The sequence below is a fragment of the Mytilus galloprovincialis genome, chromosome 11 (assembly GCF_965363235.1).
Source record: "Mytilus galloprovincialis chromosome 11, xbMytGall1.hap1.1, whole genome shotgun sequence".
Lineage (NCBI taxonomy): Eukaryota > Metazoa > Mollusca > Bivalvia > Mytilida > Mytilidae > Mytilus > Mytilus galloprovincialis.
Window position 1 is genome coordinate 61,053,960 of NC_134848.1, and position 72,089 is coordinate 61,126,048.

The window sequence follows — 72,089 nt, forward strand, 5'->3', positions numbered from 1 at the left end:
TGTCAAATAGAAAGCGACGTTTTTAGATACATGCACATATATATATATAAGACTTTTGGTAGATTTTGGAACATTCAATTACGAACTATGAGAATTGTGCTCTTTTTTATAGGGTTTTTATGTATCAACTCAATTTCAAACAGCTTGTATAGATTTGTATAACCAGAAATATGTTAATAGATGTATTGATATTAATATTGAATAATGTCGATTTTTTATCCGACGGGGCTCATATATTGGTCTTTGTTTTTGCTGATTAAACAACGTGCAAATTTATCCCACTAAAATTCAAAAGTTATAAAAAGGGTCAAGCTCATAAATCGAAAATAAACTGACAACGCCATGGCTAAAAATGAAAAAGACAAATAGACAAACACGTGTACACATGAAAAAACACAGCTAGAAGACTTTGAATAAGTTACACGAACCCCACCAAAAACTAGGAGTGGTCACAAGTGCTTCGGAAGGTGTTAGCAGATCCTGCTCAACATGTGGCAGCCGTCGTGTTGCTCTTGCTGTAACATGTCATAAGTATGAAAGGCATTATTGTCGAGGGCAAATATTGCCATGTAATGGATAGGTTGCTTAATCTGTATTTGGAAAAAATCAATGCTCTTCAACTTCGTACTTTATTTGGCCTTTTTAACTTCTTTGATTCGAGCTTCATGGATGAGTTTGTTAAAGACATTATGCGCGTCTGGCGTACAGAATTTCAATCCTGGTATCCATTATGAGTTCCTCAGTTTGATATCGAACTAAATGCGTTTTTAGTTTAGCATGGTGTCTTTTTTTAATGTGTTTGACTCTTATATATTAGTTGGCTACTAGGTTTAAAAAAATCGAACAATACACAACATATATGGTTCAATTCATATTGTAAATGAATTGGTCCCAAAAGTCAATAAAGATTAATTCTCGTTTGTTGCAGACAAAATCAGGACAATATTGGACATTGGTTGTGGGGTTGGTAGAATAACTGTAAACATGGCTAAGTACTTCCCCGATGCTAAACTTATCGAAATTGATGTAGATAAGTTTGCAATAGAGACTGCGCTTAAACTGAAGGAAGAGGAGAAACTAACAAACATTGAATTCTACCTTATGGGTGCGAAAGATTTAAAACATGAATGGACAAGAATGTTTGATTTGGTGACGATTCTTACATGCAGTTCTGCATGATCTCCCAAATTCAGATCCTTGTCTTCAGCAAGCTTTACGTGTAATGAAAGACGATGGCGTAATGACTATTCTAGACCCACTGTGTCATTCGGATCCGAAACTAAACGTTGGCAGTAAACTGCATGCATCATCACTAACAATAAGCTGTTATGTTTGCCTCCCTAGTAGTTTGTCAGAACCACCAGCAGTGGGAAATGGAATTGGCTGGGGAAAACAGGGCAACATACTTGAAACAAAATGGACTGAGTGTACATGGAGACGATTCTGTTGCTGTCATCCATTGTTCAAAAGCCGGGAAATAGCTGGGACATTTTTTTAAATTATTTTTGTAAAAGTTTGTTTTTTGGGGTCATTAAACGGATTATTTTGTTTTTCTTCAATTGATAAAATTAAACGTGTATTTATGAAATATTGATCTATTAGAAATAGTTTTACATTATATTAGATTCATATATAATAGATATAGGAAGATGTGGTATTAGTGCCAATGAGACAACTCTCCATCAAAATAACAATTCATAAAAGTAAACCATTAAAGGTCAATGTACGGCCTTCTATTTATAATAGTAGTGTAACCGGAGAGCATGATTTATCTTACAAAATCGCATGTCTCCACCGGGACTTGAACCCGGTACCTCTGTGTTACAAGGCAGCGCGTTAACCGACTGAGCTTAAGAAGTACTTCCTTAGCTCAACCGCATACGGCTGACTAAGTATCTACCAAATATTCAAAGGAAAGCAATCCCGTCACACTTCCCCCCACCTCAAGAGTCATCATACCATTATGACTCTTACACAAACATACCCTAGCTAGAATTCCTCTCTAACTAACGTGGGGTTTTTAGTTGGGCGCCAATGTAACCGGAGAGCATGATTCATCTTACAAAATCGACGGTGTCCACAGGGACTCGAACCCGGTACCTCTGTGTTACAAGGCAGCGCGTTAACCGACTGAGTTAAAGAAGTACTTCCTTAGCTCAACCGCTTACGGCTGACTAATTATCTACCAAATGTTCTAAGGAAAGCAATCCCGTCACACTTCCCCCCACCTCAAGAGTCATCATACCATTATGACTCTCACACAAACATACCCTAGCTAGAATTCCTCTCTAACTAACGTGGGGTTTTTAGTTGGGCGCCAATGTAACCGGAGAGCATGATTCATCTTACAAAATCGACAGTGTCCACAGGGACTCGAACCCGGTACCTCTGTGTTACAAGGCAGCGCGTTAACCGACTGAGTTAAAGAAGTACTTCCTTAGCTCAACCGCTTACGGTTGACTAAGTATCTACCAAATGTTCTAAGGGAAGCAATCCCGTCACAGTAGTATGATTACTAATAAGAAAACTAACAGCTGGAGACATAAAAATATGATGTAAATGAATACAGATCATTTAATGGACTTCAACAATGATCATAAAACAAATATCGTATAGGCAGCAATAAAATGCCCGATATGGACAATAATATGATACAATTCAAAAGAGTAAACAAATGGCCAAATGTATTGTTAAAACAATTAACAAAAGACAGATTCAGATTTCGGAACTCATAAAGGTTCTAGAAACATTGGTAATATAGCACCCGCTAGATTGTCTTTTTATTGTAGCATTTAATATCATTTAAAACAGCCGTGTCTTTTCGATCCGCACTTTAACTAAAGTTGCCTCGTTATTTTAATGTTTTATGAAACTCAAACACAATACTATCAGAGTTCTGATTTGTGCGGTAAGTCATTGAAAGTTCTAGAGTTATTCCTCTTAGAAAAATGCATACTAGTAGATTGAGTAGACGCATTCGTGTCATCAGACAAATTCTTCTTTTTTTTACTTCAATACTATTTTTCTGTCAGTTTTTTCCATTTAGTTAGCAGGCTTTTTTTTTTTTTGTTGCTCATACATTCTACTTGATTTCATTTAAACATTTTGGACAGGTATCAATTATATAATTTTACATGTCCAATTCTTTTAGATGAAAAATTAAAACAAATTAAGTTCATTCATTATTCTTTTTCAATGCTACTGGGTATGGTTCAATGAGGTTCAAATGTATTTGCTCTGTTTTGAAGGCCTCAATGTGGTTTAAAATGAAAACAAACCCAGCAATGAAAATGCTGTTCTTATGCTGTATTTGTGATTTTTGCTGTGTTTGTACGAATTTTGTGCCATGAATAAATATCCATATCTACATGTATTTTCTTTCTTTTTCTCTCTATTGAGTGAAGTTAATTTATTAATTTTAAATTGTTCCGAAAAGAATACTTCTCCCGTCGTCAGCTGTCCTCGTAGACTATTTCAAAAATCTTCTCCTCTTAAACTATTGGGTCAAATACCTTCAAAATTAAACTAAATGTTCCTTGGGGTATCTAGTTTATCAATGGTATTCGGAGTTTAATTCTACCACAAACATGGCCGCCATGGCTAAAAATTAAAACAAAAACATTGGGGTTAAATGGTGTTTTGGGCGTATATCTCAAGCTTTTAGAGATTATCTGAAATGGGAGTAAAACGTAAAATTGTTCAATTCGTTAATATCTATCAGCCCTGAAATTTTTAGACCAATCGAACAACCACATGTTGGCTTGCTGCCATTAAATTGGTAATGTTAAGGAAATTTTGCAGTTTTATGTTATTATCTTGAATATTATTATAAATAGATATAAACTGTAAACAGCAATAATGTTCAGCAACATAAGATGTACAAAAATATCGAAATGATGAAATTGTCAACTAACCCCTTAAGGAGTTATTGTCCTTTAAAGACAATTTTACACAATTTAAATTTGTTTATCAAGTTTGCTAACATTTTAAAATCTTCTGCCTAATACTTTTTAATTGTAAATGATTGTTCATTTAGGAATCTTGTTTATGAATTGTATCCGAATTTTTTATCACTCAACAAACATGGCCACCATGGCTAAAATAGAACATAAGGGTCAAATGAAGTTTTTAGCTTATATCTCAGCAACTAGAGCTTTTGGAGCAAATCTGAAGTCGGTTAAACATGTTTAAAGGTCAAGATCTATCTGCCCTAAAATTTTCAGTCAAACTGAACAACCTATTATTGGGTTGATGCCACTAATGAAATTGGTTATTTTACGAAAATGTTGCATATTTTAATTACTATCTTGAATATTATTGAAGATAAAGATTAACTGTAAACGTTCGGCAAAGTAAAATTTACAAATAAATTAATATGTTCAAATTTATCAATTTGCTTCTTATGAAGTAATTGCACATTAAGTACAATTTGACACACGTTGTTTATTCTATTTACACTTTAATCTTCTAAAAATAAATCTAGTATCGATTTTGTATTTTATTTCCTTGTACAAATGCACGTCAGGAAACATAGACACTCTTGACTTTTGAAAGCCTCTTGTTATAGAATCATATATAGTTTTGACCACAGAAGCTGTAGTCCTATGTTTACAATCTAGCTTAAGGCTTCTGAAGTTTTTAATATTAAAAGATAACACATACAAGTATTTCTACAGATAATATGAAACAGATGTAAATAGCACATGTGTTATACAAATCTGAAAAAAATACGTAGTTTACCTCTCACAGATATAAGATAGGTCAAATATATAATAAATCACGAACAATTATACAACAAATGAGAAACATAAATTCATCTATTTTTGCCCTTTATTAAACATGATATGTTAACTATTAAAATAAGTTATTATTCAAACTAGTTTTCAAACATTTTACGTATTTATATAACCGGAATTAGTGTACATATACAGACATTATTTACATGTAGTAACTATTTCCAACTAGTACAGAGCTTTTACTTAATATATGGAGCTAGATAAACGGGACATGTTTATTTCAATATTTGATAAATATTATTCATACGACAAATGATGTACAATGTCTTTCCCTTTTCTATAAGTTTTTCAAAATGACTTTTTTAAAAGTATTTCTTAACACCGATTTCTTAAAACGGATATATATTTTTTACAGGGACACGATGCGAAAAAAATAGAAACCATATTGATATATATATGAATAGCAAATGATTCTACAAAATGTACCAAAGACAAAAAGTACAGTTCGTCTCAATTCTATTGATATGTTGATTTTAGAAAGTATTTTGTAAATCTATGTTGAAATAAAAGGTTCGTTTAAATTTCATAAAATTTTGACACAAAAAAGTAAAATCACAAAAATACTGAACTCAGAGGAAACTCAATTCGGAAAGTCCATAATCACATGGCAAAATCAAATAACAAAACGCATCAAAAACGAATGGACAAGAACTGTCATATTCCTGACTTGGTACAGGCATTTTCAAATGTAGAAAATGGTGGATTGAACCTGGTTTTAAAGCTAGCTAAACCTCTCACTTGTATGACAGTCGCATCAAATTCCATTAATGCTTACTTTGACTCTTAGGCAAAAATGTAAAAAAAAATTGAACCAACCACTTAATCAGAAAAATGTCATATAGCAGTTTGACAAATACTAATTTTTATCATTGAGGAGCATAATAATATTTCTTTTAGGTTACAAGGAAGTAATTATTTACATAGGCGACAATGATAGCCTTATTTGGACCTGCCTTTTCACTATCAAAGATCCATTGAAAAGAAAAAATAGGAATTTTGGATTATCAACACCTTTGGGTGTAATTGCAATGGTCAAACACATATGGTGCCGCACTTTTTTTTGATAGAAAAATTGCATTTTTTTAGGGTAGTCAACGGTTCCGGAATTTTCGAAATAGTATGAATGAAGAACACCCCTTGCTTAATTTGGCACAGAAAATGTCGCTTGTCTTAGAGAGTTTTCTCTAAATTTATCACTATTTCTACACCAATGGCCAACACCCATTTCTCACTATTTCAATTTTAATTTCTAATTACCAAGGCAGCAGAAAATAAATTTACTTCTACCTATTATCTTGGATGTAAAATCTAGGTGGCGCCAGTCATCTTTATTTACTTCCTTTTAACCTTAACAGTACAACTTGATTAAAATATTTATCTGATTTTTACAGAGTAAATACGTGTAGTCGTAGGTACCACCTTAACAAAATATGTAGAAAAATATTGAAATTACGTAAGGTATGAATAATAATGAGTCAACTTTCCACCCATGACCAAATAATGTAGAAGCTATATAATTTGAAAATCACCTTACGGACTCGTTAAGAATGAGAAATAACGCATATAATGTAGCAAGTTATAAAAATCCCCAACATTACAAAATGCAGAAAAACAAAATCAAACAAGACAAAAAATCCTGATTTATGTACAAAAGAGTAAACAATAGCATCAAATACTGTATATACAATGTACCTGTTTGTCTATTGATAAGAACATTCATCATTTTGTTGAAAACAAAATACATGCTTCTCTTTACAGGGAATATACCACTTTGAAATCTAGACATGCTTAGTAATGTCTCGCGTTGACAACATGATGAGCAACATGATCTGCTCACCATTGGTAGACCTCTGAATTCACCCCATGTTTTAATTTGGGTTAATGTTACTTAGTATTTAGTTTTCTAGATTGTGTTCCGTTTACTGTTTTGGTCATATAAATATACAAACTCCGAAACAGTGATGACGTTGCTTCGCTAAACTATCAAAGTTAACGTAGCGTAGTAAAGAGGACGTAACCGCTGTTTCGGAGTTCGATAAATATATGTTTGACAATATTGCACTGCCATTATAGTTCACCTCTTTTTCACAATACTAGACTCAGCGGGTGGGCTTAGTATAACAATGTATAAAGGATATGATGTTTTCACACTAAACCGAACATTGCTGGATACGCTTGATATACAATGTATTTGCTAGTTTGAACATACATGTATTTATTTATAGTGGATTGGGAAACACGTTATTGTAACTTGTATTAATCCCTTTCCATCTTGCGGGTGCGATTGCTGCCTTTTAGCGACATTAGCCTGGTCCTTTTTTAAATGTAACAGGGTGTCTTTTAAGTGTAGGATATATTTCTCTCTCTAAACACCGGTCAACCATTGCCGTTCCTTTTATCCAACCATATTAGCAAATGATGTCAAGAGACAGCCTGACAAAAAATTCAGTTACCAGTCGAGCAAGGAACCATTTTGTTAGTAGTCCGATGCACTTATCACTTTACCACGGCTTTCTATGTTTGTTTATGTACTCTACACAGACATCTCTCATTCATTTAAAGAATTGATGTATTCAATATACTAGTTAGAAACCCGGAGCACTGTATTATACAATATGTCTTCAATAATTCATATATTGAATTATGTAATTATTTTATTTACTTCGTTATGAGTGGTGGACTAACGAAAAACTATGATAAACGATAACTATAAAACCTGGCTTAATTCATCATTTCTTAATAATCAAATGCATGTACCAAGTGAGGAATATGACAGTTATTATCCATTCGTTTAAAGTGTTTGTGCTTTTGATTTTGCCATCTGATTAGGGACTTTCTGTTTTGAATTTCTTAGGAGCTTGTTTTGTGTTTTTACTTTTAAAGAAGCGAATTCATGTACAGACACAAGTAGGCATCAAATGAATAATAGTATACTTATGAATTAAATAGTACAGTGAAACCTCGTTTAAACTTCTTCGGGACTTAACATTTTGTTCGGTTTTGGCCGATGTTCTGTTTCATCAGGTTCACCAGTGATATTGCGTTGCTTAAGAACATTTTTGGTGTTTACAGGTTTACGGTTTAAGCAAGATTCGGTTCGTTTGGCTGTATAAATGATGTTTCTTTACATAAAAGTTCAAGTACATTTTTTTTAAAGTCAAACGTATTTATTTAGTATATAAACAACATATTCAACTTTCTTTTGTTAATTTGAAGTCTCATTTTCGACTTTAAAATAATACAATTACAATTTATTTGACGGACCAGTAGATTTTTCAGTTCACTTGTCCGGCTGGCCAGTACTTAAAAAAGCTTAAATTTGACCTCTGCTTACAGTTATTGTTTTCATTACTGCATTTTGTAAATGGTAACATCGGTCAGTAGGTCACTATGTACTGGTAACTTTTGCACATATGGAGAGTTCCCATCGGCTACAATATAATTCTAAAAATAATAATGAGAATTCCAACAATTGCAATCATAATTATGCTTTAGGCAAGAATTTATGATATTTTAATTAAATAACATCTGTATCATTTAAAAGTATATAAACTGTGTTGTGAGAATACTCAATACATAGAACTGGAACCATGTTACGATATATTCTACTCCTCGCTGTGGCCGTTATTGCTATTCAGGTAAGAAATTGTCATATTATTATTATTATTATTATTATTATTATTATTATTATTATTATTATTATTATTATTATTATTATTACTAACCCTTTACTTCGTTCTGTTTGAATTAATTAATCCCGGTGTTTCTGTTATACATTAAATAACGTTAGATCATGTATTATCATTTATGGAATCAAAATGTCAATTGATAGGTATTTCAAGCAACAATAATACTTAATTTCCTTTTTTTGTTTCGTCACTTCTTAGACAATTCAAAAATTTTCAAATTAAATTTTGTGCCACGTCTCCTCTGCAGTTATGCAAATCATATTCACTATAGTATTGGTATCGAAAGGTATATACACTTTTTTTTAAAAGAAAATTTGCTATACTATCAACTTATATCTCAGAAAGATAATATACTCTCGGGGAACCTTATTTACTTATTTGTGTTTTCTTTTTTAGGCTCGATCACCACTAAAGTGTAAGTAGATCTATGCTTTTAAAGAGGCAATTATTTAAGATCATGGAACATATTCTTATACAAAGTACTGCCTTTTCACTTTTGGCCTCGATATATACACATACATTAGATGTCTGTCCTTGAAGCTTATCATAAATGTACGTACTATTCTTTGTTTCTCCCGAGATGACTTTTTTTAGGACATGCCACATTGATTTTATGTTAGCATATAAGCCAAACGATGTCTCAAATGAATATATGGGTTAAGATTATTAAATTTGATACCTAGAACTTGAAATAGTTCAAATTTTATTAGGAGTGTGTCGATATAAAAAGATATTCTATATACAATTAAAATGAAAAAATCGGTCATATGAGTCTTGAATATGTAAGACAATATGCTATATAAAGATAAAATTGAAGAAAAAACGACCACAAGAGTCGATCATCTGAGTCAGAGAGAAATAGCTTGCAACTTGGTACTTCAATAGCTTGTTAACCGAGTCGAGTGCACCTGTGTTACTGTATCATTCTAACAACAAAAAATGGCGGCAATTTAAAGTTTAACACTTAAAAACGAAACTTTGGTCAACTGAGTCAGAGACAGATAGCTTGGTACTTCAATACCTTGGAAATTTACTCGAGTACACCTGTGTTACTGTAACATCCTAATTACAAAAACAACTGATTTCAATGTATTTCATGTTTTGTATTTTATTGTTTATCAAATCGTCAATTTTGAGGATTTTAAAGCCATGTCATGTCAAATTTTGTCATCGACTGATGATTTTGAATCTCGCTTTGTTATCTTCTTCCTGTCGTCGAACAAAGTGAAAAGTGTTATTGTTTTATTCTTCAGACGACAAATGCAGTGATAAACCTCTATGTATGATGTATTGTGAATATGGTAACCATGTCGACCAAGATGGCTGTGCTATTTGTAAATGTAAACAACCTCGTAAGTAAACTTTAAACGCACAATAGTAAATTATTTTTGATTCAATCCGATTAAATTACACAGAAACATCCTCGGTCCTGGCTTGGCTTACAACGATACAAAGGATATTTGAAGGCTGAATTTCATTGGCTTATTTCATAATGAACAGAAAGTAGAAAGGAGGATAATTATTGCAGTTAATGTTTCTCCCAATTGCAAACTCAGTAGCATCATGTCATGCAAATGTCAAAATATCATTTATAACAATGATATAAAGTTTAATCCTAGTGTTCCAATGGACCACTGTCTCGAAATATATAAGCTCAAATTACTTTTTTCCCCTTGTTTCAAAGGAATTTATTAATTAAAAAAACGTAGTAAATGTAAATTATGAACTAGCGACTACCTCTGAAGTTCTGTTTTGACATTTTAGCTCACTGCCAGCCTGTAAAGTGTAGAATGAACTGTGACCGTGGATTCAAAGTTGGAACCGACGGATGCCAGATTTGTAAATGCAACTAGCACGTAAGCCTATACAATATTAATCACATGTTTTTTTAAAAGACATAAACAGGGATGGCGTCCCTATAAAGCACGTGGTTTCAAAGCCATAATGATGTTCATCATACATTTAGTTTGTGTTGGTTATTCAAAGATTGGTATTTGATTAAACACTTATGTGATTGTATTTCTAGTAGAAGTAAAAAATATGAAAAAGAAGTAAAGTATAAATAAATGTTATTGATAGCTTTTGTATTTTATTTTGATTTAAAGATTAGACATATGACATCAGGTAAAGATCAGATGTAACAGTTCTGCTAAAAATACATTGTGTTGTGTTGACTTTTTCTATACTATGAGGTATCTCAGACTGTAGTTACAATGAATATCACGAATGTATCATAACATTAGCATTTATCGGTATACACTACTAGATATTTTTCCAATTTACCGTTGAAAGATTTCAAATAATTGAAAAAATATGTAAATTCAATTTTTATCAGTACATCATAGAGGCGATATATAACATTTTGATACCAAACACGGGTCAAAAAGTAAAAATCACAAAAATACTAAACTCCGATGAAAATTTAAAACGGAAAGTCCTCAATCAAACGTCAAGATAAAATGATAAAACAAATCAAACGAATTGACAACTGTCATATTCCTGACTCGGCACAGGCATTTTCAAATGTAGATGCGTTAACAAAACAAAAAGACACACTGGGAATATATTTCACAAAAATGTGTACACTAGGCTCGTCATCCTGACTTTTGGTTTGAGTGTTCCATGTTTAAGTGAATACAAAAAATTTGCTTCCAACCCACAAGCTGTATAGAGCGTTAAATTCATATATATTTTAGAATGACATACAAATGAATATATCAAATTTCGCTTTTACATTTCAGCTCGAGCTTGGTAAACATCCAAAAGATGATGGACAGAGTGAATAGAGTCACTAATAACAAAGAATTTAAACGGAAATATATTCAATAACATTATTGAAGTTTATTTCTTATTCTTATTTTTTCTTTCTTTCTGAATCAAGTCATTGGGTAACACATATTACCAGTCTTTGATCCTTACACAATATATGCAATACCGTCAGCGAATTTCTAGTTCTAGACAATCAGGGGAAATCGAAAACATTTCATAACGATTCAAGACACCAAATAACCTATAACTAAATATACTGTAATTTACAAGAAATGTATACCACCTTCATCTCCCCTTGTGTAATTTGTTATCAAAGGTGACACACTTATAATTTATAAGCCTAATCTGTGTTTCGTCTACACAAGACTCATCAGTGACGCTCAGATCAAAATATTTATCCAGCCAACGAGGAACAAAGTTGAAGAGCATTGAGGACTTAAAATTCTATAAAGTTATGCCAAATACGTAAATCTATTCCTGGAATAAAAAAAATCCTTATTTTGAAAAAGTTGTTTACAGTTCCGTAACATCGACAACATTGAAATATCAATCCAAAAAGACATAGAAGGTTATTCTGACCTGCTCTGTACCAAGAAAGAAAACTACGTAAAAAATCATCACAAATATATAACACAACTGAAACGAATATCTATTGAAGACAACAACTAATTTATGTAAATATTAAATTTAACAATGATATCAACAGAAACGTTTTGTGATTGATAGTACAGACTGCACAGACTAGTAGTGGAAACATTAGTAGTAAAGTTAAAGATAAGCAAATATAAATACAAAGGTAAAAACAGCACAAACATAAGTTGTAACATAGAACATCCATCAATTCATAAACACTCAAGATACTCGACAGTTGAAAATGCATGCCTGGAAGGCAAATAGTATTCAAAAACGTTCTAACAGACAACAACTCAAACATAAAGCAGAAAATTCTAATGGGTGTTCAATAAAGTGAGAAAATCGAGTACTCAGAACCGGTTGTGCGCTGACCTCTAATCAAAATGTGACTACAATTCAGCGGAAATAAACGTACCTCTAAACTTCAATACATATACATGAACTAAACAATATTCACAAAGGTCAGATAATCCGGACACTTGGCACTTGCGCAAAAATGCGACAGGATTTATAAGTATAAGAAGATGTGGTATAAGTGTCAATGACACAACCCTCCATCCAAGGTATAATTTGTAAAAACAAGTTCAAAGTACGATATTGTTTTGTGAGATATTAACCCTCCCTTTAAAAATCTTGCTAATGTAGAATAAACGAAAACACATCAATACGCACAGCAATACTCAGCATTTAACTTACAGAATCAGATAAAGCACGGAAGCTGTAGTCTCATGTTTACAATTTAGATTAAGGCTTCTGAAGTTTTTAATATTAAATGAAATTATAAGATGATAACAAATACAAGTATTCCCTACAGATAACATGGAACAGGTGTTATACAAATCTGGAAAATACGCGTTAACTGCCACATATATAAGATAGGTTAAATATATAATAAATCACGAACAAATATTCAACAAATGAGAAACACATAGTCATCTATTTTTGCCTTTTATTATACATGTGTTATATATGATATTTTAACAATTAAAAAAAGTTATTATTCAAACTAGATTTAAAACATTTTACGTAGTTATATGACCGAAATTGGTGTACATATACCAACAAAAATTTACATATAATAACGTTGTTCAACTAGTAGAGAGCTTATTGAAACGGGTACATAACTATTTCATTACTTCTTTAATGTAATTCATACGACAAATCTTGTACAAGGTCTTCTGTTTTTTTAAACTGATTTTTTTTCATGTTTTTCCTAAAACCCAAATGCAATTTTGAAATGTTCGACGAGGACATGATTCGAAAACTAGAAAACATAGTGATTTGCCAAATTAATTTTACAAGATAAACTTAAGGATGTTTGCTTGTGATATTTTGGAATTTTTGTCAGATTTTTTAAATCCTCGTGTTTTATCCATTTGAATGTCTTTAGAAATTTTGGCCATGGACCCCAGTTTTTCTTTTTATAAATCTTTTACGTTTATAATTATAAGCCATTTGTCATTTTTTTATAAAATCTTATTTATTTTTTAATAGCTTTTGAGAACTGTAATATCTTGAAAACAAGCACATTGACCCCTATATTTTTTGTGCTTTTTTGATTCCTCAATTAAATCCGTATCAATATATACTAGTGTTATAGAAAGCTATTTATTTAGAAACTGAGCAGCAATCGTCCTTAAGATAAAAAGTACAGTTTTTCTCAAATTTATTAATATGTTGATTTTGGAAGCGCGGAAGAACTTTGTACGAAATGTGTGAACAAACAATTTTTTTTAAAATCCTTTAAAATTAAAAATAGTAGCATTCAATTCTCATAAATACATGACTTTTTGTATATACCACCATATATGCCATTTAAAAGTACGAATTCTTTAGAAGTATATATTATGTTCCGTTAATTATTCAAAAAAAAATTGAAAATGTAGCAGATGCCCACAGTATGATTTATGACTCAACTTTCAACCCAAACCAACTGATGTAGAAGCTATATAATTTATAGGTTATCGTACGGTCTCTTGAGAATGAACAAAATCTCATACTTCGTAGCAAGTAATAAAAATCAAATATTTGACAAAATGTAAAAAAATGAAATCAAACAATATAAAACTCATGATTTATGTACAAAACAATAATCGATAACATCAAATAGTGTTTACTAGTATACAGTAATAAACGATAATAACATTAACGGTACCAATTTTTTCTGCACCAGATGCGCATTTCGACAATACATGTCTCTTCAGTGATGCTCGTGGCCAAAATATGTAAAATCCAAAGCTTATATAAAAGATGAAGGAAGAGCTATAATCCAAAAGTTCCAAAAAGTCAAAAACTAGATAATTACTGAATTACAGAATCGGGCAAAGTTGGTTTTAGATGAATTGGAATATTTATTTTAGGTATTTTTGGCATATGGCTCTTCAACGATTTTCGGTACTTATTCATCTTCGGATTTCAAATGTTTGGCTTTGAGCGTTACTGATGAAGATTTATCCAGAAAAGCCTTTTTGACGCAAGAAATTAGTAGATGTGTTGTTTTCACTTTTTTAACATCATTGGGTCGATACCTCTGCTGGTGGACTATCAGTCTACCAGGGCATCATCAGCTCTGTGGTGAGTCTTTCGATACTGACATGATTTTACTAACTTTACTTAAATTGTCCGTTTTATAAAATTTTGAAATTATTAAGAAACTAAGATTTCAACTCCCTCAGGCAAAGTTGGCTTGAGATGAATTTGGCTATTTATTTTAGGTATTTTTGACATACAGCTCTCCAACGGTGTCGGTATTTATACATCTTCGGATTTTAAATGTTCTGCTTTGAGTGTTCCTGATGTAGGTAAATCCAGAAAAGGTGCAAATACACAAATTAAATCCCAGTATATTTGATGAGTGTATTGGACAAGTTCGAAAATCAGTGCCGATTGACAATTTTTATACGAGTTATGGCCATTGAAAATAGTAACCAAATGGAAGATCACATTGGTTACGCTCACCTGGGCAAATTTCTTTCCTGGTTTTTATTAAACTTATATTATAAGTCTATATTATCAGTGTCTCGATCAAGTTTGAAAAAGGATTATTTAGGTATCGCAGATCAAATTTATTCGTTCATAGTGTGTTAATTTACGTTTCTTGATTGAGTTAAGCTTTCCAATCGATATTTTATCGAATGTTTTTCTATGTTGTGATGTTATACTATTGTTTCAGAAAAAGGGAGAAGGTTTGGTAACATTAAAACGTTTAATCCTGCTGCAAATGTTTGCACCTACCCTAAATCAGCAATCTGATGTACAGTAGTGGTCGTTTGTTTATGTTATTTATACGTGTTTCTCGTTTGTCGTTTTTTATATAGATTAGAACGTTGGTTTTCCCGTTTGAATAAAATTACTTTAGTAATTTCAGGTCATTTATAGCTTGTTGTTCGGTGTGAGTCATAACTTAGTGTTGAAGGCCGTACCTTGACCGATGATGGTTTCCTTTTATAGATTGTGTCTTGGATAGCGAGTTGTTTCATTGGCACTCGTACCACATCTTCCTATATCTAATTTAAACCCAAAAAAATGTGGACCTTGAATTATTACTGATATGGAAGATTACTTTTTGGCAATCTAAGGGTTCATTTTATTTTTATCAAATACAAAACAAAGGATTATATCAGTAATATCATGGATCATTTCCAAAAACAATAAGTGTTATAATAAAAAAAAATGGAAGAAGGGGTGTGATTGTCAATGAGACAACTCTTCAAAGATATTACGCGATACATAAACTACAAACTATAGATGACTATACGGCCTTCAACAATGAGCAAAGCCAATATCGCAAAGTTAGCTATAAAATTCCCCCAAATAACAAATATATACAATTAAAACTAGAAAACTAGAAAAACTAACAGCCTAATTTACCTTCCAAATATTGAACGAAAACAAATAAGAAACGCAAAACAAACAACAACAACTATTTTACAGGGTTCTCAACGAAGGACAACCCATGTGGTGTGGTTAAACTTGTTAGCGGTAGCTAAACTCGCATTTAACATTGGACAGATGTATAACAGTACATCATAAGAACAAATTATGAAAATCAACTGAAAAAGTCTTTAGTCATCAGGTGGATACATATAGAAATATATCAAACAAAACACTGAGTTTTGCCAGGTTGTTTTACACTTCAGCGACAGAATGACACTAGTACTGACCTGAGTGTTTAACGCCAAAAACTACAATAATTTTGTAACAAGGAAATCATGTATCTATGACTTAATTATAAATCACTTCACTTTCAAGATCCAATGGGTTTAGTGAAAGACGTTTATAAACAGTGAGAGAAAAAAGCTTGACCTTGTGCAATGCCAAAATTGATACCTCGATAAATTTTAGAGCCATTGATTTGCATATGTACAGATGAGTGTGGTCCTAACCTTGACAAAAGTTAACTTGGAGCAGACTTGTTGACTGCTTTCTAAGTTAACTTGAGAATTTTTAAGCAGTCAAGCTAGTTAACTTCGTCGTTGGTGGACCAGGCCTGTGGTCTGTTTTTTTTTAGGTCTGCTCCAGACCAGACCTGTGGACAAGTCTGCTTTTGACCAGTCCTGAGGACAGGTCTGCCTCAGACCAGACCTGTGGACATGTCTGCTCCTGACCAGACCTGAGGACAGGTTTGCTTCTGTGACCAGACCTGTGGACAAGTCTGCTATTGACCAGACCTGAGGACAGGTCTGCTTATGACAGATTGTCGTTATAAGAGTTTTCAAATCAGACTTGAGCTTTATGTATGTATGTACTGGTAAATGCCTCCGATATCCGAAGAATCCCTCGAAAGCTGCGAGGGTACAGTGGCATCCGTGTACACTCCCTAACGAGATTAATAGAGATGTGTCACTAACGTATGTTTATACGACAATTATTTTTACAAGGACAATCAATCCCAACACAACACAAAGGGAGTGCTAGGACAGTCTGTTATTATGGTGAAGGAAGCCGAAGTACTCGGAGAGAACCACCGGGCCACTCGGTGGAAACAGACAAACCAGAGAGATATCAGAAGATTGATCTCCAGGTCAAAGTAAGAGACAACTTTGACCAACCGAGGCCCCCAATCAAAATTATTTAAAATATGTAAACAACATTCGCATTGTTTTTCCACAGATATCAAATTTATTTATTTAATTACTGGCTATAGACTCTACTAGATATTATACAAAACTCTCTTTTTTTAATTTGATATACATGTATTCTTATATACATAAAACAGTGGCTATACAAGTACATACAGCTACTCATAGAGGAAATGAGTGGGTTTTTTTATTAGAAGGCGGATAGAAAGGTTATCCAACGCATCGGAACAATATTCTTATATCACGGGATATCAACAACATTGTCGACTTTGCTTCGTTCCCTATTTTTTACCTGTCCCTTCCTAAGTTTTACTTTATGCATAAATTTATACATGCATGGATATTTCATTGTTATTCAACTTGTTTGCAATGGATTTACTATTCTATTTTCTGCAGAATATTCTAACAGAAATTGTACAGTGTCCGTAAGCATACGGTGTGGTAAAACTATCAACAATCTCGTCAAATTCGTCAGATTTGTCGAGAGATTTTTCTTTGCCGATTGACTGATATATAGGATGTCCCAAAATTATACTCAATGCGCACTTGAATGAAATAGTTGCCACTTGACGTTTAACTACAAACAAAATCAATCAACCGACATAATAGATTAACAGTATACTATTCCCAGAAGAGAACCTCATATACTTTTGTTTGTTTGTTAAATAGTACAAATGAATTCAGACATGTCAGTGTTGGTACTTTGATGATGCGGCCTAATAATTTTGTTTTACACACCATCATGAACTACTATATCTAGTGACTGTTCAATATTATGAATATAGAGATGCAATGCTGACACACTCAATTTATGTGGAACAGTTTTTGCATTAATTGTTTTCCTTCAAATAAAAGTGCACATATTGTCAGTTTTGGTCAAAGTATTTTCTTGTACAAGTCAGCATGAAGTATCAAAACTACTCAAATTTCATTACGTATCAATATTTTGAATAAAAGAAGGACATGCTGACACCCTAAATTTATGCGAACAAAAATTTGTAGTCATGTGTTTAAATGAATTAAATTATTGCTGATTGTGCTTGCATAGTTCAAGGATGAATACAACTTACATCAAATATACGTCTTTTCAAAAATATACATAAAATTTGGTTGAATTTGATAGGTATTGGAATATATATTCAGTGTCCGTTATCATTGTAACCAAGATCATTTTTACAATTGATAGATTGTCAGATCACAGATAAATTTGTGTTACAAGCAACGTCTTATCCGTACTTTATTTTCAAATATTTGTATTAAATCCTGTTTATATAACGGAAGTATTAATTTTACTTTATTCCCGATGTTTATACGGGTCCTACTAAAATGCGCCCTGGAGCGCCCGGGTGAAGAAAAAACGCCCGGGGAAAAGAAAACTCGCCCGGGGAAGAAAATATAGCGCCCCGGGAACAGAAAAAGCGCCCGTGGAAAATATATAGATATTTTATTGGCATGAGACAACTTTGTTAAGTTATGGACATTGATATTTTTTTATTTAAAAAAAGTCATTTGCAAATTCAGATAATAGACATTTGTTTTAAAGCACAAAAACAAGTATGAATATTCAATTTTAACAATAATATATGAATAATATTTCGAAAGACTAATAATAATGGATCACAGTTTATGCGGAAGATTTATAACATGTAAGACATCAAAAGACATGTTTTTCAAAAACGATATCAAAATGAAAAGTGTATAAGACAACTCAAATTTCACAGATAAGTATTAATTTAATCAAAATTAAAAGAGGTACACATAATAACTCAGTACTATAATGTACCGTAGTTAAAACAAGGAGGTAAAAAGCAGGTATTAATCTTGATAGACTCAAATAAAGTTTTGACCACGCGAGCACAGAAGCTGTAGTCCGATGTTAACAATTTTACTTAAGGCTTTTTTTTTTAATATTTAATATAATTAAAAGAGGATAACAAACAAAAAACGTATACCTCCTCCAAATAACATGTACCAGTTGCAATGTTTTATACAAATCTGGAAAATATGCAGTTAACTGCCACAGATATAAAATAGGTTAAAGATATTACAAATCACGTATAATTATACAACAAGTGAAAAAAAACATCTATTTTTGCCCTTTATTATACATGATATTTACGATTGAAATAAGTTATAATTCAAATTAGTCGACGGATTTTTTTAACGTATTAATATGACCGGAATTAGTGTGACATATCATAAAGCATTTACATATAATAACTTTGTCCAACTAGTAGAGCGTATTTAATCGGGTGCATATTTATTTCAATATTTGATAAATGTAAACAAATCATACGACAAATCTTGTACAATGTCTTCCGTTTTCGAAAATTTTTTCAAACTGCCCCTTTTTAATGTATTTCCGATAACCGATTTCCCAGGAGAATTTGTAATTAAGAACAAAAGTACTGTTTTATCATATTTATTAGTATGTTGACTTCAGAATTGTATGCTTCATTTAGTAAATTTATTTTCATATGAAAGCGGTGATCTACGCACAATCTGTTTGAAGCGCAAAAAGTAGCATTCAATTCTCATAAATACGTATATACAAAAGTATTTCGTTGAAAAGTACGAATTCGATTGAAACATATATTATGTCCGTACTTATTCCAAAAATGTGAAAATGTAAAAGATACGTATAGTATAGTTTTAATGAGTCAACTTTCAAACCCAGACCAAGTAATATAGAAGCTATAGAATTTAAAGGTTACCGTACGGTCTCTTAGAAATGAGCAAAAACTCATACTTCGTAGCACGTTATACAAATCCAATACACGACAAAGTGCAGAAAAACAAAATCAAACAAAAAAAAAAACCTCCTGATTTATGTACAAAACAGTAAACGCTAACATCAAATAGTGTATATACAATGTTCAGTAATAAAAGCTAATTACTGAATCGTAGAATCGAATAGGTACATACATAATGTGTGTGTAGAACAGGATATAGGTCTTATCCTAAACGACATCTCACGAGAAGTTACCAGACCTTAAGATTGATCATACTCGCAAATGGTGTCAAGGGAGAATCGCAAATTAAATCCCCATTCGAACCAAGAACCCTTGTGTTAGAAGTCCGATGCATTATTCACTTCACCCCGGCTCTCTTTATACGCTATTGTACTCTACACATCTCTCATTCAATTAAAGATTATGTATAGGCACAAGAAGGCAACACATAAATAGCAGTATAATTATGAATTTAATAGTACAGTGAAACCTGTTTAAACTGTTCGGGACTTAAGATTTGGTTCGGGTTTGGCAGTTGTTCGGTTTTATCAGGTTTACAACGCATACAATTGGTATGACGTTGTTTAAGAACATGTTTTGTGCATACAGGTTTACGCGTACACTTTCTTTACATAAAAGTTCAAGTATTTAGTACTTAGTATATAAACACCATACATGTATTCAATTTTCTTTTGTTAATTTGAAGTTTCAGATGGGATTTTTAAATAATACAATTTCAATTTATGTGATGGACCAGTAGATTTTTTAGTCCTCCGGTCCAGCTGACCAGTACTCTTTAAGGGGGCTCCTGGGTATAAATCAAATTTTGTTTCTAATATAAGATTTCGCTATATTTTTTTATAAACGAACTTTATTATATACTTAAAAGAAAAATGAAATAAAAAAATGGGGCCACCGTTCAATTAAGCTCACAATCTGACTCCGGAAAAAGCATACATTTTTGTTAATGTCCTTTTTTTCTGTTGAACTAATAGGCGAAATAGAGGTAATATCGAAATAAAAAAATAACCTAATTACAGAAATCGCTTAAATTTTACAATTATTTAGTTTATGTACAGCGTTTTTGAAAACAATAATGAAAAATATAGGTCACCGACGAGTGAAAAAAGATATTTCAAATTTAATGCACAAAAATAGCATTTTTGCACCAAAGGGAGATAATTTGGAACTTTTTCAATGATATAAACATTTAAAAAGTCATCTGGGGCAAAACCGAATTGATTTTTTGGGTTGATTTGTTTTACCATATCATAAAGTAATTACTAATAGTGTAATAAATAAAATGTGTAATGAAAAAATAAAGGTTCATTTTTTGCTGAAATTTTTGTACCCACGAGCCACCTTAAAGCTTAAATTTGAACCTTGGTTACAGTTGTTGTATTTAGTATTCCATTTTGTATATGGTAGCATCGGTCAATTGGTCACAATGTATTGTTAACTTTTGCACATATGGAGAGTTCTATCCCTTTGGCTACAATATAATTCTAAGAATAACAATGAGATTTTCAACAAATGAAATCATAATTGTGCTTTAGGTGTAAACTTATAATATTTTAATTAAGTAACATCTGTATCATGCAAAAGTATATAAACTCTGGTAGGTAAATCCTCAATACATTAAACTGGAACCATGTTACGATATATTCTACTCCTCGCTGTGGCCGTTATTGCTATTCAGGTAAGAAACTGTCATATTATTATTATTTTATTATTGTTATTATTAATAATATTATTATTATTGTTATTATTATTACAATGTAAATATATAATTAATATTATTATTCATATTACTAATATAATTATTTATATAATCAATATTATTACGAATAATTTTGATAATATTATTAATATTATTATTAATATTATTTTTAATATTATTAATATTATCATCAATATTATTAATATTATTATCAATATTATTAATATTATTATCAATATTATTAATATTATTCTCAATATTATTAATATTATTATCAATATTATTATTATTATATCAATATTATTAATATTATTAATATTATTATAATTATTTAAGAAATAATTGATGCAAGGTACTATTGTAGTTTTAACAGGAGTAGGCATTATATTCGTGATTATTTTTGCACGAGCGATAATATAATGCCTACCCATGTTAAAACTACAATAAAGTATAGCTTGCATCAATATTTCGATTCTGATTAGGACAATTAAGGTAATTTCTATGTCCAACATGTATTAAGTGTAAAGCTTTGTGTATGCTCTTCTATGAACCCCTCGCTTTTGTTTGTAAACAAGCAAACGACTGGCAATGCGATTTGTCAGAGGGAGGAGTTTTGAAAATCCAGGATGAACTTTTGTCGTACCTAGTTCAAATATGTCAATTTCAAGTTGCAACACATGACAGTCATAATAAATGAATTAGTTACACCAAACACAACACAAAAGTTTGGAAGTGTTTTGAGTTAAAGAAAAAATTAAATACATGCAAATTTGATAAAATTCATTATCCAGCAGTCAATATACGCATGTGCAAACTAATTTTATTGGATTTACAGCATGAGTTTATACACAAAGCAAAAGGATCACGTCATATTATAAATATTTTTATTACTTTTACTAACCCTCTTTTTCGTTCTATTGAAATTAAATAATCCCGGTATTTCTGTTATAAGAAACAATATGTTAAATCATGTATGGTATATGGCATCAAAAAGTCAATTGATTGGTATTTCAAGCAACAATAATAGTTGCTTTCCCTTTTTTGTTGCATTCGTCATCTCTAGAACAATTTTAAATTGTCTATTTAAATTTTGTGCATGTGTCTTCTGAACTTATGCGAATCATATTCATTATAATATTGATATCGATAAGTATATACACCTTTTTTTATAGAAAATTGGCTACACAATCATAGTATGTATCAAAAGGATAATATACTCACGGGGGAATCTTATTTACTTATTTGTGTTTTCCTTTTTAGGCTCGATCACCACCAAGTAAGTAAATCTATGCGTTTAAAAAAAGTTATTATTTAAAATTATGGAACATATTCTTATACAAAATAAGATTCAATAAATTCTGTTACAAAATGTTAAAAATTATTATAAATTAAGGAATGTATCTCCCTCATGCAAAGCTCTGATTCCTTTCACGGATTTGGCTATACTTTTTGGAACTATTGGATTATAGCTCTACAAACTTTGTATAAGCCTTGGATTTTATATATTTTGGCCACGAGTATCACTGAAGAGACATTATTTGTCAAAATGCGCATCTGGTGCAGCAAAATTGGTACCGTTAATGTTATTAATACCACTGGGTCGATGCCTCTGCTGGTGGACTGTTAGTCCCCGAGGGTATCACCAGCCCAGTAGCCAGTACTCCGGTACTGGCATGAAAATACGGATTTTTTGTGTTTTTAAATTTGCTGTTACAAAATGTTAAAAATTATTATAAATTAAGGAATGTATCTCCCTCATGTAAAGCTCTGATTCCTTTCACGGATTTGGCTTTACATTTTGGAACTATTGGATTATAGCTCTACAAACTTTATATAAGTTTGGATTTTACATATTTTGGCCACGAGCATCACTGAAGAGACATTATTTGTCGAAATGCGCATCTGGTGCAGCAAAATTGGTAGCGTTAATGTTATTATACAAGTCACAGACTTTTCACTGTTTGGCATGAAATTTACACATACAATTTACTTCTCATAAATGTACGTACTATTCTTTGTTTCTCCATATATGTCTTTTCTTAGGACATGACACAATAATGCTATATCAGAATATTAACAAAACGATGCATCAAATGATTATTAGAGTTAAGATTATTCAATTTGATACCTAAACCTTGCAATATTTAAAAATTTGTTAAGAGTCTATCGATATAAAAAGAAAATATGTAATAAGATATGCGATATAAAGATAAAACAGGAAAAGAACGACCACAACAATCGGCCAACTGAGAGAGAAAGAGATAGCTTGAAACTTGGTACTTCAATAGCTTGTAGATTTAATCGAGTGCACCTGTCTAAGTGTATCATTCTAAGTACAAAAACTGCCTGCAGTCTAAAGTTTAATACTAAAAAAACGAAATTTCCATGTATCTTATGTTTTGTATATTATTGTTTGTCAATTCGTCGATTTTGAGGGTTTTAACGCAATGTCATTGTCTATTTTTCATTCCATGAGTTTAAATAATGCTTTGTTATCTTCCTCCTGTCTTCCAACTAAATTGATAAAGTGTTATTAATTTGTTTTTAGACCCGTGCTGGAATAAACCACTATGCATGATGCAGTGTGAATATGGTAACCATGTCGATCAAGATGGCTGTGCTATTTGTAAATGTAAACAACCTCGTAAGTAAACTTTAAACGCACAATAGTAAATAATTGTTGATCAAATTTGATTAGAATACACATCTTCTGTTCACGCCTGTATTAGAAGAATTTGACAACACTCATTCTACTTTCCGTTTTAAAAAGCTTTCGGGGTTCTGGTTCTATCGTAAAATGCAAACCTTAAAATACTTGAAAGGCTGAAATTTCATTGGCTGATTTAATAATGAACAGAAAGAAGAAAGGAGTATAATTATTAAAGTGAATGTTACTTCCAATGGAAACTCGGGTGCATCATGCAAATGTCAATATATTTTAACAGCAATGCATATCCAATAATCAAATAATATATAGCTTATTTCTTATTTCCAATGGACTGTTAACTCGTGTATATCAGCTGAAATTGCTATCATTTTACTTGCTTCAAAGTAAATTTTACATTAGAAAACCCATGATGTTTGTTTTTTTTTCAGCTCACTGCCCGCACGTTATGTGTGCTATGTATTGTGAACACGGATTTCAAGTTGGAGCTGATGAATGTGAAACTTGTAAATGCAACCAGCCTCGTAAGTCTATATGATATCTGAATCTTATATTCCAAATATTTCCACAATAAATATTTGACTCCATTGAAATACGCTCTGTTTAATATGTAATTTCTGGTTACTTAAGCTCAAGATATTTTCAAACATCTTTCGATTTTTAAAATTTGCTGATGCCCTTTAGGGGTTTGTCACTGTCATGCTTTGACTATACGCTACATGATACGAGTTATAAAAAAAATGCAATTATTTTGGGAGTGGATATTTCAAATAAAAAAGTTAATGTTGCAAAGCGTTTCAATTTAATTTCACCTACACAGTTTTCAAACCTTGTATTTGTTAAACGTGATTATGGTAAACACTAACAAACCCATTATATTTACCTATTGAAGCGCTTTTTGTTATGATGCCACACATTTTATCAAAATTGATTTCCACTATAGTGAAAGACTTTTCGATTCAAACCTCGACTTCTACCAGGTGCAGAGAAATACCATATCTAAATGGTCGGTTGATAAGTTCTTTATTGTATATAAGTATTCTGATTGAATCTAGTTTCATGTACTTTTATTAGCAAAGAACATACAAACAATAATCTATGACCTAAATAAAAACAATTATATGCTATTATTTAATATTTCAGCTCACTGTCAGCCTGTAAGATGCAGAATGAACTGTGAGCATGGGTTCAAAGTAGGCACTGACGGATGCCAGATTTGCAAATGCAACTAACCACGTAAGCCTATACAACATAAATCTCATGTCTTTTTTAAGACAGGAACAAGAATCGCTTTCCATCATACATTTAGTTTGTCTTGGTTATTCAAAGGTTGGTTTTCGGTAAAACACTTTTACAATTGTATTTCTAGTGAAAGTAAAAATATGAAAAAAGCAATTAACATGTAAATAAATGGTATTGATACCTTTTGTATTATATGTTGAATTAAGGATGAGACACAACACTTCAGGTAAAGATAAGATGTAACAGTTCTACTAAAGACATTATGTTTTGTTGGTGTATATTTTATACTGGGTGGTATCTCAGACTCTAGTTACAATATATGTCCCCAAATGTATCATAACATTGGCATTCAGTGATACACTACAACATATTTTTCCAGTTTACTGTTAAAAGATTTCAAAATATTTTTTATCTGAACATCATTGAGGCGATGTTCATCATTTTTTTGCCAATTACGAGTCAAAAAGTAAAACCCCAAAAATACTAAACTCCGATGAAAATTTAAAACGGAAAGTCCTCAATCAAACCACAAAATCAAATGATAAAACAAATCAAACGAATGGACAACAACTGTCATATTCCTGACTTGGCACAGGCATTTTCAAACGTAGATGCGTAACCAAAACAAACAAACACACTGGCTATATAAATCACAAAATAGGGGTACACATGGCTCGTCATCGTGAATTTTGTATTGAGCGTTCCATATGTAAGTGAATACAAACAAGAATGTGTCCATAGTACAATGATGCCCCACTCGCAATATCTCTTTCTATTTTTAGAGGACCGTGAAATTGGGGTCAAAACTTAATTTAAAATTAAAAAGATCATATCATAGGGCACATATGTACTAAGTTTCAAGTTGATTGGACTTCAACTTCATCAAGAACTACCTTTACCAAAAACTTTAACGTGAAACTCGCATTATCATTTTCTATCATCAGTGGACTGTGAAATTTGGGTCAAAACTCTAATTTGGCATTTGAATTAGAAATATCATATCATAGGGCACATGTGTACTAAGTTTCAAGTTGATTGGACTTCAACTTCATCGACAACTACCTTGACCAACAACTTTAACCTAAAGCGGGACGAACAGACAAACAGACGAACGAACATACAGACGGACGGACGAACAGACGCACAGACCAGAAAACATAATGCCCCTTTACTATCGAAGTTGGGGCATACAAAGTGTTTCCAACCCACAAACTGTATACAGTGTTAAGTTCATATATATTTTAGTATAACATATATAAACTTTCGTTTTTCATTTCAGCTCGAGGATGGTAAGCAGCTAACAGATGATAGACAAAGTACATGCATACAGTATTTAAAAACAAAGAATTTAAATGGATATGCATTCAATAAAATTCTTGAAGTTTTATTTCTTATTTGTATTTCTTTTTTCTTACTGAATACTGTCACCGAACTTCCAGTTCAGATATAATTGATTAAAATTAGGGGACACGAATCGTAATGCCAAAAACGGGTAATGTAATTTATGAATGGGATAAGAAAATCCTTAGTATTTAAAAAAAATGAAAAACAGGAAATTTAAAACAAAAATGACCACATAATTGATAAAAGTTGTTTACAGTTCCGTTATATCGACAACATTGAAATATCAATCTTAAAAGACAAAGTAGGTTAATTTGACCCTAATTTGTATCAAGAAGTCAAAGCTACGTACTAAACATACATCACAGATATACAACACAACTGAAACGAATATTTATCAAAAGGAACAGCTAAAATATGTTGATATTTAATTTAACAATGATGACAACAGAAACGACTTGTTATTGATAGTACATACCAAATATAGAAGAGGGACGAAAGATACCAAAGGGACAGTTAAACTCATAAATCGAAAATAAACTGCCAACGCCTGGCTAAAAATAAAAAGAAGACAAACAGACAAATAATAAAACACAGGACACAACATAGAAAACTATAGAATAACACGAACTCCAAAACTTTCCGTTTGAACTTTTCTCGGATTCAGTATTTTTGTGATTTTATACTTTTTATATGCTATCAATAAAGACAAGAGTAATGATATTATACAACATGTCTTCAATAAATCATGATAAAATGAATTCTGGAATCATTTTATACACTTTTTGAAATAACAGGTGTCATAGCGAACAATCATATTAAATAATGGCTATAAAACCTAGTTTAATCCACCATTATCTACATAAGAAAATGCATGAACCAAGTCAGGCTATCGTTTCACAAAGAATCATACAACAATCTTAGATCGTACGTCGGTCGTACGTCAAATCGTAAGTTTTTGACCGTTTCATAAACAATCGTAAGTCGAAATTTATCGCAAGTTTGATCGTAAACTTACGACTGTTAACAGGCAGTCGTAAGTCAAATCGTAGGGATTTTACCTGTCGAAAATCAACAACATTACATTATCTTCAAGAAAAATAAGTGTTATTGGATCATTAGAATACATGTATTTATGTAATATTGTCCAATCATAAGTAACTGAAACTTTACATTTCTGAAATAATCGTATTTTTCAGATCATTTGACTTTATTTTCCTTTAATTCAACGCAGCATCTTGCTTCCAATAGTCCAAATATTTGACCATAAAAACATAGAAGTGAGTGAGCTAGCACAGCACTATAAAGTCTAACAATATAAGAAGGGGATCGGTACGTCATGCCATGGTTAATTTGTTGTAACTCTCTGACTTCATAATTTACAAGTCAAATATTATATTGCACCATCCAAAAATGTAAAATCATGAATAGAGAACGAAAATCGTCCCTTTTATCGTAAATTTTGTGTTGAGTTGCCTGTGTAACACTGAACCCAAATCTAGGAAGGACAGTTATGTAAGTTTATTCTGGTCTTGATCTATCTTAAGTACGTTAGGTTGTTCTATTCCAAAACAAGCAAGATCGCCCATCCTATAATCTATCTACTCCAATTAATTTCTGACTGCATGCTTTTTTTAGGTGCAGATGCACTGTATGAATCCAATGCCGCCAAAACATCATGTATGCGTGTGACTTGGCAGCCCTGGAGTAAAGAGAGGTGGTATAACTGCTAATGAGAGAACTAACTAGCAAGATTCGAATGAAGTAGATGTATGCACTGATAGGCAACCGTGCAGCCTTTAATAATGATGGAGAAGAAAATAAAACAAAGACCCTGACATAAAAAATATGAAGCAATATATTCAACTTAGGAAGCTAATGTTGTTCAGCCAAAATGATTTTTTTTATCAATTGAATTGCATTTAGGCAAAAGCCTTCATTTCTCTTATATATTTATTAAAAGAAATTAAGTACAAGTAAGAACATAAAATATCGCTCTTCCGGAGATAAAATGCTGGTGACAGTTGAACTCAATTCTATCATTCTATCATCACACGTCGTTTTACGGGTATTGATTCACGCATTACGTATTGTGCAATATACGATAAGACAAGATAAGATAGTATTGTATCAGATATCTTTGATGAGTCTTTTGTAGACGAAACGCACGTCTGGCGTATATACTAAATTTAGTCCTGGTATCTATGATGAGTTTATTTATTCCAATTAAAGGCCACAGCAGTAATGTATTACAACGCTTAAGATAATTGACATTTTTACGCATTGTACATGATAGCAGCTGTTCAAAGGTTACAATGTAACTGTTACATAAAAAAAAAATCAGCCCTTCGGCTACAACATATTTCATATTTATATCTATTTTTTTACGTTGTTGTATTCAGTTTCATAATAGTGTACATGGTAGTATCTGTTCAAGGTCACAGTGTACTGTTCTACGTTGTTATATTAGGTATAATATAGTGTACGGGGTAACATCAATCTTAGGTAAATTTATAACATAACAATTCTAGTCCTTCGACTACAAAATACATTTTAAAAATGACCATAAGATTATACAACAAATGCAAATGATAATCGTGCTGAAGGGGAGAATTTATAACATTTCTATCAAGCAATACCAGATTCATTACCTAAAATAGTAATAAACTATGTTGTGTTAATAATTTTTCTATCAAGAACTATGCTTCAATGTATTCTCCTCATCACATTGTCCGTTATCGCAATTCAGGTAAGTAATTGATTTCAATATGATTTTATTACTTATATTATTGATTTACTATTATTGTTATTATTGTTATTATAATCATTATTAATATTATTATTATTATTATTATTATTATTATTATTATTATTATTATTATTATTATTATTATTATTATTAGTTGTTGTAATATTATTGATAATATCAATAACATTTTTTTTCTCTAACTAAAATATTTATTGTTAAATATTAATGTGTTTATAGTTTTCCTATTTTTGCATTTTCTTAATTCCTTGGATAATTTAGCAATCTAACAAGCCATTTCAAATTCGATGTGTCTCTTTTTTTTTTACTTCTTCAATTAATAAACATCGTAGTTATAATATTAACTAGAAAATACACACGTTTGTGGATAACAAACAGTTTTGAAAATGCAATTATTCAGAGGACATCTTAATAATCTATTTTCGTCTTCTTTTTTAAGGCACGACCGCCAACACATTGTAAGTAAAGTAAAAAGTATTAGGGATCAATCATTTAACAAATTATAACACACGATATACATTTTTATAAATATCCAAGTCTTTTCAATGTCCGTCTTCAAATCAACACATACTTCTTTTCTTGAAACTTATTGACAGTGGTGTAGTATTCATAGTTGTTTTCCTCAATTTGTCCTTCTTTGCGAAATGAAATAGAAATTAACATGAGAAAGTTGACAAAAACGAATTCTCACACGTGTATTACATGTATTAGAGTTAAGGTCATAAATGTTGACAACGGGACTTCAAAAAAAGAATATAAATAAGGTGTCTGTCGATTCACTAAAACAGATCTTGCACGTTTTGGAAACGATTAAAAATTCAAAACCGACGAAAACAGCCAATGCAAGAGAGGCATTGCACGTGTGTTTGTAGAGTATTTAAAGCAGGAACATTTGGTGCAGTAGGTAAACATAAAACACGAAATGTCAACGCAAAAAATGCAAATACAAAACTAAATTTAAACAAAATAAACTAATATCGATTACGTTTGATTTCTTGATGGTGTTTATAACGAAAATTTCGTTTGTAATTTTGAGTTAAAGAACTTTCATTTTTATTTTCCAGACAAATGCATTAATAAACCGCTATGCATGAATTATTGTAAATACGGTAACCACGTGGCCCGAGATGGATGTGATATTTGTAAATGTAAACAACCTCGTAAGTACACACTAAACACACAATCATAGTAAAAAGTAAAATAGAAAAAATACTGAGGTCAGAGGAAACTTCAATCTGAATGTCCATAATCACATGGCAATATCAAATGACAAAACACATCAAAAACGAATGGACAAGAACTGTCATATTCCTGACTTGGTACAGGCATTTTCAAATGTAGAAATGGTGGATTAAACCTTGTTGTGTAGCGCAAACCCTTGAACTTTGTCGAAAGTCTGATCAAATTCCGTAACATTTACATTGATGCGTGAACTAAACAGACAAATCACGTCAAGTTATTTGAAGGATTATATTCGCTTACTGTAATGATTATCACAACGTACTGTACATTTTTTTTTTCGTAGAACGTAGTATGATTAAAGATGTTAACGTTATTTGATATTTTTAATTCGGGAGAATCTCAACAAATGGCAAAGCTGTTCCAATTATAGCTTATTTCTAATGGTTCATGTGAATCAGCTCATATAGATTTGATTGTCCTCGATCGACAGGAAATTTTACATTTAAAACGATGTTAAAATCTATAACATTTTCCTTATCTATTTTCAGCCCACTGCCCAAAGCTTGTGTGTACTTATTACTGTGAACACGGCTTTCAACTTGCTGCTAATGAATGTGAAACATGTAAATGCAAACTGCCACGTAAGTCTATATGATAGCCTAATCTTATAATAAAATACAATGAAATATTTTGCAGAATTATGTTGACTGAATTGAAATCAGAACTTTTAAATATTGTTGTTTGGATGGAGAGTTGTCTCATTGGCACTCACACCACATCTTCCTATATCTAAGTTAGTTGAAGTTGACTATTCTGTTATTTTTATTCCCCACCTACGATAGTAGAGGGGCATTATGTTTTCTGGTCTGTGGCTCCGTTCGTTCGTTCGTCCGTCCGTCCGTCCGTCTGTTCGTTCGTTCGTCCCGCTTCAGGTTAAAGTTTTTGGTCAAGGTAGTTTTTGATGAAATTGAAGTCCAATCAACTTGAAACTTAGTACACATGTTCCCTATAGTATAATATTTTTCTCATTTTAATGCCAAATTAGATATTTACCCAATTTCAAAGTCCATAAAACATGGAAAATGATAGTGCGAGTGGGGCATCCATGTACTTTGGACACATTCTTGTTGTTGTTAAGTAGGATGTGATGAACTTTAATTTCACCCCTATGATGAAAGGAAACAATGCAGTTACTTGAGAATGGTTAATTCCAATGGCGTTTATGTTGTCAAGCATTTCAGTTGAATTTTAACTATGCTGATTACATATAGAAATAAGACGATGCATAATTATTGATGATAAAACAACTCTCCACAGGAGACCAAATGAAACAGAAATACCTTGTATTTGTTAAATGTGATTCTGGAACTGAACATCTCTGAAACCCCGTAGTTTCTGGTTATGTAAAGTCAGACGTTTTGTGATGATGCTATAGGGTTATTGCATGAATATTGGGGAATATTATCCCGAGTAGAATTTTATATTGCACGAGCTTGCGAGTGCAATATATGATCTACGAGGGACAATACTCCCCAATATTCATACAATAACTCTTTTATTGTATAGAAATATAATATGTTAAAGTAAAAATTGGTTTAAACTAAGATTTTGTCGTCGATGACGTCATAATGTTTTAGGATTTATTGCACTAGTGCAATATTAGAATTTATTGCACGCTTACCTTTGGTTTATTTCTGTGGGAAATATTATATTGTTATGCAATAATATACGTTAAACTGCCCACGGTACAACAAGATGAATGCTAACTATTTGTGGATCAGACTCTGCTGAACTACCTGGTCACTAGATATTACCGCTAGTTTGGCTTTTGTTGATTCGTGTTTCTTTGAACCTTTCTATACTTCCTTAAATACGCTAATTGAACGTCGTTTACGTCATCACATCACTTATATTGTGCATTAAATGATTCAAAAAGTTGATTTCCTTCTCTTGTGAAATGCCTTTCGATATAGACCTGGACTGTTACCTCGTATAGATACATACCACGTGTTTATTGTTCATTTTGGCCAATTCATTATTGTATATTGGTTCATACTATAAAACATTTTGACCAAATTATAATCTGAAGTACTTTTACTATAAAAATTCTCTTAACAAATAACACACAAAAAAAGTAAAATCTCAAAAATACTGAACTCAGAGGAAAATCAATTCGGAAAGTCCATAATCACATGGCAAAATCAAATAACAAAACGCATCAAAAATGAATGGACAAGAACTGTCATATTCCTGACTTGGTACAGGCATTTTCAAAAGATTAATAATGAACTTACACTTTGTGAAGTTCTGCTTTCATATTTCAGCCCACTGTTCACAAGTGAAGTGTGAAGCCATTTGTTACCATGGGTTCAAAGTTGGCGCAGACGGATGTGAGATTTGTCAATGCAAAAATTCATGTAAGCTTGTACATTTATTTCATCTTTTTTTTTGAAGTACGTGTAACTGTAATTGCTGTCTTTTTGAAATACGTTTCAGCATTATGGTGATGTTCATTATTCATTTTGTTAACTTTTTTTTTCGGTTTTTCAATGAATGGTTATTTGTTATAAATGTATCTAGCGGAAATAAAACACATACTATGAAAAAGAAATTAAAATGTAAAATCTGAAATTTGTACAGTTTGTTATACGTGTTGAATTAACGTGGAGACACAGACTTTAAAAGGTTTGGTTACAGAATTCCGAATAAAGATAATCCGGAATCTGTAACGTTCGTTCTAGCAAATCAACATGTGTTTTTTATAGCACCGATTAGATTATAAGGACACGAGCTAAATATAGATTCTACCACTGCATCGAGTGTAATACGATATTTATCCACTCGCGACAGTTAAAGTGTCAGGGGAAATCAAGAAAATTCGACGTCATAATCGGATTTTAATCAATGAAGAACTGCAATCAAACGAACCACACGTTGATTATTTTTTTTTTACGATGGGTGCGGAAAGGGATAAATTGACGAAGAATGAAAGAATAGTATTTAGCAATTAACTCATATATATTTCGTTAAAATTTTAAAAACTTATGTTCGAACTCTTTTAATGAAGCATAGAAGGCGATGGTTATTGTTTTGGTGCTAATTACGGGTCAAACAACTCTTACTGTACATGTAACTACCTTTATGACTTCTGGTTTGAGTGTTCCAGATGTAGGTTAATTACGAAAAGAACTCCAAAACAACAAAATGTATATATTTTTTTTTTGTCTACGTACATTTTAATACTCAATAAATATCATCTCCTTTATTATATTTCAGCTCTTTTAGAGTAAACATCCTAAACATGATGGACAGAGTACAATAACATTCACTATTAACAAAGACTTTGAGCCTGATAACTGGATATGTATTCAATAAAAAATTATCTTATTTCTATTTCTTGGATCTTGCTGAAGTCAGAGAGTAACAGAAATTACTAGTTTTTGATCTTAACATAATATTTTCAATACCATTTAGATTTGCTAACTTATATGCAATCAAATATGAAGTTAAATCTGTAGTACTTATAATAATACATATTTTATCATGCAAAGTACCGTAAATCGGGTTATTTTCGCGGGTATTAAATTTCGCAATTTCCATTAAATACGGTATACGAAATATTTTGGCAGTGATTATTTTGGCGGATTCAAAACTTTAATCAGTACCTTAACATTATCCCTTTTAAACTTTTGCGACTTGGTTCTATCCGCAAAAATAAGTGAAAACTTACACCCTACGACAAAAACCCGCTATACGGTATTTTTTTTATCTGAAACAAAGATAAATGCTGCACAATTATTAAAAAATCACAAAATTAAGGAAGACAAATAGGGGCAAGCAATGGTTGTTATACACTTTTCACGTCCATAAATCGCGATTAAACCTTTCAGACCTTTTTTGTGAATCTACTATGCTATAAATTGAAGTGAAAATTAGAGGATAATTAGAAAAATGGCCCATAACACATTTATCACGAAAATATCTGTTTAGGGATCGTAGGTGCTTTATAGATGTTTAAGTGCGGTAGTAAGACAGAACTTGTTGTTTTTTATGGACTGCCGTTTTGTCTTATGTATATATATAAGCTGAACATATTTATTGCACTTGTGTTTTCCTTGTGACCTCATAAATACTATTTTTATTACTTATAGATCTTATTTTTTCAGTTTTGTAATGGGTACTGGTATGAATGGACAATAACCTTTTAATATAGCTCCTATGGTTGTGGCACTGGGCTCTCAATTCTTCTATAATTCTATAGACCATAATAACAACAATTGTCTTTATGTTCTTGTCAAGGTAAAAGTCAACTTGTTTGCATTAAGGTGGCTCGTGGGTACAAAACTGTCATCAAAAAATTAAATCTTTATTTTTTCATTACAAATTTTATTTATTACACTATTAGTTATTACTTTATAATGATATGGTACAAAAATCAACCCAAAAAAAAACGATTCAGTTTGACCCCAGATAACTTTTAACATGTTTATATCTCCCTTTGGTGCAAAACTGCCATTTCTTGGCATTAAATGTGAAATATCTTTTTTAACTCATCGGTGACCTATATTTTTTATAATGTTTTCAAATAAGCCGTACATAAACTAAATAATTGTAAAATTTACGCGATTTCTGTAATTATATTATTTTTTTTATTTCGATATTACCTCTATTTTTCCTATTAGCTCAACAGAAAAAAGGACATTAACAAAAATGTATGCTTCTTCCGGAGGCAGATTGTAAGCTTAAATGAACGGTGACCCCATTTTTTTATTTCATTTTTCTTTTAAGTTGATGATAAAGTTCATCTATAAAAAAAATATAGCGAAATCCTACATTAGAAAAAACAATTGATTTATACCCAGAAGCCCCCTTAAGTAGTGTTTTAAAATTATACATGCACTATTACTATTACAGTGAACGGGGTATGATTCGTGGAAAGGGATGATTTAACTTCTGCAGTGGATTTTGTTTTTGAAATCTGCTGTTGGTTATTTCGTTATTTGGTTATTTGGTTAAGTACGATAGAATGCGGCATTTTATTAACAAGATATAGGTCAGCAAACAGACTTTTCTGATATTGATATTACGGTAAACGAGGAACTAATAAAAGGAATCAAGTAAAAATAACATATTAAGTAGAGAATTGTGTCCGCATGCAGCAAATCACAGAGGACGGTAAATCATGAAGTACAGTGTATGCAACTGTAACTGAGGACATACATGGAAAATAACTTCGTATATCTTTAAAATCTAACACTCTCGAAAATCTGTGGATTTTTAAACTTCCCAGCCTGTGTAATATAGACTAAGACCAAGGACATCATCGAATGACCATCGTCTTTGAGTATATAGTTATCAAAGGTACCAGGATTATAATTTAGTACGCCAGACGTGCGTTTCCTCTTCATAAGACTCATCAGTGACGCTCATATCAAAATATTTATAAAACCAAACAAGTACAAAGTTGAAGAGCATTGAGGATCCAAAATTCCAAAACGTTGTGCCAAATACGGCTAAGTTAATCTATACCTGGGATAAGAAAATCCTTAGTTTATCGAAAAATTCAAAGTTTTGTAACAGGAAATTTATAAAAATGACCACATTATTGATATTCATGTCAACATCGAAGTGTTGACTACTGGGATGGTGATAACCTCGAGGACGAAACGGCCATCAGCAGTGGCATCGACCCAGTGGTGTAAATAGTTATCAAAGGTACCAGGATTATAATTGAGTACGCCAGACGCGCGTTTCGTCTTCATAAGACTCATCAGTGACGCTCATATCAAAATATTTATAAAGCCAAACAAGTTCAAAGTTGAAAAGCATTGAGATTCCAAAATTCCAAAAAGTTGTGCCAAATACGGCTAAGGTAATCTATGTCTAGGATAAAAAAATCCTTAGTTTTTCGAAAAATTCAAAGTTTTGTAACAGGAAATTTATTAAAATGACCACATTATTGAAGTGTTGACTACTGGGCTGGTGATACCATCGGGGACGAAACGTCCACCACCAGTGGCATCGACCCAGTGGTGTAAATAGTTTGAACTTGACCATTGCAACTCCAAGTTTGACATATATCAAGTATATATTCAACATACATAAATCAGATGATAAGTTTCCTACAATAGTTCATCAACAAAACAGGGTGCAATGAACTCTTGATATCTTCTATACATTTTTATAAAATATATAAAATATATCTGGTGAACTTACAGTAATATAATTAGAGTTTGTTACTACAGTTATTGTTTTAAATTTATAATGTTGTCTGAAGGGATCTGTCTGAATGTCATTGCGTGGTCAGTCTGGTAACATTTGTATATACGAAGAACTCTAGCCCTTCAGCTACAATATATATAAAAAAAATAACAAAGAAGTTACGCAACCTGATACAATGAAGAGAAAATTTAATTCAAGCTTCAGGCAATTTTTTTAATATTTCAATTAAATAACATCTGCTTCATTTACTAAAAAGTATATAAACTATGTTGTGTTAATAGTTATCAGGATTATAATTCAATACGTTATCTGTATTACTGAACTGGAAGTATGTTTGGATATATTCTACTCCTCGCCGTTACCGTAATCGCTATTCAAGTGAGTAGTTTTTCATACATGGCTCAATTGTTATATTATTGTGATTATAATTATAATTATTAGTTTTATTAACATTTTCAATATCATTTTTTATTATCAATTATCATTATTATTATTATTATTATTATTATTATTATTATTATTATTATTATTATTATCATTATTATTATTATTATTATTATTATTATTATTATTATTATTATTATTATTATTATTATCATTATTATTATTATTATTATAATTATTATTATTATTATTATTATAGTTTTATTATTATAAAAATCATACTATAGTTAGGTACAATGATATTGATGATTGTAATAATATGTTTTTCCTTTCCTTTTTATCTGCGTTTTTTCTACACTTGCTTTGTTCTGTGTTTTTTTGTTCTATTTAAATCAACCTCGATATTTCTGTTAACAAGATTTTTCGAGATATTGGATTTTTTATTCAATTAAAATCTTGGTTGGCAAATACGTTTGACCTTTGTATTCAGCCTTGGACAATTTAGTTATTGGAGAAGCCAATTCAAATGTTCTGCGTCTCTCCTCTTGTTTTATTCATATGATGAACAATGTAGTCTTGATATAAAATAGTGCATGTGCACATTGTTGGTAAACAAATAGTTTGCTCCATTTGTAACTATAGTGGATCAATTTTGTCATCAGGAAACTAAAACACAATTAAATTTGTGTTCTTTTTAAAATGGGATGTATCAAGACATCCCCACGCCTGTATCAAGACATCCCCACGCCTGTATCAAGACATCCCACGCCTGTATCAAGACATACCCACGCCTGTATCAAGACATACCTACGCCTGTATCAAGACATCCCAACGCCTGTATCAAGACATACCCACGCCTGTATCAAGACATACCCACGCCTGTATCAAGACATACCCACGCATGTATCAAGACATACTCACGCCTATATATACAATTTTTTTTGGCACTGCACAATTCAGGAGATTTGGTAATTTCTTATGAAAAAGTTTATGTTGCAAAATGTTTCTATTGATATTTACACATAGAGCCTGCATAACTAAATTGTTCATTTGACCTTATGTACAAAACCGTAATCTTTGCTGTTTTCATTTTAATTTTTTATTACTCTAAATGAGGTTTATCAGTTGAACAAATGTGAAAAAAAAATCTCTGATCTTAGTTTAGTCATTTCTATTCTCATTTTATTCAAAGGAAAATTAACATATTAGCTTATTAATCTATAATTAGTGGTTATATATATATATATATATATATATATATAATTTAAAAGTAAAAAACACAAAAAATCACATCATAAATCGAACATTGTTTCTGTTAGCGCTTTCACCGCATCTCCAGCGGTTCATCAGACAGAATTGTTATCGTTAATAGTAACGACTTGTGACGTTACGTTATAGTAACGACTTGTGACGTTACGTTATAGTAACGGACTTATACTGTAAACCCACTGATACCCATCAGTATTTGGATTTTAGGTCATGTCACCCGTCACATACCAAACGAAATATTCCTTTTAATTTAGCCCGACGTATATGCACAATAGTAATAAATTTGGAGTTACGTGATAAGAGACCACAGGAATTGAAAAATTATCTAAAAAGACAAAACTACCCAGTCAGATTAATTGAAAATGGAATTAAAAATGCATTGAAAATTCCAATCGCTGAACTAAGAAAAACAGTATCAAGGGAAGACAAAAAAGATAAACAACAATCAATTCCTTTTGTTATAACTCATAATCCACGTAATCATCAGATCTTAAATTCTGCTAAAGGGTTTTTACCTATTCTTCACAATTCAGAGAAAATGAAAGATCTTGTCGACAAATCACAGCTTATTGGGAGCCGTCGACAAGCACCAAATCTGAAGAAATTTCTCACACGAGCACAATTCAGTACACAGAAGGTAGCAGAAATACAAAAATGCGGGGATCCCAGATGTGGAACGTGCGAAATGCTAGAAGTGGGACAAAGTAAAACCCTGAAATCCGGCACAGTAATCAAACCGAATAAAAGCATGAACTGCAAATCGGAAAATGTCATTTATTGTGCAACCTGTCCCACTTGTAATAAAAACTACATAGGTCAAACAAATAGACTAATTGATAGAGTGAGAGTTCATAAACAGCAGATAAAAGACCCGTCAATTCGAAATTCTCCCTGTTCTGAACACTTTGACCGATGTGGAAAGGGAAAATTTAAAATATATCCCTTTTTTAAGATGTGGACCGAAGATAAAATTCCGCGTGAAGCCAAGGAACAATATTTTATTGAACTTTATAAGCCCACACTAAATAGGAAGTGAAATTCGATCCGTTAATAAAATTCCGTAAGATATATACAATTACCGCATGACGTTACTATAACGTAACGTCACAAGTCGTTACTATAACGTAACGTCACAAGTCGTTACTATTAACGATAACAATTCTGTCTGATGAACCGCTGGAGATGCGGTGAAAGCGCTAACAGAAACAATGTTCGATTTATGATGTGATTTTTTGTGTTTTTTACTTTTAAATTATATTTTCTGTACCAAGGACTTTTTATTTATCAAAATATATATATATATATATATATATATATATGTTTAGCTCACAGCCCCGATGTGATGTGTTCTAAGTTGTGTGAACACGGATTTAAAGTTGGAACTAACGGATGTGAAATTTGTAAATGCAACCAGCCGCGTAAGTATATGAGATAACTTAATCTCATTTTTGCAAATCGTTTCACAAATCTCTTGACTTTGAACAACATACATGTATGATGATTGGTTATCTAAACCTTACAATTATACAAAAAAAAAGTTTTTTTCGGTCTGTGAATCCGTTCGGTCTGTTCCGCTTCTGATTAAAGTTTTGGGTCAAGGAAGGTTTTAATGAAGTTAAAGTCCAATCAACTTGAAACTTAGTACCTATGTTCCCTATTATATGATCTTCGTAATTTTAATGCATAATTAGAAGTTTGACCCCCAATTACACGGTTCACTGAATAAAGAAAATAATAGTGCGAGATAGGCATTTGTGTACTATGGACATTTTCTTGTTTTATTATAATTTTTTTGGGGGGGGCGGGTAGGATGTATACTATTTTTTTATAATTTGTTTGGTTGTGTTGACTGGTTGACTGTGATTTAAACAAAGCCTGTTATGCAAAGCCTCCATACCATGTATTTTGTTAATAAACAATCAAGGAACACATGCAACAAATCCGTATGTTAAGTTAGCGCAATATTTTGTTTTGTGATGATACCATACATTCTACTGTGTAGGGTTAAAACAATATCACACCTGTTTTTTATGCTTGATTGTGTTCGTGTTGTATTGATCCGTTTCATTAATTATAACTTATTCAACGTATCTGTGTTTAAACTAATAAGAAGTAATCGAACTCACAACTTATGTATGGTTCGAATGTATAAGGTGGGCCTCGGTGGCCGAGTTGTCCTAGTTGTTACTACTGTAATCTCTATTCAGTCAACACTGATGTTGTGAGTTCGAATCCCGCTCGTGTGGGTGCACTTGACTCTAGTCTTTACTGACTAGGATTATGCATTTTCCTATCGAAGGTCGGTAGTGTTCTCTTGGCACTCCAGCATCTTCCACCAGTAAAAACTAGCCATTATGAAATAGCTTAAATGCAGTGCTTAAAAATGGGGTTAAGGCACCAAAAACCAAATCAAATCATAGTGTATAAGACTTTATTTCGAACAATCTGTTTGTGAAACTTTTACCAGATACATATCATGTGTCTAGTAAAGTTGATCTTTATCCAGTTCAATTATTTCATTTTAGTATATATTTGGAAATTTTAGAAATTATTTAAAATGAAGGAATGTATCTCCCTCATGGAAAGTTCAGATTCCTTGCATAGCTTTGACTATACTTTTTGTCCTTTTTTGGAATATAGTTATTCATCTTTTAATAAACTTTTGATTTCAAGATATTTCAGCCTCGTTCATCACCAAAGAAATATTGGTTGTCGAAATGCGCATCTGGTACAGAACAATTAATACCGTTAAAATTCCGACACATTCTCAATGTGTTGTAATTTTGTTGGTAAGTTTATTTTAACAAAACTTAGCATTATACATAATATACATTTGACATTAGCATTCGGCTCTTTGGTCAGGCTGTTCTCCCTTTGACGCAATCCCAATTTCAATTTTCAATTCAATGTCATTATAAACAAACGAGGTAAAATATCGGACGTTCTATTTTGATATTTTAGCCCACTGTCCCAATCTGAGGTGTAAAATTTTCTGCGATCATGAATTCAGAGTTGTTGCTGACGCATGTGAGATTTGTAAATGCAAAACACCAGGTAAGCCTGTACATTAACATGATCAACGTCCTCGATCCTCTTTAATTAACTTCCTTCTTTATTTTGCCTTTTTATCATATTTTCATTCGAGCGTCACTGGTGAGTCTTTTGTAGACGAAACGCGCGTCTGGTGCAAATATAAAAACAAAATCTGATATCTATTATGAGTTTATTATGAATAAGCTCATTCTTTTGAAGAGTGAAACGAAAAGTACTTACTTTTTTTCAAACGTACATAGTTTCAGAATTATGACGATGTTTGTTGTACATTTCTATTGCTTACATTATTCAAAGATAAGTAATTGGTAGGACATAAGATGTCATTCTATTTCTAGATACAATAGGACATACATTATAAAATTCAAATTACACTGTAAAAAATGATATTGATTTATTTTTGTAATATATTTTAAACGAGGAGACACATGACTCAAATAAAGTTACAAAAAGAGAGGCATATCAAATCGACGACTTTACATTATTTTAAATTATATATTTTCCCACCGTATATTTGAAAGCAAATGTATATGTCAGCAAATTTGAATAAAGATTCCTATGGTTATCCTGTTAATGTTCATCATGGGACCAAACAGCTCTTTGTGTATTTATACATTCTGACTTTCAATTTTTGATTTAAACGTTCCAAATGCTTAATCAGGAAAAGAGCTTAAAACCCGCGCAATGTTTAAAAGACTATTTATATTTATATAATAAATTAATATCAAATTTAATCATTTATTACAGCTCGAGTTGGGTACGGAATCTAAAGATGAAAGACAAAGTGTAAACAACATATACGAACATACAGATTCTCTAATTTTTGTGCTATTTTCACATTTCCTGACTGGTGTGAGAAAAATATTTCTCCTCACTAGTGAAAAATCCGTTCTCGGCAAATGATTTGTCGAAATTTGATTAAGACGTCAAAAGGTTTTGTTTTCTTCTCAATTTTCCTATTGTGACGTCATGAAAAAAGGCGACCTTGCCTGATGACGTCGCATATAAAGAACACAAGTTTCTGAAAATCTTTGAAAAAAAAATGATTAAAGTCATCAGAGAAACAGATTCCGACACTATAACTCGTATATTACGATATTTCTCCACTGTCGACAGTTTAATTTAATTATCTAAAATGCTCGGCAAGCCTCGCGCTTTAAATAATAAAATTTAACTATCTCGAGTGGAGAAATATCGTAATACACTTGTTGCAGTGTAGGAATCTATATTTCAACAATAAAATTTAAAGTTTATTTCTTATGTTTGTTCCTTTTCCTTCCTGAATCAAGTTATTAGTTTAAAAGAAATTGACTCTTAAGTAATTATAATGGAATGTGTAAAAATTATTTGTTCATTTTTTTAAAAAGAAAGTAAAAGAATTTCACAAACACACCAGATGAGTTGTGTCGTAGGCACTCATGCCTCATCTTATAATTGCTTTTGAGGTCAAATAATATTTCACACTTGTTAGGGAAAAAAATCCCTTTGATACATGGGACTTGAAAGTGTCCTGTGGAAATCCACTTCTCAGTCAGTCAATATATTTTGGAAACAATGGTTAGTAGCAGACATTTAAATCTCATCAGTGAATTGAGAAGACATGTTAAGGTTATAAACAAAAACCCAACAATGTGTATGAATTATAAAATAAACAAGACAGAAAGGGAAAGTTTCCAATGTGCATATTACTTGCATTACGAGCCGAGAAATTGAATAGATGTGGCAGAAATTATTGTTTATAAGTAGTTGAGTGATAAATAATTTGTTATATTCTTTAATTTTTTTAATGCGGTTATAGAATATTAATAACAGAGTATTGCAATGAGACCGCCACTATGTCAACTTCATTTTGATTTCAAATATTACTTACATATTTGATTATTTGATAAACATTTTTGAATTGCCTGCTTTGTTTTACAAATGATTCAGATAACTTTGAAACGGGGACACCTAGCCCAAAGTTATAATTTAGGTAAAGAAATTGTAACTACAAAACGTGCAATAAGGATTATTTACTTGACTGTGTTAAAAGTGTGCGCTAACATGTTGTTACAAAAAAAAGTAAAATCACAAAAATACTGAACTCAGAGGAAAATCAATTCGGAAAGTCCATAATCACATGGCAAAATCAAATAACAAAACGCATCAAAAACGAATGGACAAGAACTTTCATATTCCTGACTTGGTACAGGCATTTTCAAATGTAGAAAATGGTGGATTTGAACCTGGTTGGATAGCTAGCTAAACCTCTCACTTGTATGACAGTCGCATCAAATTCCATTATATTGTCACCGATGCGTGAACAAAACAAACAGACACAATAGGTAAAAATGTCAAAAATAGGGGTACAGCAGTCAACATTGTGTTATCAAAATACAAAATAGTTGTGTTACAAAATAGTTACGTCTCTACCATTGACCAGAAACACGCAGATATACTAGCACTGAAATCCAGACTAAGATTTAGGAAAAAAATTAAATCAGTACCAGAACAAAAAACGACATGAAGAGAACTACTAATAGTTATATCTGATAAAGTTCTTTTTTTTTCCTTTGCGGATTTATTTTATTTGATAATGATGTCTTTACACTACATTATTGATTGGTTGATGTGTACTCATATACTTCTTTTTATAAGAAGCTGTTGGCGTTTAACTTACTCATGTTAATTGCAGTGTCTTCGAGAATACTCAGATCTGTACTTTTAGTCTTTTGTGTCTGTATGATGAGTTTTCACATATTGGACCTTTTTTTTTGTTTTTGTGTAGTATTGTTACACAATTGGTATATGTTATGGGAGGGTTTGTTGACAAGAAACCTGTTGAACCTCGCCACATTATTGTAGTAGTGTTACACAATTGGTTTATGTAAGGGGAGGGTTTGTTGTCAGAAAACCTGTTAGACCTTGCCCCATTATTGTAGTATTGTTACACAATTGGTTTATGTTAGGGGAGGGTTTGTTGACAGAAAATCTGTTAAACCTCGCCACATTATTTTAGTATTGTTACACAATTGGTATATGTTAGGGGAGGGTTTGTTGACAGAAAACCTGTTAAACCTCGCCACATTATTCACATACCTGCCAGTGTCCGTAATTCAGTTGTCATTTAAGGTGATACCTAACACAACAGGGAGATAAACGCTTTAATTACGTCATGTTGTTAATGAAATATTTTTCAATGATCAAAATTAGTGTTGATGAAAATTGTTATATAACCAGTGTAATATTTCTGATCAAATTGTTGGTTTAAATTTTCTGAACTTTTATATTTTTGTCAAAGGGTCAATTAAATACTTTGTCAAAATTTTATGAAAATTAAACGAGCCAAATCAATTTTAGTGAAGGTGTTGGGTATCACCTTAACTGTTTATATCATGTATATTACATTATTTTCTTTTTTTGTTGTGAACATACAGTTTTTCGTTCGACTAATTAACACTTGTAATTTCTGTGCCTTTGAAAGCTTTGAAAGCTCGTAGTTCTCCTGTTTCCCTCAGTTTTAGTTTGTAACGCAGATTTGTTTTTTTTCTCATTCGATTTATGAATTTCGAACAGGGTATATTATTGTTGAATTTATATACTAACCGGTATGGATTTTACTCATTAGTTAAAGCCGTATTGTGGTCTAAGGTTATTCACTTCTACTTCATCTGATCTCTGATGGAGATTTGTTCTCCTTTGAAATCATACAGTGTCTTCCAAATTTTATTTTGATACATTGACAAATTAACTTAACGGAGTTTCCAATTATATATGACTTGTTAACTAAACTGTACAGGCAGCATGCACTATACATACATTTGAATTATATCAGTACAAAAAAAAAATTATACAGCTGAATGATTCTGGAGTTCTCTTAGAATTAAGACCTATTGTGGGCATTCTTATTTGCCAACAATCGAAAACCAATAACAACAACAACAATCGAAAGTCTGTCACAAATGCTTCCATATAGAACCTTATCGAAGTCAATGTTTCGACGATGGTTAAATGTCCACAATAGAAGGTTAAAAAAATGTCCAACAGTGTGACAATTTTATTTCATAATTTTGTCATTTAACTCTTGGTGTCCTAATAATGAAGGTAATTCTTGTACTTCTCTGAAATATAGATAAATAATAACTTACGATAAATAGTTAATTAGTATTTAAAAATCATAATAATGGTAATACAAACACGCTTACGGGTGCGGGAGTTTCTCGCTACATTGAAGACCCATAGATGACTTTCAGCTGTTGTCTGCTCTATAGTTGGGTTGTTGTCGCTTTGACACATTCCTCATTTCGATTCATTATTTTATACATATTATCAAACTGATTCCATTGACAGGAAGATTCGGTCACATATTAATTCAGACGCTGTTTCTCTATACTTTCGTCTTTGTTTCTTTTTATACAAATTAGAGTATCCAAATATAAATATGATATAAAATATATAAGTGTGTGTGTGAAGGTGCAATAGTAAGACAGTGTATATTGTAAAATATGGTTATTTGTGCCATATTTTTTTTTGTAATTTGTTCAATTGAATTTTTATTATGTTTTGTTCATTAATCTCACTACAGGTAGCGTAAATTTAACATTAAATCTTAGACTCGCCCTGCCTATGTATAACATGATGACGTCAGGACGTAAAGCAGACATCAAGCTTAGACTCGCCCTGCCTATGTTTAATATGATGACATCGGGACGTATAGCAGACATCAAGCTTAGACTCGCCCTGCCTATGTTTAATATGATGACATCGGGACGTAAAGCAGACATCAAGCTTAGACTCGCCCTGCCTATGTATAGCATGATGACATCGGGACGTAAAGCAGACATCAAGCAATCAACAGATCAATCAAAACTTAAAGATGTTCTGGAATCCTCTAGTTTTATCTATTCAAATGCCCATTGACCCCCACTTTTCTATTTAGATCTTTTATATGTATGATAATAAACCATCTCTAAAAGTCTTTTAAAATCCTTGTCATTTGTAAATAGTTTTTGAGAACCTACATACGTCAATGATAAAGCTATGAAAAAGCAAAAGAGAACAGTTTACCGCCAAAGTTTCAATGGCTAATATCTCGAAAACAAACATATTGACCTATATTTCTTTTTGCTCTTTTAGATCCTACAATAATTCCCTTATCAATATAGTGTTATGAAAAGCTAGTTATGTTGAATCTGAGTAGCGAACCTCTTTAAGTAAAATGTTTTGTCAGCGTATTTGTAACTTTGTATGACAGTGTGGATGTCGGTTCCTTCATCGCTGTATTATTTTGCGTTAAGAAATTTATTTCTATTTTACAAGTATTGTCAATTATTTATCATTCTTAATGTCTTATCATCCCATAATTCTTCATTCCTGGTTGTTTTTATCAATTAGTGTCTATTCTTTTTTTTTTCTTATCCTTATTTCTTTGAATATGCTTATCATTCAGTCCCTCTTATAATAATTTAATTTTGGATGTAACGCTCTTCTGATTGGCTGACGTTATTTTGTTATGAGCCCATAGACATAATTTAGTCATGTAATCGTGACGTCAGTAACATTTTTTCATGGTTTTCTACGGTTTAAAATGGATTTTAGAATTAAATTATAAGAAATGACTGTAATATTTTTTCTGTCTATTCGAAATAACATAAAAAATGTGGTGCACACTGTTAAATAATCCGCTACGCGCGTTATGCAGTGTGCACCAAATTTTTATGTTATTTCTTTATAGACAGAAAAAATATTACAGTCATTCCTTAAAGAAATTTAAGAAAATGCATTGAACGAACTGTTTACCCCACAGTTGAATATACATGATAAGTTGGTCATTACTGGTAATCATCGTCCTAAAGAAAAGTGTTCCGAATTTATAAGAATTACTATAAAAACTTACTTTTACAATAGGCAGCAGTGTTTCTACCATATCCGTAAGGTGATCTGGAAGGTGCTTGTCGGCACTTACAAAACGCTGCGCACAATGTTTTTGAAGGTCCTGTGATCAAACAAAAGATGGAATTATATGACATTTCATTTAAAAAATATCTATTTTGAAAATAACTGTTAATAACAAAAGTGTGATCAATGTTCATTGGCAACATTTGCTTCCCAGCCAATTTACATTTTTTGACAAAAGTTTCTATAGTTCCTGTGTTTCTATATGTAACGGACAAATACTAGTTAGTTCTTAAATAGATTTGAAGAATAACTATCAAAACTTATATTTGGTAAATTGTAACCTTACTAATCGAAGAGACATATGTTGTATAAAAAGTAAAATAACAAAAATACTGAACTTAAAGGAAAATCAATTCCGAAAGTCCATAATCAATTCCGAAAGTCCATAATCAATTCGGAAAGTCCATAATCAATTCGGAAAGTCCATATCAAATGTAATTGTGTGCGCACAGTAATTGAGTTGCCTCCTTGAGGGGTTTTACAAAGTAAAGCAAACGCCATTTAAGGATAAATTTTAGCTGGGGGTTAAACGTATGTTTCCGTTTTGTGCTGTTTTTGAAAGAAGGAAAATGATAGAAAAGCGGCATACCATAGAAATCTGCAAAGTCGAAAAAACACACAACTTGAAGGCAAAAAAACACGGGCATGACGTCATATATCAAATGACGTTAAAGTTTGATCTATGACGTCTAGCTGGTGTATTTCCTTGAATGATACGAAATGTATTCTCATTAAGTTAAAAAATACTTGCTAAATTGGGTCATTTATGACACCGAGTAAGACCAAAGATTTTCATTTTGGAAAATGATCAATTACCCACGATTCTATCTCAAATTCCTATGTGCTAAAAAGTACATATATCATTACAATGGAAGGTGGGTCCAGAATCTGTATTCTTTATGTGTGACAAGAAATCATTATTTGTTTTCATGCAAAAGAGGTGGACCTGAATATTTATTTTTAAAATCTGCCCAACCCCACCTTATATATCAGGAATAAGATTTCGTTCAAATAGACGACAAACTTATCAATTCATTGCAAAATCCTTGGGACTCATATTGGTTTCTAGTGGTGATACAGCATGCGATACGGATTTTGCCATGTATTATTCTGTGTATAATAATTAATAGACACAGTATTGATATTATACATGTGGGTTTAAACCATCGTTATTCTTAACTCTGTACAAGTCAGAAATATGATAGTGTTGGTGTTCTTTCGTTCGTTAGATGATATAGTTAAACGTTTGAACTTGTCAGGTTTTATATACTTGCCACCTTTTACAATCGACGTTTCGGAATCTAATGCATCCTGGGTAATATTTTCAAAAGTGAACACCAAAACGTCGTGATTAGTTCAAGATGTAATAAAAAATGGAAATTCTACAAATGACGTGACGTTATTTTTATTTTAGGGTACGAACAATGAGATTACACACGGCTTTTCAGATTATGAAACGGCGAATTAACCTTTGACCTAGGTATTAGTATCAAATACTCATATACTTACTGCATTCATATTCTGCATAGAATGATATTGACTTTACATGGTAGGAACATCCGGTATTGAAGGCGTATCTTTTCCCGAACAGCCTATTATCCACCTTGGCTGTACATTGTTTTTTATAGTCGCAATTTTCTCTAGCGTTTTTCAGAACTTGACCACGATTAGCTTGACACGATGGGTGACCGTTGAATCTTTTATTACTTGGATGACAGGGTATATTTCCATATTGTGCATTTTGAATTTTCAGAAAATAATTTTCATGGCAATAAAGCCTTATGGAATGTTTATTGCAAAACCTCTGCCAATAATTTTGTCTCCATGCTGAAATATAAATGGAATTTCTGATCGATATGAATTATTCGAAGGTATGATTAGAAGACGAAATTACAGTATAGATTATGTGTTATGTATTGCAACTCGTAAACCTCGGCCATAAATAAATATTCCATGTTGAATTTTAATTCGAAATTTTGGTCGGTATCAGCATGTGTAAGGTGTGAAACTAGTTGGAATTGCAGTATAGATGATTTAGTTTATGTGATGTTAATAACAAAACCTTTGCAAATAATTTATTGACTACGCTGTCGAATTGCATTTCGGTATTACTTTTGTAAAGTTGGTTGGAAATTAGTCAGAATTACATTGGAGCCCTGTGTGTGCATTGCAAAACTTCTGCTTATGATATTCTCCATGTTAAAATATAAATCAGAATATTTGCTTGTACTAGACTTTATATGGAGTTAGGAAAATCGTCGGCAATGGAAAATTTAAAAGATGTTCAAAGTTCAAAGTTACGTTTAAGAAAAATTTCTGTTAACATGATGTTTAGAAAATTATGACGTTCACTCGTAATTCATTTTTTTAAAATATCGTTAAGGAACAAGATAAAATGTATAAAAGAAGTTAAGCTAAACATTACAATCACTCGTAATTCTTTTCTTGAAAATATCGTAAAGGTACAAGATAAAATTTATAAAAGAAGTTGTAAGAAGTATCATTTATACGTTAGTTTAGTGAAAATACATGCCTAATCCGATTACGGACTAGACTATAGCGTTCAAAACATGTATATACCTACCTTTACATTTTCTGAGGCATTCTGTAAAAAAAATACAAAATCACTATATAAAGAATGTATTTAGATAACAACATGTAAGTTGTTGTTTTGTATATGTTTTTAACTCGAAATACTGTTTAATGCATCTATAGACATAATAATCAATAAAGACCCTAACACAATATTAATCTAAAACTTTTGGGCCTGCCACAGATGCATACTGAAAGTATTCATTTTTTTCTGCTTTTGTTTCAGCTTAATACACGACAGGTATAAGTGAGATGAAAGTAATATGATTACAGTCTGAGTTAGTTGTTTTTCTTATATTTTTGGGGGTATTTTTTGTTATGTATAATAAATTTCAGTTTTTGTAGCGGGTATTTGGTAGTTTCTTTTCAAAATAATGCAAATGAAATATTCTTCATTATCATTCATAAACAATTGCCGTAAAACCAGGTTCAACCCACCATTTTTTTCTTTAAATATCCTGTACCAAGTCAGGAAAATGGTAGTTGTTATCTTATAGTACATTTCTGTGTATGTTGCATTGGTTTCTAACCCTGATTTGTTTACACTCGGCATATTGATGACTTTCGAACAGTTTTATACCATGTTGCGCTTATTTACATAAGTAAATGAGAGAAAAACTAGATATTTAATTGTTAGAAGATTTCATTGAGCTGTTTTTTCATAGACAGTTACTCTTTATCCCTTGTGATAAATACTAATGATGCTAGAATATATCAGAAGCAAGGAAGACTTCTCAAACAAAAAGTACATCGTGATATTTCATGATCGAATGAATTAAGTACATTGTACTTACCTAGATGTCCAAATCTATGGCCAAAGCTACGTTCACCACCATACTGCCCGTTACCTTGTCCACCATACGATGCGTAACTGTGTCCACCATAAGGAGAGTAACTGTGTCCACTATTGTGGAGGCTTACACGTGCATCATACGGGTAGAAATTATTTCCACCATTTGAGTAACCAGAATTATACCGATTACGTGCATAGGCAGGGGGATCACCGTGCTGCTCGTTTAGATCGGCATCACTAATTGGAGCATTGCCTCTGCTTCCAAAGACCACAACAAACACAACAGGGAGATAGAAAAGTTTCATTCTTCCTAAATGGAAATGTACTTAAAATGGTGACTTTCCGAAAGTTGATAAAGTATATATATACAAGTATTGAAATTTTATTGACCTATACGTGTAAAATTGTGGTTGGTTAGTTTTGCATACGTTATGTTTACTGAACTGTAAAATTGCCGATGTAAATGGAGAAAAAGTCATATAGAAACAAAAGTGTACATGGAAACATATGGGTGTTAAAATAACTCTATGTCAGATCTGTCAGATGAAAAATTCAAATATTAATATAACCTGAACAAATAAAAATAGATGACATCATACGTTATAAACTTTTTAATAGATAACCGTATCGAAATTATAATCATCATTTATTGCAATAAATGGATTTTGTTAAATTATTACGCTCATATCTAAATATGTCCTTACGGAGAATTAAATTAAAGGAGAACCAAATACATGAAGTAGTCAATCGTATCAATTGTCCAACTCAGTATAAAGTCTGATCTAAAATCTTGAATAGCATATCAAATCGACATTTCACAATGTTTTGTGAGAGTTTAAAAGCTTATCATTCTGTATTTTAATACCATTTGCAAGTAATAACCATAAGATAAACGGTACCTATGCTCATTTCGACAATCAATGTTTTTTCAGTGATGATCAAGCCCAAAAAATAAAAATCCAAAGCTATTGAAAATATTAGGAGCTAAAAACCGATAAGGACCAAAAAGTATATCCAAAGCTGGAATTAAGGCTTTGCATAAGGGAGATACCTTACTTAAATTATTTGTAAGATTGTGTAACAGAATCTTTTGATGATAGACAATCAGTTTTTTTATTCCAGTACCAAAGTACTGGCTACTGGGTTGGTAATACAACCGAGGACTATCAGTCCACCAGCAGTGACATCGATCGACTGGTAGCAATAAAATATATCAAGAAACTACCGTGATAAGCCAAATTCAGCGAGAGATTTTGTTGACAACATTTTTATTATGTGTGACACTTGATGCCTTACCTTCTTGTAAGCAGCATTTCTTTATGCGATGAATAATGATAAAACAAATTAAAAACTTTTTTTTTCATCAACGGACACACGTTATATATATTGTTGCTGCTGAAATGTTGTTTCACACAACGCAAACATAGAAAACTCAATGTTGGAAAATCCAAATAGTCTCTTTTGTGGGATAGTTTAATTTAGGTCGAACTTATGGTTAATATCTAGATGTTATTAGGTTATCAAATAGAATATCAGACTTCTTGAATCCAAGGCATCCCGTATTTCAAGTTCGAAATTATCATGAAACTTTAATTTATTTAATGACAGGACATCATCTATATATCGGAACGCATTTGTAGAGGTTAAAATCAGCCTCATGTACATGTTCTGGAGCCATTTTTGACTTTGGGAACAAGTTTTCAAGGAAGGCAGGGAATAGGTGGTTCCAAAATGACATCTATGAATGCCGAGTATAACAAGAAAATTTATCAAAAGTATTGAATATGTTCCAATGTCTAACCATTTTATACCATTATTTTTAGATAGATAGAAGAAGAAGATGTATTTGTATCTGCCTTTGGGTTTTATTGTTATTAGATGTATGACTTCTTTCAACAATCACTGTTGAGAGAATATGGAAAGCTTGAACTCGTACATGGATTTGAAACGGTAATTTTGATCGTAAGGATAAATTATTTAGTAATTTTTAAGATTTTCAATTATTTTTTGACATTATCCACTGCGGAAAACTGTTCAAATCCTTCGAGAGAAGCCAAATCTGTTCAGTCGATATCTGTTTAGTTTTTATTTTCACATATATATATATATATATATATAACTGAATTGTCTAAAAAGGTACTGAACAGTACTGAATTAATCGCAAGCACATTTTCTGTACTATGTTAAATTTGCCTAAGTCAGATACTCTGACTATTGACTGATGTTTTAAGCTGACTGTGTGGTATGTGTTTTACTCAGTTTTTACTTGTACGTCCGCAGTTGTTAATTTCTGTGTCAGTTGGTCTCTTGATGAGAATTTTAACATTGGCAATCATATAACACGTTCTTATTTAAATGAAGGACTGAACATAACTAGACAATTTTATTTCATTCTTCTTTTATTAATGTAAGATCATAATAAAATTGAGAATGGAAATAGGGAATGTGCCAAAGAGACAACAACCCGATCATATAACAGACAACAGCAGAAGGTCACCAACAGGTCTTCAATGCAGCAAGAAATTCCCGCACCCGGAGGCGTCCGTCAGCTGGCCCCTAAATAAATATATATACTAGTTCAGTGATAATGAACGCCATACTAAACTCTAAATTATACACAAGAAACTTAAGTTTAAATTAATACAAGACTAAACAAAGACGGGGTTAAACATGTTTATGAGATCTCAACCCTTCCCCTATACCTCTGGCCAATGTAGAAAAGTAATCAACTGTTTCAGACTAATAGTAAATCTATTGAATACTATTTACAATGGAATCAAAAGAAATGCACGAGGTATCCTTATGTTTTGATGTGTTAAGTACCCAGTTGTGATTACACTGTTTCAAGAGGGGGATGAAGATCCAGTTCTACATCTTTAGTTGAAATCCTAAAGGAAAGCAGACTCTTGTTTGATCAAAATGACCTCTCAGATTTCAAAATTTACTATTTTTTACAGAATGTGTTTTGAGATAGGGCCAAACATGGCCCTTAATGACCCTTCTCCTTTAGAATGCTAATTGAATACTTAATTCATATACATCAATCAAATCATATATCGAGGACGGAACTGACAAAAATCAGGGGAGTTGCTTAGACCCATAAGATTCGAGTAAAATATAAGAATTATAAATAAATTCATAAGTTAAGGACTTTTAGTGAACTCTGGATTAATTGCTCAGCCATGTGTACAATGTAGTAACAATGATTACATTCAAATATACCACTTGATCAAGGAACAGGAATAAACATATAACTATGTACATATTCCGTATTAATAACCAAAATGTTCCAATAAAATTTTCACTTGGTCCGTTGATTGATAGCATTAAATGTTGTCAGCTTTATTGCATAAGCGTTAAGATATAAAACCACTTATCCATAGCCCCATTGCTTTCTGTATTAAATACTTCTTTATTATTCAACTAAAACTTTCAACAAGGGTTCTAAATTGATCCCAAGTCCCCAGGCTTTCATTTTATAGTAAAACTACCCAAATATGCCAGTTATTGACAGAGATACAGCTATGTGTAAAAACTATTTTATTTAAATAATACTTTTGTACTACTTTCTTGTTTGTTCTTTCCGACCGGGCCTGAATTAGTTGTTATATGCCAATAATTGCACCAAACTTGTTATATTGACTTCTGCTTCATTCAATTCCCTTCTATGATCTATTTCTAGCATAGAGAACACATAAAGCTTTTGTCAAAACACTGTATCACTGAATTCAACCTCAAATTGGACTGGTAGTAACATATGCGTTAAACAAGAAAAATACTTATGGATACTTATAGTGACAGATATGACACTTTTGTCAATTTATATCAGTTCTGATTTGTTAATCGCTACTCAAGTAACAGTGTTCTTACCTATATGAAAAAAAAACATACATTTATGTATAAAAATAGATCAGTAAGAGCAATTTATGTATCTCCAACTAGACAACTTGCTAAAATGTTTATAAGATGCATTTCAAGTGAGATTTTGGAATTCCTATATAAGTATACACCAATTTTCCTTAAAATAATTAATTCATTAAAAAAGACACGATAAAACATGAACACTCACCAGATGATTTGACTAAACACAATATGTATACTATAAACTACATGTAGTAATAATACAAAGGCTAATATACTTTATTGTAGTAATTTGGGGTGTAATATGACACTGAAATCATTGTAACATGATGTCTGACAACAAATGTAACCAATTTTCACTGTAAAGGGTATGATTCTAAAAAAAGAATTACACATGCCTGTCAGTAACATTAACATATTAGAGCGTACTGGTTCCCAGAAGTTTGATAGTACAAAAAAAAGGAACGTCTGATCTGTAGAGTAGGCCAAATGTACTCTTTTTAATAAAATTTCATATACTTATACTTCTTTATTATTCAACTAAAACTTTCGACAAGGGTTCTAAAGGGTCCCCAGGCTTTCATTTCATACAAAAACTACCCAAATGCCTTAGTGCATTACCGTTGAATGTTGTAAGCTTTTTTTTTTTGCCTTAGTGCATTACCGTTTTATGTTGTCAGCTCTTTTGTTTGCCTTTGTGCATTGCCGTTTATTGTTGGCAGCTTTTTTTTGCCTTAGTGCATTACCGTTTTATGTTGTCAGCTTTTTTGTTTGCCTTAGTGCATTATCGTTTAATGTTGTCAGCTTTTTGCCTTATTGTATTTAACTGTCTTAGTTCAACATATAATTTTTGATTCATTGTCGTAATTGACAGAGATGATATAAACAATGCTACGTCATATTGTTAACGATCCCAATCATATCTAATTACTACGATTTTTTCACCTATATATTTGGCACAGCTACATTAAAGCACCCAACAGTAGGGGGATTAGTGATAATTACAGTGTTTCAATGTTAAGTTTTCCAATCACATACACATAACACATTTACTTCATACATATGTCAAAGCTGTAAGTCTTTGTTTCAATATTTATATCTCACCCTTACATGTTACACATGACACTTAGAAGGCATTTACTAGATGTACTTTAATCGCATTAACGAAATATCATACATTTCATAAGGAATATGACAAGTTGTATTTCAGTTGTTTGATGTGTTTGGGACTTTTTATCAATATACTATCAAACCAAGTGACGAAATGAAAAACAACTATACACGCTATACCAAATGATGAAATGTTAAAAAAACACAACTATAGGACACTATACTGAGTGTAACAAAGATCGCAGCTCATATAGTTGCTTCAATGAAATATATTGTCTATCTCAATTTTTGTTACAAGCGTTGTACAATTAAGAGACCGAACACCATAGCCCTATCATAACACGGCAGCGATTTGTCAGTACTGCTGAAAGGTGAAATTTATAGTGTAATCACTTCCTTTACCTAGCGCGTTTCTGTACCGTTAGTATTATACGAGACTCTATTAATATTTGTTATTATATTATCAAAAAAACAAAAAGTGAACTACTGAGATATTCCAGTCAGTTTTCACATTGTGGAATAACATAAATTTTCCGGGAAAAAACGGGAAAAAATCGACATTTTGATATAGCAAATTTAAAGAGAAGAGAACGAATTTGAAAACTATTAAAATGTGGCTATTGAGCTTTAGGAGGAAAATATGTTTCCATAGGAATACCGCCAGTTTGCAATTACCTTTATCACCCAAACAAAAACAAATCTAATGTTGTCGAAGAGATCATTTTCAGCTTCTATCACGTCATCAGCATATCTTGAAATTGAAAATGGAAAAGGGAATGTGTCAAAGAGACAACAACCAGACCAAAAGGCAGATAACAGCCTAAGGCCACCAATGGGTCTTCAAAGCAGCAAGAAACCCTCTCAACCAGAAGCGTGCTTCAGATGGCACCTAAACTACATATTTACCTTTCTTATTGAAGAAGAAAATTCTTAAATTAGTTGCCAGTATCAGCACAAATATTGCAATTAGATTATCCAAAAAAAAAAGCATTTTGGTAAATAGAAAAATAAACATTTTTTAAGATAGTGGGGGGTGATATATAAATAGTGGAAGAGTCAAAGCTGTCAACCGAATTAAAAGGGCTATTTTAAACATGTAATTTATATGTAAAATCCACAATGAATATAATTTATTACACATGTGAAAAACCTTTAAGATGGTGACGTTCCCTCTTTTCCGTTTTCAAATACTAGTCAAAACATTTACTAAATTTTATCATAGAGACAAGGACATCATTCGTAAATATAATTCAACATGCAGATATCTTAAACGTTCAGGTATAATTTGTACATCAATTTTTATAGTAATATTCTATTCATAGCACAAATAGTTATCAAAAGTACCAGGATTATAATTTTATACGCCAGACGCGCGTTTCGTCTACATAAGACTCATCAGTGACGCTCAGATCAAAATAGTTAAAAAGCCAAACAAATACAAAGTTGAAGAGCATTGAGGACTCAAAATTCCAAAAAGTTGTGCCAAATACAGCTAAGGTAATCTACTCCTGGGGTAAGAAAATCCTTAGTTTGTCGAAAAAATCAAAGTTTTGTAAACAGAAAATTTATAAAATGACCATATAATTGATATTCATGTCAACACCGAAGTGCTGACTACTGGGCTGGTGATACCCTCGGGGACGAAACGTCCACCAGCAGTGGCATCGACCCAGTGGTGTTAATAGTTATCAAAAGTACCAGGATTATAATTTTATACGCCAGATATCTCAAAATCTAACAAAACCTTTAAACAGAAGGGCTATAGTTACGATACTGCTGTCAGATCATTAAAGTTTGCATATTTTTGATGTAATATTGATTCACTTATAGGGTCTTTGCATCAGAAATAAACACATGTATTCTAAAACCAGTTGTTTGCATGATACGGGTTATGTTCTTCATATATTTTTTATGATGGTATAATACTAAATCCAATAACGGGAGGGATTGAACTTGATGACGACATAATCTTTTAATCAGTTTATTTGGGGTCTGCGATATCAGTAATTGCTAGTAGTCCTTTGTTCATTTGTGTATTATCGTCATTTTGTTTAGTTTGTTTTGTTACCTTTTCTGAGTATTTTTGTTCGTATTTTGCGTGTTTGTTTTATCTACATTTGCTAGAAGCATAGGGGTAGGGTTGAGATCTCAAAAAATGTTTAACTCCGCCGCATTTTGTGCGCCTTTCCCAAGTCAGGAACCCTGACTTTTGTTTGTCTTGTGTGATTTTTAATTTTAGTTTCTTGTGTATATTTCGGAGTTAAGTATGACGTCCATTATCACTGAACTATAATGCATTTCGGTTTAGGGGCCAGCTGGAGCACGCCTCCGGATGCGAGAGTTTCTTGCTGCATTGATGACCAATTAGTGGCCTTCGGTTGTTGTCTGCTCTTTGGTCGAGTTGTCGTCTTTTTGACACGTTCCCTATCTCCATTCTCAAATTTATTGACAATAGTTAAGGAACTCGTTTACAGCAGTGACAGTTTAGTAGTATAAATCTGCTAGAGACCAAAAGGAAACGATAACTGGGCGATACGTTTGTCCTTTTTCAAATTGTTGTAATTCTGTCGGTCTTTAATGACCTGACATGGACATCAGGATGTTTCACTCTCACCTATTTGGGGGGAGGGGGGATTTTTCTATACTGACGTCTGATGTAATTGTCAAAAAATTAAAACAAATTAACGTGAGACGAGCGTCTCCAAAAATTAATCCATGTCGGTAAAATACTAAGTTAATCATGTTAATAGTTTTGCCGAATACAGCTACGGAAAAGAAAAAAGCCTTAGTGTTTTACCAATCAAAAGTTGTGTAAACAGTTAATTTATAATTATGCCCTTATCAATGATAAATCATCTCAATACATAAATGCTAACTTGAAAGTTAAAAAGTTCACCTACAATACTAAGTCGAATGGATAATGAAATGCTTTATGTTTGTCATTGCCACAGCTCGCCAGGTAACTTTTAACCAAAATTTAAGATCAAAATTGTTCCAATTTTTGGTTTTGAACATTATGAAAGGTCACAGGTTCTTTTAAAATACAAGCAAACGATAGTAGTCGGACATTCAAACTCATAGGGCGAACATAATTTGGCAAAAAAAGAAAAAAAGGTAAACAAATACACAAAAAACAACATAGAAAACCAGAGACTGAGCAACACGAACTAAATCGAAAACAAGTGGTGATTTAGGCTCACAGGAAGGATAAGCATATCTTGCACCTTATGCGACAACCGTCGTGTTGGTCATGTTAGTACACAGCCGGTACTAAGTTTAATTTGGTAGGTCACATTCGGGAAAGGGGATGGGATTGTAGTTATCGATTGTGATGAACCATAATGAACCTATCGTTTTCATTGTGAAACGGATTTCTCATAACGGTACACTAATTAATGATGGTGTCCGTAAAACACACGAAGTGATGATTTCAACTTCACCACTTGGACCTCTTGGTGTAAAATCTACCTTGTGAGCAGCAATCCTTCATCAAGGAAATAATGTACGAAATGCCAGCCATGGAATATCTTTTCAACTTGTTATACACCATGCTTTAATGTTTGGTCTTCTTGGAACAAATATTCTATACTATTTATTCCGTTATGAACATATTGTGTAATAATTATTTCTTATTTCATGAACGAACATCCATTTCGTAACAGCAATGTTATTACGATATTAGAACTGTATTGGGAGCATCTTAATTCAAGGTTATTTGTAAATTTTAAATTAGGTTTGCAACTATGTATTTAAAAGTCGAGATATCTTCTTCAATGTATTGTCTGTTATACAATGGGAACAATCTTACACATTTGAGCGACAACAAATGAAGAAATAATCCAGCGTGGTCAATAGGGATGAAGGAGACAAAAATGACACTCTTGGGAATGAGACAGTATTTTTGATAAAAGCGGGACATTGAAACTTTAGACCACAAAAAAACTCTCCAAGGTTCTTACTCTTGTCAAATACTCGAAAGCAGATATTAGATTTAACCTAATAGTTCTTACCAAACGAGGATACCATTTTTTCATATCAGTATTTGCTGATTAGTTTATTGGAGAAAAAAGAATGAAGCTAACCACATGTTTTAATAGAGTAGCTAAAGATACCCGAGGCACATTCAAACTCATAGATCGAAAACAAACTGACTGATATTTATAGTTCGGTTTTATGTTGTACTATTACACCACTGTTCCAGGTTAGGGAAGGGATGGTATCCCGGTAACATGTTAAACTCCTCCATATTATGTATCTATGTGCCTGTCCTACGTCAGGAGACTGTAGTTCAGTGGTTGGCGTTTGTTTATATGTACGACTCTAAAGTGCGATGGTCACGCTAAAGTGCGATGGTCACGCTAAAGTGCGATGGTCACGCTAAAGTGCGATGGTCACGCTTAAGTGCGATTGTCTACGCTAAAGTGCGATGGTCTACGCTAAAGTACGATGGTGTCTTATGCTAAAGTGCGTTGGTTGTTTGTATGCTAAAGTACGATTGTATATCACGCTAACGTGCGATGGACCAAAAGGATAAGATAATAGGGATAAAAAATGTGAAAGTACATGGATTTATATTTTCTTTGTTGCAAAAGCTAGTAGCTAAGGTATAAATAAGTGATAGGCTTTTTAATTTTCCGGTTGGCTTAAATGATTATTTCTTAATTTTAAAGACCGTTTTTTTATTGCTAAAAAAGTAATTAGGTGTCACAAAATACTATATTTCCTGGAAATGAATTTTTAACAATTAAGACGTATCAAATATTTGAATCATTGGTGTAGCTTACCGTTCACACAGTCTATCAATTATGCGAACACCTCCCCGTAGAGTCGTTATTGTAAATTACAAATACAAAATTCGTTTATTTTAGGAATGTGTAACATTTATTTGTTTAGGCTTTAATTCAAATACGAGAGAAAGGAGATATTGTCCGAGTTTTCTATTTTTTCGTAGCGAGTACACTTACATGTTGTATTTCCTTACAATATACAAACTAGTGATTTAGCGGACAATCGTATAATTTACACATAAAACATGTACCCTTATTTTACAGACATTACTTATAAAATCCACAATATTTTAACGGGTACCGACTAGTAATTTATAAAACTCTAATTAACATTAAAATAATTTAAATGTATCTGTTTGCTTCGAATAAAAGCAGGATACAAGAAACTATTTTGTATTTATAAATTAACTGCAGATACAAGTCCTCCTTCCAGCACCAACTAAAAATACACATATGCTTTAGCCGACAAAGCACTGTTTGGTTTAAATTAATTAAGTCATGGACACTTGTTTTCCGACTGCTTAGTTTATAAGTTGGTTATGAATCAAATCTTCCTGCATTTACCATTTTTAGTTTGCAAACGTCTGTTAACGTCATAATCCAACTACGTTCCGTACGTCTATACTTTCGCGGACCATCGCACTCGTGTATGGCGGCATCGGACTTGAGTGCAGACCATCGCACTTTAGCGTGACCACCGTACTTTATCGTCATATACTATTTTATGAAATTTCAACACAATCATTGTGATCATATATTATATAATATTTACATACATTATATAATATTTACATATATTATATAATATTTACATAATTATATAATACTAATTTATTCATAATCAGGTATATTGATTATCGATTGTCATCAATTCATTACATGTATATACTCCACTGTCAACCATGCTGAATAACCATTACATATCTAGTATCTGGCGTAGTTTTCTGAGAAAAAAATACAGTATAAGATACATGGTACATGAAAAAGGATTTTAACGATATGTATCTATTTTTCGTGCACAATATGTTGCTGATCATAGCGAAACACTATAAATGGTTTTATATTCTCTTTTCCGGTATTCTAATTTGGTTTGTCTTCGTTTGTCAATTTTGAAACTATGTTGATCCTTTGATATCAAAACCTAATATATACAATTGCCCACTTACTTAGACATTGCTCATTGATATTGCTCATTTAACGCATCACGTATTCAAGAAACAAAAATCTAGAAATTACTTACATCGCACAAAATGTATTAAGTATTGCGTTCTTTCAGTTAAACTCATTATGACTTGATTTTGTTCACTGCTGTTTTGGTTAGTGTTTTTAGTTTGTAGTATATTAGGACTATTTGTACTTTTGTATGATTTTAGATTCCTTAATATGTCTGGTTTTAATATCACTGTAATGTTTAGTTTATAAACATGACCTTTGGAAACTGTAAACAACAGTCATACAAGTGGGAAGTTTAACTAGATAGAAAAGAAAACAGGTTTAAACCATAAGTTTCCTTGGAAAATTACTGCACAAAGTCAGAAATATGACAAATGATTTACATTTAGGTTTTATTCTATGAAAATGTTTAATATATGGAATTGTTAGTAAATTGTTTTTGACCTCCACCTGTTTCATTAGCCATTGAGTCCAAGATATTTGTTTATACTTTTTTCTAGAGATTACTAGTACTTACTTTTGCAGTAACTGTCACCGTAGGTCTTTTTACAGGTACAGAAACTTGAGCAAAAACTCTTTCTAGCTTCTACAAAACACAGAACGAAAAGATATACAATGATCAATAAATGGACTTAAGGGTTATACATAAAAAAATTCAGCTGCGCGACAATCCTCAACAGTGTCTGGCTTCAACATGTGGCACTACAATGTTTCAAATTTTATGTGAAAAGATAGTTATCAAAGGTACCAGGATTATAATTTAGTACGCAAGACGCGTGTTTCGTCTACAGAAGACTTATCAGTGACGCTCATATCAAACTATTTATCAAGCCAAACAAGTACAAAGTTGAAGAGCATTGAGGACTTAAAATTCCAAAAAGTTGTGCCAAATACGGCTAAGGTAATCTATGCCTGGGATAAGAAAATCCTAAGTCTTTCGAAAAATTCAAAGTTTTGTAAGCAGGAAATTAAGAAAAATGACCACATTATTGATATTCATGTCAACACCGAAATGTATGAAATGAACTATTATTTGCTCCTAAAAATGCGGAAAAATCAAAACTTATTTAAGTCCTTTCAAAATCATATTCGTTATATCTTTAAATAAACTGCTTACAATTATTTGAACACTTTAGTGAAGAAATTAAAATTCGTATTTCAAGTTGGCGTCATAAACATGTCTGGCGTACACAATGTAAAGCCTGTATCTATGAAACACATCTTTGTAAAGTATATTTTGTTTCAATGTATTATTTTATATAAAGTTCTAGTTTTTATGTGTACCTCAAATGATACTTGATAAGATCTCAGAATTATGGTACTTTGGAAGAATAGCATGTTTCTCTTAAAAACGAATTAACTTAATATTCTAACGATTTCTACCCCAGGAATTGGCCGTTTCAGAATCTAAAGGACTATCGGTAATTTTATTGTTCGTACCCCAAAAATGAAAATAACGTCACGTCATTGGTTGAATTTCCATTGTTTAGCACGTCTTTAATCAATTACAACGTGTTGGTGTACACTTTTGAAAATATTACCCAGGATGCATTAGATTCCAAAACGGCGCATTGATAACCTAAGTTGTATTTGGCTAACCATTCAAACGTTTGGTATCTCAATGCTCTTATTTTTTTACTTTAATTAGACTTTTTATCATGTCAGTTTAGCGTCATTGGTGGGTCTTTTGTAGACAAAGCGCACGTCTAGCGCACACAATTGTACTGCTTGTATCAATGGTGAGTTTATTATATACAACTTTCACCAATGTCATTATGGATAAAACTTGAAATTGAGATGTCACTAACACTTATGATCAGTGTTGACAGGCTTGAAATAAAGTAGTTCCCTTCTTATACCACTCAGCAAACGAGGCGCCATCAAGTTAAGAAACTCTTCTTATTAATGATAACGATATTAAAACTATACAATCGCTTACTCTTATAGTATAAAACAAACATTATTTCTTAGTTTAGATAGTAAACTTACTGCAAGCATATTTGACATAAAAGGACGCTTTAGCATGACCACAGGAATGGTAAAACAAGTATGACTTTGCCATCAGCATTCCATTTGCATAACCATAACATTTATTTTGATAGTCACAGTACTGCTTGGTATGGGCCAAAATCTTAGCATCAGCAGGTCCACACGTCTGGTGTCCGTGGTATTGATAATTACTGGGACGACAAGGGATATTTCCATACTGGGCCTTAATGATCTTCAGATACTGGAATGGATAGCACCATATCTTTACATGCTCGTTGAAACAAAATCTTTGCCAATATGATACTGTCCATGCTAAAAATAAAATTGTTTAAATGTTAAAGATTGAAATAAACAATATTGTACAAGTGAGAAGGAGGGGATAATCTCTAATTTTTATCAAGTTATGCCCATGATAAATATGAAAATCTCTTCAATGTTAAAGTTTAAAAGTACCAGAATAGTAGTGTTTGAAGAAGGGAAGATAATCTCAAGTTACAAAAGAAATATGAGCATGCTTAATTTAAATCTCTTCAATGTTAAAGTTTAAAATAAACATTATGGTACAAGTTTGAAGAAAGAAAGATACACTCAAATTATAAGAAAATTATGTCCATGCTTAATATAAAATCTTTCAATGTCAAAGTTTAAGATAAACATTATGGAACAAGTCTGAAGAAAGGAAGATAATCTCAAATCATAAAAAAAATATATCAATCAACCTTAAACCGCTTCACAGATGATATCGGATATGTTTTTCATGTCGTAACTACAATACCCTTCCATTTTCACGAATGTGACCTACCGAATAAGGCTATTAATCGGATAAGTAATAACATAAGCAACACGACGGGTGCCACATTTGGAGCAGAATCTGCTTACCCGACTGAGCACATGAAATCACCCCCAGGTTTTTGGTGGGGTTGGTGTTGCTTAGTCTTTAGTTTTCTATGTTGTGTCTTCTGTACTATTATTTGTCTGTTTGTCTTTTAATTTTTAGGCATGGCGTTGTCAGTTCATTTTCAATCTATGAGTTTGACTGTCTCTCTGGTATTTGTCTTCCCTCTCTTAAAAGTAATTCATATGGACATTTTGTTTAAAAAAACGTTTCTTTTCTCTTCTTTGTATTATACTACCGGTATAGTGATTATCTCGTATAGGTTAGAACAATCTTAGCATATATTCCCAGCTCGCTTCTTAAGAATCTAAAGGAGTATAGGTCAAGTTTTTTTTCATTGATCTTAAACCGAAATGAAAATAACGTGACTTCGGTAACTTAAAAACCAATCAGAATGTTTGGAATGTTTTTCAAAATATAACCACGAATGCATCATGTTTTGAAACGGCGAATAGTTGTTAATAAGTAAACACATTGCAGTTTAAATGTTGCCTGAATCTACATAACTAATAAGTGAAATACCTTTGTCGTATTGCCATCTTGTATAGACTAACAAACGGTTAAAGTTGTCCAAATGCCGTAGAATGAATATACTCAATCAATTCATTGACAATTATACCACATGTCAGTCTTATATTCAAATTTTTATAAAAAAAAAAAGATATAACTAGAAAACTTCACTTTCTTACCTTTACATTTTTCAATACAACCTGTAAATAAAAATAGAAATACAACTTTGAATTATTCAATGATAAAATTGTTGCTCGATGAATAATGGCAATCGATAAATGTATGTACTTTTTCCTTTTTGAAATTGAAATTGACAAAACTTCAGTTTCAAAAACGGTAACGTGCTTATAAAGCAGCATAACCAGTAGCTTTTGAGCTAATTTTTTAATACCGGTAAAATTTAATTAATTTTTAACTAAAATTTTGATACAAAACAAATTTTATTTCAAAGTATAGTTTTTATCATCTAAACTTACACTCTTTTGGTTAAAAGACACTCCATACCATTCAAAAAACAATTCAAAATTAAAGTTCAATTCTTCTTGAATAATTGATAGGTCTTTCCTTCCATTTTCTTTTAATTATACTGTCATAAATAAAAATATCATATATATTGATTGATTAATTTATTGGTTAGTTGGTTGATTGGTTTATTAATTAAACACTTGATATAGGGTCTCTTGAAACAAGCGAAAAAAAAGAGACCTTGGATTCCGTATTAAACACATGAAACGGAAACATGCATTGATTGATAGGTTGGCTGGTTAAACACGTTGGTTGGTTAGTTAAATACGTTTGTTAAACATGTTGGTTAAACACGTTGGTTAAACATGTTGGTTAAACACGTTGGTTGGATAGGCTCAATTAAAAAGAGCGAAAAAAAAACCTTGGATCCCGTATGAAACACATGAAACGGAAACATGCATTGATTGATTGATTGGTTGGTTGGTTGATTGATTGGTTAAACACGTTGGTTAAACATGTTGGTTGGTTAAACACGTTGGTTGGTAAAACACGTTGGATAGGCTCAATTAAAACAAGCGGGGAAAAAATCTTGGATCCCGTAATAAACACATGAAACGGAAACATGCATTGATTGATTGGTTGGTTATTCACGTTGGTTGGTTAGTTAAACACGTTGGTTAAACATGTTGGTTAAACACGTTGGTTAAACACGTTGGTTGGATAGGCTCAATTAAAACAAGCGGAAAAAAAACTTGGATCCCGTTTCAAGTTTTGGTCCAATGAACTCGAATCTGAAGACCCGCAGTCTTTACGACTTACGGTTCATGAGATTTATATGCATATCGAAAATTAAAATATTCAAGGGGAAATAACTCCTATAATAAGTCACCGGATCGCTTCGGTTAAAATTATTTGAACTTGTATCATTTGGCAAGGAACATTTTAAAAAAAAACATTTGCCACTAAGTCTTATAGTTTATGAGATATAGCGATAACAGTGTTTTTTGTAATTGGGGAGATAACTCCTATAAAGTAAATAGTACACTTCGGTGCCCCTAATACAAGATACCTTTTATTAACCCGATAATTGATACTAAAGATCATTTTGATATCTTGCGTACTTTTATCACCGATTAACTTTGAAAAACGGCGGAAGAAAAAGAATAATAATTAAAAACCAATTGTTCAGAGAACAATTGAAGGTCTTTCCACCAAAACAATGTATTTTAATATGAAAGGTGTAAAAATAGGTTTAATAAATGTCATTTCAATCGTCAAATGATAGCTTATTGTACGCTGATTCCAAAAAATATATGGTTTCTAAACAATATTTTTTTTAGATAAGGGAGATAATTTCTTACTTCCGGTTTGAAAAACTCTATTTCCGATAATATTTGACTATTTCCTTGACACTGATTCCAAAAATATCTTGTTTTTTATACTTTTATGTAATAAAGTACAATAAATAGCTATTTCCGGTTTACACAAGGTCACTTCCGGTTGTTTTTTTAAGTTTAAATGGTTTGATACCGTTTGTCAAAAAGTCTCATGACTTTATTATGTATACAGATGGGGTAAAAGCAAAGGTCAAAATATAGAACGTCAAATTAAGCTATGACCTTGTGATCAATTTCAAGGTCATTAACCAAGAACCTCAAATCAAAAGACCATAGGTCTTAATTATGTTTAGTTAATGAGTTATATCACCATACGCGTATTTTTAAATACCAAAGGGGAGAAAACTCCCTTTCACATTCAACGTACCCTTGCAATCAAAATTTACGTGTTACAACATGTCACAACAAACGATTTAGAAAAAATAATTTGTCGATATCTTAAACGTTTTTTGGAAATGAGTGGAAATGAGCCATATTCAAAAATTAGAATATGACCTTGACCTTTGACCTTGACCTAATTTTCATTTTTTTGGACCAAGGACCTCAAATCAAAAGATCCTAGGTCTCTATCAATTATGGTTTACCAGTTAGAAATGCAATTCACTTATATCAAATGAATAAGGGGAAATAACTCTCGTATGGAGCATTCATATCACTTCGGTCAAAATAGGACAAATCATGCAAAGGATATAACGAGCAATTTTGTAAAATAAATTTGTCATAATATTTAACGTTTGCGAAGGAGTTGTGCTCACAAGGAAAACAGTGTTTGGGGAGATTACTCCTACAAAGAAAAGTTTTCGGTTACGCAGGGTAAATTTCAAAAGCACATCAATTGTTCGATATCATATACCAAATATCTAAGCGACATATTGCAAAACAAATGTTTATCGCAAGAACAAAATTAGGCGGAAGAAAAAAAAAATTCAGAGAACAATTGAAGGTCTTTCCATCCTTTTTGATATGAAAAGTTGTGAAACTAAGTTTAAAATGTCATTTCAATTGTCAAATGATAGCTCCTAGTAAGCTGATTCCAAAAATATATTGTTTCCATACATTTTTTTTAAATAAGGGAGATAATTTGTTACTTCCGGTTTGAAAAATGTTACTTCCAATTATATTTAAATATTTACTTGAAACCGATTCCAAAAATATCTGGTTCTATATACTTTTATCTTAATAAAGTACAAAAAATAGCTACTTCCGGTTTACAAAAGGTCACTTCCGGTTGTTTTTTTTCAAGGTTAAATGGCTTGATACCTTTTTCTAAAAGTTGTATATCTTTATCATGTATACATATAGAATAAAAGCAAAGGTCAAAATATAGAACGTCAAATTAAGCTATGACCTTGAGATCAATTTCAAGGTCATAAACCAAGGACCTCAAATCAAAAGACCATAGGTCTTAATTATATTTAGTTAATGAGTTATATCACCAAACGCGTATTTTTTAATACAAGAGGGGAGAAAACTCCCTTTCACATTCAACGTACGCTTGCAATCAAAATTTACATCTTACGACATGTCGCAACTAACAATTTAGTAAAAATAATTTGTTGATATCTTATACAGTCTTTGGATATAAGTGAAAATAAGCCAAATTCAAATATTAAAATATGACCTTGACCTTTGACCTTGACCTAATTTTCATTTTTTGGGACCAAGGACCTCAAATCAAAAGATCCTAGGTCTCTATCACTTATGGTTTATAAGATAGAAATTCATATACCTTATATCAGATGCATAAGGGGAAATAACTCTCATATGGAGCGGTCATGTCGCTTCGGTCAAAATAGGACAAATCATGCGAAGGATATAACGAGCAATTTTGTAAAATAAATTTGTCATAATCTTTTACGGTTGCGAAGGAGATGCGCTAACAAGGAAAACAGTGTTTGGGGAGATAACTCCTACAAAGAAAAGTATTTGTTTACGCAGGGTAAATTTCAAAAGCGCATAAACTGTTCGATATCATATACAAAATATCTAAGCGACATATTGCGAAACAAATGTTTATCGCAAGAACAAAATTAGGCGGAAGAAAAAAAAAAAAAAAAAAATAATCAGAAGAAAAACAATAGGTCTTTCCACAGAAAAGTGGAAAGACCTAATAATAAACAAACGAAATACAGTAAGGTCTTTCCATTTAAGAAAGGAAAGACCTTAATTAGTGGCCACGACCTCATGGTAGTAATTATTCCTTTTTGTTCATATTAACTTACACTGTCTAAACATTCCTCTTGTAAAAAAAATCGCTATATTTTCTAAGCATACAATCTGTTTGAGAATCTCTTAAATTTTAATTTGTAACATTCTGTCAATATTTACAGAATGAATAAATGCATTTTTATACTAATCACAATAATGTACATACTCACATTAAAGTGAGACTTTACTGTAAAATCTTACAGTGAATGTGTATTACTGTGAACGGAAATGTCTCATATGTAAGTGTGTCACAAACGCGATAAATAGGAAGCACAACATATTCATTTTGATCATTTTATGTCTAGTTCGAAGTTGTTTTGCATCGTGGCTTATATGTCGGCACTTTAGTGTGTATTGTTTTCTGACAGAAAGCTCAGAACAGATAAGGTCTCTTATCATGCCTTTTATTCTATACTAAAATGTCTATGGAGTGCTGAGGATAGACAAATATGTGAAGACATCAACCATTATAATAAAAAAAAATCATTTGTCGTATCTCTGTTATCATTTTAATATTTTCTGTTAAATCATAAGAATATCTTTAGATTGTGCATACTCAATGGTAAATGTTATCTTAAGGTCTTCGAATTTTTAATCTGAACCGATCAATATTTCGGAGATAAATATTTTAAACAATACTTAAGAAGTTTCGCCGTCTATAATTGAAAACGGCTACCTTTAATCCTTACGCGATAAAGGCTTTGATGGCGTTCATTCGCTTCAGTATAATACAAAATTTGACAGTGAATCTAATTCAAAGATAAAACTTTTTGTTTGTGTAGATGTTTTAGAAAAAAACTTGAAATCTTTTGAGTCTACAAAACGGCAAGATGCCGAGAAACATAACACATTTATTCAGTTTGTAATAATTGTACTTAATGTAAAGAAGATGAGGATTAAAATACTTTTTTTTATTACTTTTAAACTTTTAGAAAGTTTTCCTGAGTTAACGAGTAAAAAGCAATCAGTCTGTACATATAAAATGCATTTCCTAACAATTTAGGGTGTAGATACAAATCATGTAATGTTTATAATCAGAATCTGAAATATGTATATGTTTATCAAATGGTTGTTTAAGAATATATTAAAAAATATAACGTAAACATGAAAATTAAATCAAATTTAATTATTGAAGTCAATGAAAAAAGTATCGAAAATTGAATAGACAAATACATAAAGCTTAAAACTTGTAAAACTTTTGTGCCTATTTCATGAAATAGATATATATCCATATATATCTATACGTATCAATACTGTGTTAAAAGTGGCACATTTTTGGATACATAAAGAGAAGCTATGACTCTTGAATATAACAATGTAACAAGCATGTTTGGTGCATGAGTACATAATTATAACAAAAATAATAATTTTACTTACATTTATGATCGCATCTAGGAATAGCTGAGTATGCCCCGAACACAGCATTAAACGCAATAAATAATACAGCAATAGATAACAAATGCATTTTTCAGTGAGACTTCTATGATACCAGCACCTACAGAAATAAAAAAGCAATGGCAAACTACAGTTATATTTGAAAAGCGTAGGTGGTAACATATGGTATTTGTCGTCCTAAAACAATTTATGCAAATTAGAAAATGTTTGATTGAACAATAATTGTTATGTACGTTGTAACACATGCAGGTTTAATTTTGTAAATATCAATCATGCACTGATACTCTTAAAATATGGAGGAGGGACGCCAGTTAAATTTTTGTTCATTCAGATTTTCTTAAGAGGCAATGATAGTTTGTATGAATTCTTGTTATTGACAATTTAGGTAAAATTTCTTTTGTCCTTTTTGTGTATATTTTCATTTGACTGGGTTTTTATGAGGAATATTCATCGATTCAATGTTTCTCTTTTAATGCCCCTTGGCCAAATAATCAAAGTATATCTTTTAATCGAATACACGTGTATTTGCTACCTTTTCTACGTTTACTTTCTCTCGAATGTGTTCATTTATTCCCATACACATTTGCCGTTCGAAAAAGAACATTAACTTATGTTAGATTCTGAGTGTTAATTCATAATTACAACTGACATTGTACGAATCTAAAAAGTTTTTTTGTTTATCAAACTCATGATAGCAATTGTTATAAAGTTCACCTCACTTTATTACCGTATCATCTGTTACAGTAATTATAATTGACAGATCAGCAACTCTCACATGTCTGCCCGTTCTTAAATAAACATGCAATTAAATAGATCAATTGAAGTTCTTATACACATGTTGTCATTCTGTAGTCTGACCATCAAACGATGTACTTGTTAATAAATTAGTTATAGAAACTGGATTGTATTATTACATAGCAAATATATTACACATTTTGGCGACGAGGAAAAAACTGGATATTAAAATAAATGTGAATTTCTACAAGTGACAATGCCGACTTACGGGAAATTAGACTCTTTTGATGAATCCGAAGATTGGACACAATATGTAGAACGTATGGAACATTATTTTAATGCTAATGAGATAGACGAAGAAGACCAGAAAAGGGATATTTTCTTAAGTGTATGTGGGAAGAATACCTACAAATTAATAAGGGATTTATTAGCACCAGCCAAACCAGGAACGAAATCACTGGCCGATTTAACAAAACTAGTGAAAGATCACCGAGATCCAGTACCATCACAAATCATTCAGAGATTTAAATTTAACAGTAGGACAAGACACAGCGATGAGTCAGTGAGGACATTTATTGCAGCACTAAGAAGTCTGACAGAACACTGTAATTAGGTGACACGTTAAACGCGATGTTACGTGACAGGTTAGTCGTCGGGATAAAGAGTGACCGCATACAGAGGAGGCTGTTAGCAGAGCCG

The 72,089-nt window shown here is 31.8% G+C and overlaps 2 protein-coding genes across 4 annotated transcripts; one reads left to right on the top strand and one right to left on the bottom strand.

Annotated features, from left to right (window-relative positions):
- Window positions 1-8,346: 8,346 nt before the first annotated feature.
- On the top strand, window positions 8,347-26,714 carry LOC143052533 (uncharacterized). 3 transcript variants are annotated; one of them, XM_076225582.1, is made up of 6 exons: window positions 8,347-8,434; window positions 8,882-8,900; window positions 9,739-9,837; window positions 24,517-24,609; window positions 25,229-25,321; window positions 26,607-26,714. In XM_076225582.1, exons 1-5 carry the CDS (start codon window positions 8,387-8,389, stop codon window positions 25,315-25,317), a joined length of 348 nt encoding a protein of 115 aa, XP_076081697.1. In that variant the 5' UTR covers window positions 8,347-8,386; the 3' UTR covers window positions 25,318-25,321; window positions 26,607-26,714. The 3 variants fall into 3 exon arrangements, with proteins under 3 accessions (XP_076081697.1, XP_076081698.1, XP_076081700.1); XM_076225583.1 differs by having other exon boundaries at window positions 9,742-9,837; XM_076225585.1 differs by lacking the exons at window positions 8,347-8,434; window positions 8,882-8,900; window positions 9,739-9,837 and adding exons at window positions 21,316-21,399; window positions 22,681-22,696; window positions 23,969-24,064.
- An 18,900-nt stretch (window positions 26,715-45,614) lies between these two features.
- LOC143052126 (uncharacterized) lies at window positions 45,615-51,170 on the bottom strand. Its single transcript, XM_076225090.1, has 5 exons — window positions 50,867-51,170; window positions 50,065-50,085; window positions 48,990-49,307; window positions 47,419-47,517; window positions 45,615-45,643 (listed from the first exon to the last, which is right to left on the bottom strand). The coding sequence occupies exons 1-5, from the start codon at window positions 51,168-51,170 to the stop codon at window positions 45,615-45,617; spliced, it is 771 nt and encodes a 256-aa protein (XP_076081205.1).
- Window positions 51,171-72,089: the final 20,919 nt, after the last annotated feature.

Excerpts from the sequence above, each read along its gene's own strand:
- LOC143052126 (XM_076225090.1), bottom strand. The coding sequence starts at position 51,170 with ATGAAACTTTTCTATCTCCCTGTTGTGTTTGTTGTGGTCTTTGGAAGC. Across the intron at positions 50,086-50,866 it reads CCATAGATTTGGACATCTAG|AATGCCTCAGAAAATGTAAA; the intron begins GTAAGTACAATG and ends TTTTTTTTACAG. Across the intron at positions 47,518-48,989 it reads CTATGCAGAATATGAATGCA|GACCTTCAAAAACATTGTGC; the intron begins GTAAGTATATGA and ends GTTTGATCACAG.
- LOC143052533 (XM_076225582.1), top strand. The coding sequence starts at position 8,387 with ATGTTACGATATATTCTACTCCTCGCTGTGGCCGTTATTGCTATTCAG. Across the intron at positions 9,838-24,516 it reads TTGTAAATGTAAACAACCTC|CTCACTGCCCGCACGTTATG; the intron begins GTAAGTAAACTT and ends TTTTTTTTTCAG. Across the intron at positions 24,610-25,228 it reads TTGTAAATGCAACCAGCCTC|CTCACTGTCAGCCTGTAAGA; the intron begins GTAAGTCTATAT and ends TTAATATTTCAG.